At 43.0% G+C, this 72,089-nt stretch overlaps 1 protein-coding gene and 2 pseudogenes across 1 annotated transcript; 2 read left to right on the top strand and 1 right to left on the bottom strand.

The window, feature by feature from the left end:
* Nucleotides 1–35,883: 35,883 nt before the first annotated feature.
* Nucleotides 35,884–47,037, bottom strand: LOC104256454 (histo-blood group ABO system transferase 1-like). The gene is made up of 5 exons (XM_059830246.1): nucleotides 46,973–47,037; nucleotides 45,902–45,970; nucleotides 40,974–41,012; nucleotides 37,524–37,658; nucleotides 35,884–36,607 (listed from the first exon to the last, which is right to left on the bottom strand). Exons 1-5 carry the CDS (start codon nucleotides 47,035–47,037, stop codon nucleotides 35,884–35,886), a joined length of 1,032 nt encoding a protein of 343 aa, XP_059686229.1.
* Nucleotides 47,038–55,944: 8,907 nt separating this feature from the next.
* LOC132319457 (olfactory receptor 6B9-like) lies at nucleotides 55,945–61,478 on the top strand (annotated as a pseudogene).
* Nucleotides 61,479–69,253: 7,775 nt separating this feature from the next.
* LOC104259940 (olfactory receptor 6B1-like) lies at nucleotides 69,254–69,942 on the top strand (annotated as a pseudogene).
* The last annotated feature ends 2,147 nt before the right edge of the window (nucleotides 69,943–72,089 follow it).

Genomic DNA, 72,089 nt, shown 5'->3' with positions numbered 1-72,089 from the left:
ACACGTAGTGTGTCTAATGGTCTTAGTTCTGATACATACTGCACTGAGTGAAAGGAAAATTGGTCTTTTCTGTTTGTGAGAAAGTATATGGAGATCATGAGTCCCAAATGATCCTCTGTTCCTCAAGCACAGATGGTATGAATTAACCTATCTGCTCTGAAACAAGACAATCATTCTTGTGCTAACAAGCAGATTATTTTGACTTTAAACTGGGACAGATCAGGAACTAACTGCAGCGTGTCAGTGTTCACACAGATGACTGAGTCTCAGGAAGACCTACACTGAGAAACACGGATGACCAGAATACATTTTAGACACAGGGCAAATAACAGTAGTGTTTGGACCTCAGATTTTCTCATTGATATTAAAAACAACTTGAATTTGCCTCTGGCTTTCAGTTTCTCCAGCTCTTCCCCTCTGCCTTTGCTCACATCCCTTTCTTCTTGTCCTCTCTTCCCAAGACAATGAAGTTTCTTTCTAAGATGCTGAGTGCCTTCATGCCAAGGCACTAGAGTTTCACCAAGTTTTAACTAGGCCTTTGTGTTTAGCTGAGTCCCTCCCAGGGGAGGCACTGGGTTGTAGAGAATTGGAGAGAGGGCTAATCACCAGCTGGGAAAGTTTTTAATCTCAGGAGTGAGTCTAATCCCAGAAGTCCTTGTTAGCTCTGGTTAATTGCTCTTAGTTTTTTAATGAAGATAAATATTTCATTGTCTGAAGGAGAGGCAGGATCACATCAATCCAAATCTAGATGAGACTGGGAACACTGATCTCTCTGATGTTACACCCTTGTAACATCAGAGCTGGAGAGAGTTACGGTTTTTCTAAAACTTCTGAACAGCTCCAGGGGCTGTCATGACATTGCCTTGGGGTCACTGGGCCAATGTGCACCTGCATTGCAAATAGGCCCTTGCTTAACCCTGGCCAGAGAAAGCATAACATTATTTAACAACTCGCAGGAGTGAGGACCAAAGGCAGCAAAGATTGCTTCTCTGCAAGGGACAGAGATCATAGGTAATATTCCTGGCTGGTGTGAATTGCTTTAACCAAAGCTAATGCACTCCTACTGAGTCAGGTTCAAAAGTTCAAAGCCATATGCTCCACTGTAAAACAAAAGTAGCTCCACTAGAACCAGCAGGGCAGGATGTCCTCCTGTATCTCCTAGTGTACAACAGCAGTGAGTGCCCTGGAAACCCTCAGACTAAACCTCCTCTTTCTCACCATTACCAGTACATAAGGAGGTACATTAAAAATTGCTCCTTTCCTATCAATGTGCTCATTCCCTTCTTTACACCAGAATCTACAAGTAAACATTAGAGGAGTGCCTTAAAGTGAGAGGGGAATGGGGACATACTATTCTGAGTTACAGACTACTTCCCCTTTCCAGTCCTGAAGCACTGCACTGTCAATGTATACCCAATGCATGGTATAACAGAACCAGGTCAGCAATGGCCTTTTTTCTAGATTATAACTTTCAGTCTATGCCCCATTAAAGTGGTCAAAGGAGACTGACATCTGAAAACAATTAGTGACCTTACATGGCATTTACTGGTAAGCCTCAACTGTGTTCCAAGCAAACAGGAGCCCAGAGTTTTGGACTCCGCCATGCTGGTCTGATGCACACCCATACCCCAGTAACTCAGCTTGTTATTCAAGCCCTGAACCTTTTGCTCGAGTGTCCTATTCATCGCACTATTTGTCACAGCACATTTCACACATATTAAACTATCGTTCTGTCTTGGATTATCTATTCTATCCTTTATCCATGCTATCCTTTGTCTTAACCATGTTATCCACACGCCAGTCTGATGTTATCTCACTGCTGTCTCTGACTCCTCATGCCATCCCACTCCCTCACTTGGTCTGTTGTACTAAACACAGTTTTTAGTTGTCTGACTTGTGTTACCCAACTTTGGTGTCCCCTGCTCCCACTGCTGTCTGAATTAATGTAATAATCTTGCCTGGCCTATTCACCATGCCCCATTGCCAAGGACTTACTCTGAACTAATCCATCCCCCATTGACTCTAACTATTTCCCTAGCCTACTCTATTCATTATGTTATTTTATCCTACTACCCCAGTGTGCCCTGACCTTTATGCTCTATCCATTGGCCTTGGACATATTCCTCATCCTTCTGTCTTTGTACTGTCCACACTAACCACACTAACTCTGCTTTGGCCTTATCCATTTTTCATTCCTTCACTACCTCAGTTCAGCACATCTGAGTTAACCTATTGATGTGGCCTTTTCCACCCCTGTCAAAACAGCTTCTTGTCTAGTGAACACATTTGATTCCTGTGTCATACCTGACCTTTGACCCTAAATCACTGTTCCAAAATTCCCCATATGTCATTCTGTTGTCCTGATTCGGCCTATCCACTTTAAAGCATACCTTTATCCTGCTACAACTATGTTTACTACACCACTGACAGCTGCTACTTCATCATGCATCATGGCCTTTTGAATGAGACATTCAGACTTCAAAGACATCTCAATCATCTGCACTTGTGCTGTACATCCCTACTAGCCTTGCCCCCCTCAAGCCATGCCCATTTTTTCTACCCATTACTCCAACTGAGTCCATCATAGTTCTACAGTAGACCGAAATACCTCTTCCACACCTTGGTTCCTCCATTTCCTCCCACCCCTTAGAAAATCACACTGGACTAAAACTGACTGAAATCAAGGTCTTCTTCAGCAAATGGAGCTATGACAGTCAGCATCAGCTGTGATCTACTCTATTTACGACCACACATGTAAAACCCTTTGGAGTTCTTTTCTTTAGTCACAATTACCAGTGTGCATCTACAGTGTAATCCTCCTGATGATTTGATGTGTGGAGAAAACTGCTACCAAACTCTGTAGGCACAGATTAGGAAAATGGCCTTGAACATTCTCACATGTAAGAGGTTACCAGGAAGATGAAAGAGGTACTAGTTGCCTGAATTGATGGTCTGGGGCAAGTGGAAGCATAAGTGCACAGCAGGAAGAAGTGTGTGTGTGTGTGTGGGAGAGTGTCCCAGCTGAAATCCAGCAGCACCTGACTTGCAGAACACAGCCTATTCCAGCTTTATGAGCTAATCACATTTGAAAGTGTCTCCAGATTTGCCTGGGAAGACAGCTGCAGCAAAGGATCTTTGATGAATTTGACGGAGGATCTAAGATTCACCTTGATGTATTCAGAGTACCTACACTAAACCACTCTCCCAGACTGGCCTTTTAGATGTAACTGACTTCCCTGATCATGTTTATCAATATCAACACACTGCTTTCTTCTGGCTTACCCAGTATGTACCGCTGTTTGGTCTCCTCCCCATGTGTTTTGTCATAAGCCTTGCCTCATTCCTTAGTTGTGTATTATGTTCTGATTTGATCTCCTGAACATAAATCACAGCCTTTCCTTAGCTTGCTCCATCACTGTTTCAGCGACATATACCACTCTATAGACTAGCAGCATCTAACCCATTGCCTGATCAAGCACTTTCCTGCCACCTGCTACTCTGGTATGGTCTTGCTGAGCTACTGTTGATCCTGATCATGACATGTTTGAACAGTGTGAGAACATAGCCAGCTGTCTGACCTGGACCTTCCCTCTTCACCCAGACCCCTAGTATGCTACATTCATGCCAAGCCCATCCCTCAGGCTCATTCAGTCACATTCTGTTACCATAGAATCATAGAGTCATAGAATCATTTAGGTTGGAAAAGACTTTTAAGACCATAAAGTCCAACCGTTAACCTAACGCTGCCAAGTCCACCACTAAACCATGTCCCTGAGCACCACATCTACACATCTTTTAAATACCTCCAGGGAAGGTGACTCAATCACCTCCCTGGGCAGAATCTTCCTACGTTTGACAACCCTTTTGGTGAAAAAAAATTTCCTAATATCCAATCTAAACCTGCACTGGTGCAACTTACGGCCATTTCCTCTTGTCCTATCACTTGTTACTTGGGAAAAGAGACCAATACCCACCTTGCTACAACCTCCTTTCAAGTAGTTGTAGAGGGTGGTAAGGTCTCCCTTGAGCTTCCTTTTCTCCAGACTGAACAACCCCAGTTCCCTCAGCTGCTCCTCACAGGACTTGTTTTCTAGACCCTTCACCAGCTTCTTTGCCCTTCTTTGGACATGCAAATAGTTTCAATCTGGAAACCAATAGTTTCCAGATGCCTGACAGCAGTGCAACTTCTTCTTTGATCTAGTACATCCACAGTGACTCTCAGCTGCTTAAGTTCTCCTTTCTGCTGGGTAACCCCAGTGCAGCAGGTCCAGGGGAAGATTGCTTCAGGCTGCTGCTTTCTGTTGTTCCTGATGGCTTACAGGCAAGTAGCTTGCAATGAACGCTGATAGGCAGTAGATGGAAGCAGCAGCCTGAGCATGTGCTGCAGGCACCATCTCCAGAAACAAGAGTGCCAACTGCTAGAGCTGCTACTGAAGAAGGAAGGGGGGGGGGGGGGGGGGGGGGGGCGGGTCGCGGGGGGGGGCGGGGGGGCAGTTTGTCAGAATTGCAAAACTGTGCCACAAGCACTGCTGGAGTTATTTCTGAAGATGGCGTGATGTACGGTTGGGAAATTCATTGGCAGTGGAGAACAGTGTGGCCACCAGATTGACTTTTGTCTCCTTCCTTAGCTTGATACACTTTTGCATCACAATTAACCTGGTCTGGCTTCATATTTTGCCCACTACCCCAACTTTATGAATGCTGCTCTCTTCTGGTACATTCATTTTGACTCCTTGCCTAGCCTGGTCCATACATATTTTCTTAGAAGCCTGGATATCCCATGCCCTGGTCCTATCAAAGCTGATCCACAGCCTAGTATCTCTATTTAGAGTCCATACTTTCCATCTTAAGCCAATGATTTATCATGCTATAGACTAGTCCATAGGTCATAACACACTGCTCCATTCTGATTCATACTTGTCACTGACTTCCTGGTCTGCCCTAACTTATCAGCCTGACACATAGCCTGTTCCAGCCACCGCAATTCCCTGACATAGCCACTCCTTCTACATTCTCCAGCTGGACTGGCCTGGTCAATTAGCATTCCACTGCCCCCCTGCACAGGTTCAGCTACATGCCTTTTCCTCCCCCAGGTACCAATGAAAATACACAGCCCCCTGTTCACTCAGTTTCCCTTGTGAGAAAACTGGCTTATGCCTGGGAATTCTTTTGGATGCATCGCATTGAATTTCCTTCAAACACTTGGCTGAAAGACTCTACCAGAGAGTGAGCCTGACCTCTGAAGGCAACAAGCTGTGAGTCCTGTCTTATATTCCCTGACTACAGACCCACCTGCATTTCAGATTCCTGCAGTCAATGGATAAAGAAGCTTGTAATGAACTTGTATAGGCTCTAGGTGGAGCTTATAACCTAAAATATGCAACAGGAAGCTAATGTGCTAGCTGCAAGATTTATTTTTCCAGGAGGAGGAGTTCTTTGTTCTCCTTCATAAAGTCCTGAGGCTTCACAAGCCTTTGTCTTACAGGGCCAACCCTCCCTAACTGTAAGGTGTTAAAAGTCAAAGATTTCTGAACATGGCATAACTTTTGATAAGGAGACCAACAAGCAGAAAATAATTGGTCTCCACTGGGAGCATGGACCATAATTTATACTGCTGCCTTGCCCTGGTCCATTCAGTTTAACAAAATGACAGAACTGGCCTGCAATAGCCTTTTGATTTAGTGTGTTGAACCCTAATGCAGTTCCTGGCCTTGACAGATCTTACTAAAACATTATACAAACATGGTTCCAAAAATCAATGAACTGTCTGGCGTCATTCAAAAAGAAAAAAACGGGGGAAAAAAAAAAAAGAGATTACTGTTATAGCTTTATCCACTCCTAATAATGTAGTACCTTGGCCCGATACATGGAACTTATTGTGACGATCTGAGTTGGCCCACCCAGGGTACACTGGGTCAACACTCTTCTCTAGGGAAGCTGATTACGTAAAGACAGAGTATTAATTGATTAGCTGGATAATTAAAAGGGTATGAAGCAGGTCTCTGATGTCCATTATTATAATCCGGGACTTCTTTCATCTGAAATTTTACCCTCACCTTTACAGAAATGGGGATAACTTGTTGGCCCTAAGACAGACTGAACTTGGATCCACTCCTGAGGACTAACCTGTCTAGTCGTGATTGAAAGTCATCCAAGCTAATCATGGGTGACCTGGGATAAAGGTTTTCTAAGAAAGAGCTCTTAGTCAAGATATTCTAGCCCTATATCAGTCTAATTATAGACAGGGTGAAAATCATAACATTGTTAATTTACATCAGTAATATATATGAGCGCAAAGCAGTGGAGCTATCTTGATTACATTAACTTGACATTTTCCCTCATTGAAGTAAAGAAAGTTAATGGGATATCTCGTGCGCATTCTCTGCCTTGAGATCAAAATTATTTACTTCTTATTTGAATCCTGATGGAAGCAAGAACTGTGAGATTAGCATAAAACTATGTCCTGGCCTTATCTATCAATTTTATCTTTCTGCTCTGGCCTGGTCCTATTTTTTACTGTTTGTTCTCAATTTTAACCCATCAGGGTTAGTTCCAAGTTTAAACATCTGAGCCTAAGCCACTATTCTTATGCGTCAGTCAACTATCCTATTAATTTCTTGCCCAGATCCATCACCCTTAGTTCATTAGTTTATTTTGTTCTGTCCATTTTACACCTACTGTCTCAATATGGTTCCAACCTGTTGCTTCACTGACATCCACCAGCTCCAACTAAACAAAATACAGTCTCCTCTGGGCTGACTTATCCATGCTTAGTTCCTATCCACTCTTCAAGAAAACAAGTAGAGCAAGATTTAGTGTGGATGGAGAACAAAAGTAAGAAAGTTGTGATAGCAGTAGATTATCTGTATTATCTGAAGCTGACATTTAATAAAAACCTCTTAGCTTACGAACATGGATGCCTGGCTCTCATTGGCTCAAGTAAAATCATCTATTTTCCTCTTACAAGGACCAGTAACTTTGTCACGCATTGAGGTACGATGGGTTACACCAGTGAGATTTTACCCCACTCATGCCAAAGAAGTAGTACTAAATACCTCAGAGATACCACTAATGTATTTCAAGAGACCTACCCTACCTAATTTATATCACAGGATCACTTAACTACAAAGACACTAAGGGAGTGACAGCAATCTACTCCAGCTCCCAGTCTGAGCCATAATATCCTGACACATATTCAAGTTTGGTGGAAATCTGGACACAACTTTTTCCTTTGCAGATTCAATGTGGACAAGCACATGGAGCTACAAAGATCCCAGAGATTTGTTCTAGGTGGTTGGGACTACTAAGGAACCTAAGAAAATGAGGAGACTGGTTTCATTTTGCCTCTTCAATTCCCTTTTAAGCTCTGAAAGTCATCCTGGTTGAGCCTTACTCCTAGGTTGGAAGCAATGAAGACTTTCTGCACTGTTTTAACCTACCCTTTTTAACTTTCTGTCCTGTTTTTTTTCTCCCATATTATCTCAGTGTAACTCACTGACATATCCCAACTCACTGTCTGGCCTGACCCAGTTATGTCAGCTCCTTGTTCTTGCCTGACCACTCAAGCAAAACTACTCCATCTGGTCTGTATATATCCTCATTACTAGGTCCTTATAGCTCTTCATGTATAAGGGGCGGAATAGACCACAGGAATGGATTACAATATCCGTAACCCATTCCATCCGTGATAACGGAAGGCCTTGGCCTTGTCAACACACTATGACCTGCTAATGTGTGTCAGATTGTCCAGGTGGCTAACTATTTGTTGGCCTTTAGAGACTGACTTTTTATTCCCAATGGGGCTAGATTTGGGAAGCTAGTGAGGATAAATCTCACCAGAAATCTTTATACTGCCTTAAAAGTTGTATTGCAACTCAGCACAGACACCCTATTAAACGATACCCTGCAGCCAGGTGTTTGACTCAATGGAAATCACAGTAAATAGCATTTACTATGGCCTTTTGGTATCTGGCCTACATTCACTCTCAGAGGGTCAACTGATTTACAAAGAATAGGAGAAAGTTTCACAGATGTGTAGAGCATTTTGCAGTGTCTGAAATTAAGCCATATTCACCAGTGCCTGGGAACTGATTAATCTGTATCCCACAGATATGCCTAGTTCAATTCTATACACTGTACTTCTCTGTATCATATGAAGAGTTGGCAACAATGGCTGCAACTACGTTAGTAAATCCAGCAGTGCTAGCCACTGGAATATGATCACCCATGATGCTACAATCATAAGACAGAGGGCTAGTGGCAGGACCCTGAGTGCACTGATAGGCCTTAATTGCTTTGACCAGCTGCACCTTGTGCTTCCACCCCCACCCTCTGACCAGGGGCTCTGTGTGCCTTCCCCAGACCTCTTCCTGAGTTGCTGTCTGGATTTCCTGAGCTGACCTTTGACATGGTTTGTACCTTGTCTTTGCCTGAGGATCACTGGCTGTTTCCTATTCTTGTCACCACCCTGCTCCGCTCACCTGTCTCTAGGTCCACAGGACTGTATCCTGTCATTTGGCTTGTGTCGTCGCCACCCTTAGCTCATTGGTGCCCTCCTTTAGGGAGCAGCACTGCTCCTGCTGCTCCCTGACATGAAGAATAGCTATCACCCTGCTGACTGCAGTCTTGCTGATACAACAGAGGATGCAGCTGATTGTCTTTGTTGTAAGGGAGAACTACTGAATTCTGCTCAGCTTCCTGTCTTCAAGGACCTTCAGATACTTTTCTACAAGGCTGTTTTCTAGTCAGTCAGACCCTAGCCTGTCCTGTTGCATGGCGTTACTCTGGCCCAGGTGCAGGACTCTATATTTGTCTTTGATGAACTTCATGAGGTTTTTATCAGCCTATTTCTCCAGGCTGTTGATACCCTCTGAATAGAAGGTCTGCCCTCCAGCATATCAACACTCTCCTGAATTTGGTATCACCCACAAATTTGCTGTATGTACTCCAACCCATTGTCCAGGCCTTTAATAAAGACATGAAGGAATATTGGCCCTGATACCAGTCCCTGAAGGACTCCACTAGTAACCAGATACCAGCAATACTTTATAGCAATTATCACAATCTTTTAAATCTAGTTGTCCGGCTGATCTTCCATCCACTGTATTGTCCAATCATCCAGTTCATAACCCATCAATTTGACTATGCTACGGGAGACTGTTTCAAAGGCCCAAATGAAGGCAATGTACACAACACCCAATGATCTCCCCTTATGCCCAGAGCCAGTTATCCCATTACAGAAAGCAATCAGGTTAATCAGGCATGATTTGCCTTTGGTGAATCCATGCTAGCTCCTTTCAGTCACCTTCTTCTTCATATGGCTTGAAATGCCTTTGAAGATTTACTCCATAACCTTCATGTAGACTGTGATGAGGCTGCTTGTCCTGTAGTTTCTTTGCTCTTCTTTCAGATGGGAGTAACATTTGCCTTTTCCAGTCATAAGGAATCTCTTCCAACTGCCATGACTTTTTCAGGATGAGAGTAGCCTCACAACAACATTGGACATCTCCTGCAGTACCCCCAAATGAGACCCATGCAGTGCTGTGGACTTGTGTATGTCCAACTGTCTTAAGTGCTCCTGAATGCTGTCTTTCTCTCCTGTGAGTAATGTTCCACAGGTTCTGTTACCAAGCTGGAGGACCATAGAGGCATGAAGGCAGACCTTACTAATGAAAACAAAATCACAATTGATTTTTTGCTGCCAGAGTAATTTTAGAAGCTCTTCCTGCTGCTTTTCACAACCCTTGCTGGTTTCAGTTGGGTATTTTTATTTTGCCTTTCCAGCTGTCCTGGGTCCCTTTGATGAATTATCCAGGGCTATCTTCTTTGAGATCATGCCAGAAGCATCCTGAATAAACAGACGTCTGCTCCCCTGAAGTGCAGAACTGTGATTCTATTATTTGCTTTGCTTATTTGCTCTCAGGATTTTAAACTCCATAACTTCACAGACTTTGCAGCCAAAGTTGCCCTCAGTCTCCAAATCCTTGACCAGTTCTTCTTTCTTTGTGAGCAATGAGTACAGCAGAATGCCTCCCCATGGCAGTTTTTCATCACCTGCAACAAGAAATTAGTTTAAACAAAACAGTTAATAATACAGTTATAATGTAGACATAAATCTAGTTCTAAATTGTATAGTTAATATATGTATCTGTGCATACTGAATCATGGAATCACAGAATTTTTTAGGTTTAGAAGGGACCGCTTAAGACCATCTAGTCCAACCTCCCTGCTCAAGCAGGGTCAGCTAAATCAGGTTGCCCAGGATGATGTCCAGTGAGGTTTTGAGTATCTTCGAAGTCAGAGGTTCCACAACTTCTCTGGGCAACCTGTTCCAGTCTTTGACCACCCCCACAGTAAAAAAAGTGCTTTCCTGTGTTCAGGTGGAATTTCATGTGCTTCATTTTGTGCCCTTTGCCTCCTGTCACATCACTGGACATTACACACAGGTAAAGATCCCCTGAGCCTTCTTTTCTCCAGGCTAAACAATGTCAGCTCTCTCAGCCTCTCCTCATATGAAAGTTGCTGCAGTCCCTTAATCATCTTTGTGGCCCTGTGCTGAATTCAGCCCAATAGCTTCACATCCTTCTTGCACTGGGGAGCCCAGAACTGAACATAGCACCCCAGATGTGTCCTCAGCAGTGCTGAGTAGAGGGGAAGGATCACTTCCCCTGACCTGCTGTTAATGGTCTTCCTAATGCAGCCCAGGATGCTGTTGGCCTTTTTTGCTGTGAAGGTGCATTGCTGGTTCATGGTCAGCTTGTTGCCCAGGACTCCCAGGTCCTTCCCTGCAGAGCTGCTTTCCAACTGGTCGGCCCCAAACCTATACTGGTGGCTGAGGTTACTTCTCCCCAAATGCAGGACTTGGCATTTCCCCTTGTTGAACTTCATGAGATTCCTCTATACAGAGTATATATATAATATATACATGCATATAATTCTTATATATCCATATGTAGTCTCTGGTGACTTTAGAACAGTATCACAGAATCACAGAATGATAGGGGTTGGAAGGGACCTCTGGAGATCATCTAGTCCAACCCCCCAGTCAGAGCAGGTTCACCTAAAGCATGCTGCACAGCAATGCATCCAGGCAAGTTTTGAATATCTCCAGAGAAGGAGACACCACAGCCTCTCTGGGCAGCCTGTTCCAGTGCTCTACCACCCTCAAAGTAAAGAAGTTCCTCCTCATGTTTAGTTGGAATTTCCTATGACCAAGTTTGTGCCTGTTACCTCTTGTGCCACTGGGCACCACTGAAAAAAGACTGGCCCCAGCCTCCTGGCACCCACCCCTTAAGTATTTATAAGCATTAATAAGATCTCCTCTCAGTCTTGAGGCCATTGGCCTTCTTGGCCACAAGGGCACATTGCTGGCTCATGGTCATCCTGTTGTCCACCAGGACTCCCAGGTCCCTTTCCACAGAGCTGCTTTCCAGGAGGTCAGCCCCTAACCTGTACTGATGCATGGGGTGATTCCTCCCCAGATGCAGTACCCGACACTTGCCTTTGTTGAATTTCATAAGGTTCCTCTCTGCCCAACTCTCCAGCCTGTCCAGGTCACGCTGAATGGCAGCGCAGCCTTCCAGTGTGTCAGCCACTCCTCCCAGTTTTGTGTCATCAGCAAACTTGCTGAAGCACACTCCATCCCTTCATCCAGGTCATTGATGAATATATTGAACAGGACTGGACCCAGTTCCCAGTGGGGAACACCACTTGTTACAGACCTCTAACTAGACTCTGTGCCACTCCCAGTACCATTGGTTTATTTCAGTTGAAAGTCTGCCCCAATAAACTTCCAATGTATTCTTGGTGCTATGTCCTAAGCATTATGTACTCTCGCACACACGCTGAATTTGAGTCACTAGTTGCAACTGAAAGCCGGGTAGGAAAACATGCCTACGTAGTGGAGGCCTGGCATTCCCAAAAGTGTCTGGAAAGTAATCATATTGAAATCAACATGTTGCATTACAGTAGTGTCACAGCAATTTGTGCATGCTGGGGATCAGGTTGACTGGCCTCAGACAAGCTATATGACCTTATGCGTGCTGAAATTTTTACCTTCTTTGTGTCAGAGAAGTGATAACAATATATCCTTGGCATAGACACAGACAGTTCATTCCAAAGGAGTGGTACTCACTTATGTTACGTGGTGATTTGCCCACAGATCTAAAGCGATAGTGCCAATTTACCTCAGTTAAAAATTTGGTCCATTCTGCTCATATGTGGGCTTACTACAGATGTCCTCAAAGATACACATTCACTAACACTGTGTATTTCTCTCTTTACTCCTAAATTTTATGAATGCAGGGAAAATGGCATTTGTTTTGGAAGGTTGAGACATCCTCTCTGAAAGACTGCCATAGCTAACACTATACCCAGATGACATGGAAGATAACTAAGGCCTCTCTTCATATATCTGCATCCTGGGAATTACTGTGCTATTCTATGTGCAGATATTTTCTTACCAAGCCCATAGGAATAGAGTTGGCAGGTCATCTAGACTGTGTTACAGGCTGTTCCTGTGGAGACAAACATTATGGCAACTGCTATCATTAGGAATTTATGAATCCGACGAGATAGTTCCACAAAAGGCCACTCCTAAGCATCTGGGACAAGTGACCTGCAGAGTGACTGTCAGGGAGCAGCAACCGATGGCCACTTCCTAAGGCAGGGGCAGCTGTCAGGCAAACATAATGATATAGCTGGCAGGGCAGTTTCCTCACCAGTAAGGACTTAATGCTATAGTACCTAAGTAAAAGACAAGAAAGGCAGGCCCAGGGATGGTAGTCAGATTCAACTGTTGGTCATCAGACAAATTCATGGTGATGAGGCAGGTCCAAGGTCAAGCCAGAAAGTCAGTTAGGGTTAGCATTTGCATCTGGGTCAGTGGGGTCCATAGCAAGCCATAGGCCATAGGCATGGCTGCAGTACAGCTGGAGCTGTAACTCAGTCTTCAGTCTTTTCCATGCAATGTCACTCATTGTCCCAGTCTGGTGCTCTGATTCAAGCCCTCTGTACTGTCCCATCTTCCTGCATAATCTATATGTCCTTAAGCATGTTAATCCCCTTTCCCCATTTTTAGCCAAATGTAGTACACAGTTATTATAGATCCTTACTAAGGGAAAACCCCTGATCCATAGACTGGCTTGAACTATCCAAGCTAATCTGCTTATTCTTATTTTCATTCAGTCTGATAGACTGAATTATCCAGCAGGTAGTTACTGTAGTATGTATTTGACCTGGAGGGTGTAGTGTGTATTTTGCTGGAGTGTGTCCAGAGAAGGGCAACGAAGCTGGTGAGGGGTCTGGAGCACAAGTCTGATGAGGAGCGGCTGAGGGAACTGGGGTTGTTTAGTCTGCAGAAGAGGAGGCTGAGGGGAGACCTCATCACACTCTACAATTACCTGAAAGGGGGTTGCAGAGAGGTGGGTGCTGGTCTCTTCTCCCAAGTGATTAGCGGCAGGACAAGAGGAAATGGCCTCACGTTGCGCCAGGGGAGGTTTAGGCTGGATATTAGGAAAAATTTCTTTACTGAGAGGGTGGTGAAACACTGGAATAAGCTGCTGAGGGAAGTGGTGGAGTCACCCTCACTGGAGGTGTTCAAGGAATGTGTACATGGTTTAATGGGCATGGTGGTATTAGTTGATGGTTGGACTTGACGATCTTACAGGTCTTTTCCAACCTTAGTGATTCTGTGATTCTGTGATTCTGGAGATAACCCAGAGAAGGTAACCTGAAGTATTAGGTCCTTATACAACATAACAGACCTGGCTCTGATGCACACAAGTGATTTTTTTCTGCCGTTCATCAGCATTAGCGAAGGAGCTTTGTAAGTGGTGCAGGGAACAGGATGCAGACAAGCACTGAGTCTTACAGGAAACCAGCTTTAAGATTTACCAAGAGGTAGGATAAGTTCAGTGACACCAATGACATTATCTGATAACAGGATAAAATCAACCTGGCATCAGATACGTAAGAATTAGGACAATTCTCCGCCATGCTTGTAGCAGCCAGTATTGAACTGACTCAAAAGAGAAGCCATTGTGACACAAAGATTAGGATTTCCAAAGCAGACCAACAGACGAAAGAGTTCATATCTAGCCTACATCTCCTCTGACTACCTCAACAAAAAATATCAGCCTTGGTATGAGTGTTACAGGACAGAGCAACTGAGATTCCTTTCCTGTCTGTGTACATTCATTCTGCAAAGCTTGGACACTGTTTTAGTTCTTATTCAATGTTAATTTGGGTAAGTTGATTCAAGGACTAAGGATTTCTTAGGAGAGTAAACAGCCCAAATTCATCCCTTTGAGTTCCTTCACTAAAGAACATTCTCTGTTCAGTCTTCCGTGGGGGCAGACTTCCTGAGTTTCCCTTTGTCCAGCCACAGTTTGGACCTGAGGCTGCTACAGCTGCTAATCTAAAGAGGAAAATTATCCCCTGTCACTATAAGAGCAGGCTGGAAAGGAGATAACTTGCTGTAATCCACTGCTTTGGAAACAGATACACCCAGTGCCAACTTCGAGGAATGAGAAGCCAAGGTTTATAAGGAAAGCAAGGAAGCATCCTCGTTTCATGAAAGGCTCCTTCTAACTTCCAGAGTTAAGTAAGCTGCAAAGTGCAGTCTTCTGAGGTATCCTCAGAAATGTATTTGTGTAGATAATGCAGATCTTAAGAAGGAAAACGGAAGTCAGGGAAAAAAAAAATGCCCTACAGAGGTCAGGGTCTTTGACATTTGCTTTATCCTGCTGTCTTGGATTTCTCTGATCCTTATGGGTCCTTTCCAACTTGAGATATTCTATGATTCTGTGATTCTGTGATGAAAATACTCATTGACTCGGACAGGTTCTTGATAACCAAGTCCTTGGCTTGACACATCAGACTCAGCTCATAGCCCTACCTCTGCACTCTGTATTACGTTTATTGGTTAATTCTAACCCATTTCCTGGTTTTCCTTAGCCATGCTAAAGTATTATTTTATTTTATATCAGAGCTGATATGAGGTCAGAACAATACATTGATCTGGGAGGATTACATGAGGTTAAAAAAAAGTGTCTTAATTCTGTCTGTACCTCAATTTCTGGCTGATATTTGGGTCCAGATTTTCTGTTTGTGTACATTCTCTGTGTGAGTGGCTCTCACTTTAGCACTGGTCTGGAGTGAACAACTACTTTGGGAACTCCGACAGAAAGCAATGATGGAGCAGAAAGATGGACCAAAACCCTGGGGACACACCTAGCTTGGTTTAGATCAAGGCAATTTCTTAGACACATTAAAACCTATAGCAGGTGTCTCTAAGTTGAATGATCAGTTCAGATTTTCCAGAACTGCAGCAGTAAAATTAAATTAAGTACTGGGAATAAAGTTCAGAAACTCCAAGCAAAATGACCACAATATACCTGTCCTTTTTCACACTAGACAGGTGTTTCTTAAGAACCTTGTTGCTGGCAGGTCCCAGTCACCCATTACTCCTTCATTCTCACATACTTGCAAGGATCTCTGAGTCAGAACAATCAGCTTCACTGATTCCATTGGAGCTGTTCTGGTGCTCATTAAGTGACATCTACTCTCAGCAATGTCCAAGAAACAATATCAATGTATCCTGAGCATTAGACTTGTGGCAGTTGACACAAATGCTGTGACTTTAAAGACAACGAGTAATGTTCATTTACACCAGCTGCAATTCTCACCCATTAAAGTCAATTAACCAGGAAGCCCTGTATAAATTCCCATGGGGTTATGCATTCTGCTTTGAATTTGTGATTTCACTTTTCATTTGCAGGAATAGTAAAAGCAGCTGTTTATACCAAGAACTGCTATTTCTAAAAAATTGAGATAATAATTTTCTGTCTATTGGTCCATTTCTGCACTGGCTTAGCCTGCCAAAAATAAGCTAGAAGGTTGTCTTGACCAGTTAACTTTAAAACCCTTTATCCTTCAATGTTATCCCATTGTTTCAATATTTTTGACAATCATCATACACGGGCTGGCCTGGTGAGGCCATCTGAACCTATTACCCTAGGAAGTCCTACCTTTATAATCCACAGCTCTGAGCTTTTTTACCTCTAACAGTGCAGTACGTTGTTTTGGCCCACTCATCATTTGGACTGTTTACTAGAGCCTATGTACTTTCAGGGTTATCTGTCCATATGAAACACCACTTGGGCTCTACCTTCACACAAGATTGCTGGAAATTTCAGAAGAGTCAAAAGAGGAAAGGAGCCCACATTCAACTCCCAGTTGGCAGCTGTGTATTTGAACACCTCTACAGAAGGCCATGTCCAGGTAAAGCCTGGCTCACAAGGAGAAAACAAGCCAGAAATCCCCTGGGTCACAGTTTGTGCCTGATCCTGTTGCTACAAGTCTGGAAAGAAATTTTCTCATCATACTTATGGGTGCAGGGTTGGCTGAAGACCTAGGTCACATTACACTGAGTCACTATAGAGACAGAAATTGTGCTACCTCTTGCCACTGCTACCACAAAGACTGTGTTTAAAGCTAGGATGGATGGATTTATGTCTTCCCTCAAAACGACATTTAGTTAGAGTAAAGAGTGACCTGCAGCACGCAGCTTTTTCTGGTGTTAGCTGCCAGTATAAAAACAGGTTTGAAGATGGTGCAGGACTTGAAAAGAAAAGGAAGTTGCAGAAAATGTTGAGTTTTGCAGGGAGATGGGCTGTAAGATTTCACTTGAGTTACTGTCTTGGCTTCTTTCATCCACAATAACTTTCACCTCAGTCTACTGTCAAGTCCAGCCTTCAGGAATCCCAGGTCCCAGAGACACGGGGGAAAGGCTGGGGCAAGAAAGATGTATCCTTGCTGGAATATGATCAGGTCAAGCAAAACTTAAAGTAAACTGCACATACCTAAGTCCACGGGACCTGATGGGATGCAACTGGAAGTGCTGAGGAGGCTGGCAGACGTCATTGCAAGGCCACTCTCAATAATTGACCAATCATAGAGATCAAGAGAAGTGCCTGAGAATAGGAGGAAGGCAAATGTCACTCCTATGTTCAAGAAGGACAAGGAGAACCCAGGGAACTACAAGCCAGGCAGCTTCATCTCAGTTCCTGGGAAGGTGATGGAGCAGCTAATCCTGGAAACCATTTCCAGGCACTTGAATGACAAGAAAGTCATCAGATGTAGTCAGCACAGCTTCACCAAGAGGAAGTCATGCTTGACCAACTTGATAAACTTCTGTGATGAAAAGCCTTCTGATAGATGAGGGGAGAACAGTGGATATTGTCTACCTGGGCTTCAGTAAGGCTTTCAGCGCTGTCTCCCAAAAGAGCCTCATAGAGAAGCTGATGATGTATGGGCTGGATGAACAGACAGTGAGGTAGATTGAAAACTGGCAGAATGGCCAGGCCCAGAGCATGGTGATCAGTGGAACGAAGTCAAGTTGGATCCCAGAAACTAGTGCTCTACCCCAGAGATCAGTACTGGGTCCATTTCTGTTCAACATCTTCATTAATTACCTGGATGATGGGGCAGAGTGTACCCCCAGCAAGTTTGCAGATGACACCAAACTGAGGGGAGTGGCTGATACATCAGAGGGTTGTGCTGCCACCCAGATGGACCTCAATAGGCTCGAGAAACAGGCTAACAGGGACGTCATGCAGTTCAACAAGAATTGCAAAGTCCTGCACCTGGGGAAGAACAATCCCAGGCACCAATATATGCTGGGGGCCACGCAGCTGGAAAACAGCTTTGCAGAAAAGGCCCTGGAGGGTCCTGGTGGTCACCAAGTTGAACATGAGACAGCAATGTGTCCTTGTGGCAAAGAAGGACAATGGTGTCCTGAGCTGCATGAGGAGGAGTGTTGCCAGCAGGTCAAGGGAGGTGATGCTTCCCCTTTATTCAGTGCTGGTCAGGCCACACCTGTAGTCCTGTGTCCAGTTCCGGGCTCTCCAGTACAAGAGAGACATGGACATCCCGGAGAAAGTCCATCAAAGGGCCACTGAGATGATGAAGGAACTGGAGCACCTCACATGTGAGGAAAGGCTGAGAGAACTGGGTCTGTTTAGCCTAGACAAGAGAAGGCTCAGGGAGGATCACATCAATGTACAGAAATAACTAAAGGGAAGGTGTAAAGAATCCCAGAATGGCTGAGATTGGAAGGGACCTCTGGAGGTCATCTTGTCCAACCCACCTGCTCAAGCAGGGCCACATAGAGCCAGTTTCCCAGGACCATGTCTAGATGTTTGGGTTTTTTAATATCTCTCAGAAAGGAGACTCCACAACATCCCTGGGCAACCTATTCCAGTGCTTGGTCACCTAGAAAGTGAAAAAGTGTTGCCTGATGTTCAGACAGAACCTCCTGTGTTTCATTTTGCCTCTGGTCCTGTCACTGGGCACCACTGAAAAGAGCCTGACTCTGTCCTCTTAGCACCCTCTCTTCAGGTGAGAATTGTGGCTGAATTGCACCAGCTAAGAAGATGATGATGAATTCATGTTCATTCTGGATCCTGCAGTCTTTTCCTGACTTTGAAGACAGAAGCGCATCTCACAGCATGAGCCTGTCAGTAAAGATAATTGCCCTGGAATTTTTTGGGTGCCTAAAGCAACATTAAACACCTATCTTTGGATATCTGAATTACTTCCATTTATTCTGTTATGCATTTGGGACAATACTGTACTGCTGCTGGGGTGAGAAATTTTTCTCACCAGCCCAGAGTGGTCTGGGCTGGCTGACAGCCAGTATTGTGTTATAGCAGGTTACTGTCACTACAGAAATCTGCTAGCACCCCTGTCTGAAAGGGGTAATGTTTGAGGAAGAGAAATTTTCATCCTTTGACAAAGGGCCTTTTACATACCAGTGAGTTGCCCAAAAGGCTGAACTTTATTTGTATCGAAGAAAACAATTTTAAAGGAAGTACAGGGTATTGCAAATGTTCAGCCAGATTCCCCTGTGAATAATACAAAATCTACCCTCTCAGAAGGTAACTGAGGAAGAATGGAGAGGTGGTGTCCTTTAAACACAGGATTTAAAAGTCCTTGTCCAGGTATGAAATTAGCACTGGGAAAGAGCATCTGTGACTCAGTTGCCCTCATTCTTCTTGAACTGCTGTACTACACATTTAAAACACTATCCTGCTTTGCTTGTAGGGAGGGTTTTCTCTCCATCCCTGGTATATAGAAAGCAGAGATGTAGCCTTTAATGTGCACTAAAGGTATTTCCATTTGCCTCTCAGGTGCAGATATTCCCCAGGTTTCAGTGGCCTGCTGGCCTGGATCAGGATGAGGTGATACAAGCTCCAGCCCACAGTAAATGTGGCTAACAATGTCATTGCAAGACAGCCTAAGGTCCTCCTAGGTAACCCTGAGGAACTGGTGCCAGTCAGTATAGCATATAGGCAAGATCTTGGAGAATTGTATCAGCATATTATGTAAGTTAATAGAGCAGGGTCAGAAACAGACATTTCTCAGTTTCTAGCAGGAAAGAGCATGGACAAACTGATAGCAGAGATACTATCCTGATTACATCAGTGGAGTCCAATAATCCTGATATCACAGGAACAAACAAATCCACACCATCTTTGTTTTTAGCTGTGATTCATTCTAGTGGGTTCACAATGACTTTTTTTTTTTAACAGGATGCATATTTTTAAACTTTGAAGTATTTTGGCTTTACTAATTAATGCTGAACTAATGCTCTCATTGAACCTAATCTGCTTTCCTGATGCACCCAGCTGAATCCTTTGCACTAGCTTACACTACATTGTTACACACCGTCTCAGCCTAGACAGCAAATGTAAATTTGTTGTATTACAAATTTACAACATGCTATACCTCACATCCTGGTCTATTTGTGTTACGGATTTCTGAGTCTATCTCTGTCCTTTCTCTCTCAGAACCTTGGTCTTCTCAATGACTTTAAACTGATGTGTCCTGACGTGTGTATGCTCAGGCATTGCCACACCCTGATGGTTCCATGTGATACTTTGACTTGATTCAGAAACCCTGTGGGGAGGTCCCAAATGAAAAGCAGCCATGTCCCATTCAAATGGATTCCTGGTGGGATGGGGGGTTGTGCTGGTTTTGGCTGGGATAGAGTTAATTTTCTTCATAGTAGCTAGTATGGGGCCATGTTTTGGATTTGTGCTGGAAACAGTGTTGATACACAGGGATGTTACTATTGAGCAGGGCTTACACAGAGTCAAGGCATTTTCTGCTTCTCACACCACCCCACCAGCGAGTAGGCTGAGGGTGCACCAGAAGTTGGGAGGGGACATAGCTGGGACAGCTGATCCCAACTGACCAGAGGGATATTCCATACCATATGATGTGATGCTCAGTATATAAACTAGTGGGAAAGCTGGCTGGGGGACCGCTGCTTCGGGACAGGCTGGGCATCGGTCGGAGGGTGGTGAGCAACTGTTTTCATTTGCATCACTTGCCTTTCTTGATTGTGGTTGTTATTTTCCTTTTCATTACAATTTTTTTTTATTATTATTGTTGTTGTTGTTGTTGTTGTTGTTGTTATTATTATTATTATTATTTTCTTTTCATTTCATTTCATTTCATTTCATTTATTAAACTGTTCTTATCTCAATCCACGAGCTTACTCACTTTTACTTTTCCGATTCTCTCCCCCATCCCACTGGGGCAGGGGGGGAGTGAGCGAGCAGCTGTGTGGTGCTTAGTTGCCAGCTGGGCTTAAACCATGACAGGGGTGAAGGGGGGTGGAGCAGGTGGCATGAGGTGAGGGACTATAATTATGCTTTTGTATGGAAGCGTGGGCCAGTTGATTCTGTCTATGTGTTCCTGGAGTGATTGCTTACAACAATCTAAAGCCACAGCTTCCAGCACTGAATACAAAGTTTAGATCCTAGAATAGAGGAATTTAAACAATGTTATATTAGGGCTTCTTGCAAAGTGTATGAGAAGATGTTTGACTCATTTGTGAATTTGTGAATGACTGTGGTTTGTTTTCACTACTTCCTGCTTAGTTTTCAGCACTTCCACTTTTCTAGGAGCTATAATGACAAAAGCTATTATCACAGCTGCAAAAATTAGGCAGATTTCTAGCAGAGCAAGTGATAGTGCAGGTTTCGGGAGCAGATAGTAGAATGAATACTGGGAGATATACCTGGCAGAAATGGCTCACGTAGTGGGAAGTAGTCTGTGGAAGGTGCTCATACTACAACAACACAGTTTGCATCAGATATGCAAGAGTGTTAATTGTTTCTACAGGAGAGAAAAACAATCACATTATTTCACTTTTATTTCCTCTGGACAGGCAACTGTAAAGACTGCTAGAGTAACTTCTTAGAAACAATGAACTATGTTTGTTTGCAATTTCAGTTAGCATAGCTACATTAATGCTTTCTCTTTCCTAGGTCTGTAAATTCTAGGCCAGTTTTGCACTCTCATACAGCAATGTTTAACTCATTGTTTAGGACTGATAGGTCCTGCAAGCAGTAGGATCCAATATAAGCTGATCTTATCATATGTTTCCTTGTTTTTATTACATTCTCCTACCACTTCTTGTTCAACTAGCTATGCCTTGTACCCTCCTGCTGGCTTTGCATTGTGGTGTTTCTCATTCCATGAGCTATAGCCCTTAGCTTGCTGCACTGCTTTCTTTGCTCCCCTTGCTCTGCTCCAGTCAAGCTAACCATTGCTTGACTGTCACACTAACAGACTCTTGGAAGAGTATGTATAGCGCTAGTACTAAACATAGGCAACCGCTGTATACGATGTGGATAAATAGGCTCTTCCATTATCCAGCTCAGAAGACTCTTAAACAGCTTCTCACACACTTTAAAGATGATTCTTACACAAAATCCTTTGCATTTTCCTGTCCTTTTTCAGACTGTAACCTCTTCACTTCATTGATGATTGCTCTTTCTTTGATTAGCATGACCAGTCACAACTCACGAACAAGTGCACAATATTACGCACAGTATTATATGCCTTTGACTTCTAAATATTGACCCTACAAACTTTTTCTGCTTTATGAGCAGATTTCCTTTTCAGCAGAAATATCTCTCAAACTCTAGAAAATCCACATACAACTGTCCCAGCCTGTTCCAGGATTGCTCACTGGTCTTGTTCATTTATCCGCCTTCGAGCAACTGGACAGGTGGGTGGGAATTCTGACCTCTAGACCTTGACCACCAGGCTTCAGCAAACTATTGCTTTTCTGCAGGATGTTTCACCCTTGTTCTTCACTGACATCTTGCAATCTCTAGACAGCAGCAGCACTAGATTATTCAGGTTTGGCCCACCAATATTAATTCTCTATTCCCTCTGCATGGACAAACCAGGGTATAGCATAGGGGTGTGGAGTACAGTAAAACTTCCTTGAATTTCCAAATGAAAGACCTTGATCCATAGAAATATCAGCTCTTGGGAGTACAATTTGTGTCTATTTTCCTATCTCCCCAGTTTTCAAAAGTAAATTCAGAGTCCCCCCTCATCTATCCACAGATGAAGGGGGAAATTTCTAGTACCAGAAGTAAATAATGTTTGTGTTACTTGATACATGTTGCAGCTGATTCTTCTAGAAGCAGTGATCTAGGAAGTTCTGAAGTTGCTGTTCTTGAAAGGAGACAGGAAGTTAATTATTAGCCCTCCTACTAAGCCCTCTACTAGGCTTTTGGAGTGAGTTACTTCTCCATCTTATCACTGAGTACCAGAGGAATGGATAAACTCTTTTCACGTGATTTGGCCACGCTACTTCTACAGGAGTGATGGATTGATATTTCAGCCACCAATCTGGTACACGAGTTTCTCACAAATATTCTGGTACCTGCAAATTCCTTGGCCTGTTATGCCCTTGTTCACACTTCAGATTGAAGTTTTCCAATTTAGACAGAGGGAACAAACCAGTTTCAGTCAGTATGACCCTATCTCTGATTTTTAATGTTCCAGAGAAAAGTACTTGCATAGGTGTATGGTGGGTGCTAGAATAGAAGCCTTTCTTGGATGTAGGTTGGTATTTGCCACTGTGGTGCTGAATCTAATGGTACTGGTGAGGTGAGAACTCTTCCAGCTATCCCAAGATAAAGGGAAGATGGAGCTCCATCTGCTGCCACTGATGCAATAGAAAACAAATGTCGCAGGGACAGGCCCCTGCTATGTCACAGAGTTAACAGGCCATTGAACCCAGTCTGGTGCTGGATACTACTGGAAGAACAGATTTGAAGTTCATATACAGCCTGTCCTGGAAAAGAGGTGGGAGCAAATGTATGAACTGTGCAGGGAACAATCATATCAGAATTTCTTAATTCAGTGGTATAACAAGTTTGTACCACCTTGCACCCTGGTGTGATATGTTGAACATTCATCAGAGCAGTTTAATTTAATGTTCTGTCTTCTGTGTTATCCCATTACCACCGATCTGGCCTGGTTCAGTCAAGTTAACACATTGCCCTGGTTTGGCTGCTCACACTGACTCAGCACAGGTAGACCACGTACAGCTACAATCCATTCTACTCTTGATAACCCATCATCTTAGCCTGCTCAATCCATTCCAACCGGTTGATTTTGACTAAGACACCTAAGGTAACTATTCTTTTTATTTGGTTCCTTTTTCTCTGGGACAGAGATAATGATGGTCAAGCAACTTGAAATGCAGAGTGGAAATGCCTGACTTGGAGTCAGTGTAATCCCTGTCCAAAGCTATTTAGAGTTCCCTTCCCAAATCACTTGTCTGTATCTCTTTTTTCCTCGTATTATGTCTGAAACTCCTTTCATTGGGTAAGGGGAATTTCATCTCCAGCCACTGAAGCTGCAGTTTGCAGGCATAGCTTGTGAATGATTGCCAATAGCTAGTATGGAGCCACGATCTGCAGCTGTCAGAGGTGTTGAAATAGAGTGGGGTCTTTATAGAATCAGGAGTGTCTGTTGCTTTCTTTAGGAATGAATGCATTTAGGAATGAATGCATGAAGGCATTTTCTATGAATGCCTTGTGCTAAGTTCCAGGAGCAACTAACTTGCAGGCTTTGCCTGCTGAGGTTCACTCATTTGCACAGTGGTCTGGCCTTGTCCAGAGTGGAGCAGAGGCCTGGAAAAAGCCATAGCTGTCTATCATGGATATGACAGATATATTAGTCTCCAGAGCTGCTGCTCCAAAACAGGAGTTTCCTGGGGGAAAGAGGTGATCATTGCTCTCTAACAAAGGCTACTGCAAGCTGCAAGAGGTCAGTGACCTGGCTGTCACTCAGGCTGCAGTCAGTTCTCTTCCATATGAAAACAAAGAGCAGTGGACAGAAGAGGGTGGAGACTGCAAACTCCCACTGAATCACATCTTACTGCTGCAGCTTTATTGTAGATATGTGGTCTCGGTGAAAACAACTGAGCTAATCCTTAGCACTTCATCCTGGTATCTCAGTCCATAGGAACAATGATGACTAATAGACCATGGGCTTCTAGCCCTCTTTTCCTTCCTGAGACCACAGTGTATTACTCATACTATATGTTGATTTAGCTATGCTGTGTACATTTTTATAGTAAATTCACCACAACAAATTTGACTACTTTTACAGTGTTGCCATATCCTTGACACATGATTGTCTTCCAAAACCAGCTAGAGCTAGGTAGTCCTCCCAGTTCCTGAGCATTGTTCAGAAGCTAGCACTGGCCAGGAACCATTCTCAATAGCTCACCTGCATGTAGTGAATTATTTTTAGAAAGTAAAAGAAAGTAGTTAGTCATGACCGGCCTGTACTCTCTTCGGCTGAGGAAGTCTGCCATTCTTTAGTTGTTATGAATTAACAGTCTTCCAGCAGTGTGAGTCTTCCTTCCCTTTGAATTTAGGATGTTATTTCCAATTTCCAGGGCTACAAACAAGTGTTTATTGCTATTGAATAGTCTCCAAAAGTGATTAATGAAAAAGGGATATAAAAGTCAGACTGGTTTTCTGAGTGCACTTTGAAACCTTACAGTGCTTAAGTCCAGCCCTAAGGACAATTTATCTGTATCTCTCTCTCTCTTCTCACAGCTTGGCTATGATATGGTTAACTCTGATATAAAAAAGAATTTTCTCCTCCACCCCTGCAAGCAGCCTGTGTTGCAGTGGTTGCCATGGAGATAAGAGATTTGCCAGCTGCTCAAGCTTTATCCTCAGCACTAGGTAGTACAATGTGCATGTACTTTTCACTGTGCATGAGGCCACTGCTAAGCACAATAGCCTGCAGATTCAAAACTGCTTTAGCATCACTTGTCAGCAGAAAAAAAAACCAAAACGTGTTTGAAGGTGGTAGAGGTCATAACAACACTGATCTGCTAACCAGGAGAGAGTCCTTTGAAAATCAGCAGTCATTATATTTACCAGAAAAGACAGGGAATGCACCTTATACCTGATAACATGTTCCTTGTATTAGTTGCCATGGGAATAAAGACAATCCAGAACACTGATACACAGAACTGGCAGGCAGTACAGGAGGGCAGAAATTTCTAAGAGACACTAGGGGAATGAGAACATGTTTTCTGCTTGGATCTGTGCATCCATCTCCTTGAACATCGTAACAATATTTAGGCCTTTCCACAGTACCTCCATCACTACCTTCCATGTCCTCTAAGTCAAGAATTTAATTTCTCACTCCATGATAGAAACCACTTCTCCTGACCTCACCTGGTGGCACGGATAATGTCATGCTCAGACATAAAAGGGAAAAGAGAGGGCTTTAGGGGGTGTTAGCCACCTTTTCCTCAGGAATTGACTGGGCATCGGTCTACCCACAGGAGGTGGTGAGTGATTGCCTTTGCATCACTTGTTCTATTTTGTTGTCTTCCCTCTTCTTCCACTCATCCTTCAAGTATTAATTATTACTTTGTTTGTTTGCTATATCTTGACCCCCAAGTTTTCTTGCTTTTATTCTTCCTTTCCTCTTCCCCCATCCCAATGGGAGTGGTGGAGGGGAAGTGAGTGAGTGTGTGGTGCTTATCTGCCCACCACAGTTAACCCACAACACCCACCAATAAAAATAAGACAAACTACTAATTAGCTCTAATTGAACAATAGTAATTTGCACCATGGGACATTGTGGTGGCAGAAATGCCAATGGAGAAATATAGATTTACCTAGCTAGTAATGGGGCCCCAGAAAAACCTGATTATGCATTCAGATTTGGTATTGTGCTCTCACAATTTGTTAATATCAGTTTGTTAATAACAGTTCATTCTGAGGCAAGAAAATGATGAGTTGTATCGGAAAACAAGGATTACTGAAGATGTCCAAGGGAGATGGAATCAAAGTTTCAGCCTGTTTCCTTGAGCTTTTTCTGAAAATTCTACTTGACCTGTCTTGTCTAGATCAGTCCTGCCCATTAGTCAAGGGAAGACCATATGGGCTTTATTTTGTTTACAGCTTTGATCAGCTTCTTTTGCTTCCACACAGTGTTTGTCTGTAGTCCCAGAGGAAAGGAGCCCAGCAGACAGTCTGTGATTGCTCCTTCTGTGAAGATTAGGTGCAAGATATTCCATCTGTGAGAAATGCCACTTCATACTGGAGAGCCTAGGGAGGAGGGGTGTGGGTGTGGGGTGTGTGTGGGGGGTGTATACAGGGACATCCATTTACAGGCTATTCAACTTAAAAGACAACACAATCAATAGGAGAAGTAATAATTAAACACGGACATATGCATACTACAGCAGATAATGAATACAGTAAGAAAGCCCAAAACTAAACAGTAATAATGCAAGTGTAGCCCTGAAGACATTCATTTTAGGTTGGACTTGATGATCTTACAGGTCTTTTCCAACCTTAGTGATTCTGTGATTCTGTGATTCTGTGAAATAGTAACTTTAAAATTGATAAGAAGGAAACAAGGTTATCACAGGATTAGACTGGGTCTCACTGGTAAATGACAATTTAGTATGGGATGTTTAAAAGTTATGGGATGTTTTAGAGTATTGTGGGAATGCATTAAATTCATTGTAGGATCTTCTGGGGAATTATCAAAGGTAGGGAGAGGCCAAGTTGAGGTGAAATGAGGAGGAAAAGTGTGTGACTATGAAGAGAATTAAGAGAAGGGTGGATAAAAAGGGCTAATAGTGTCTAAGCAGGCTGCTGGTCGGTGTACTTACTTGGCCAGCCCTTTCCCCAGTCACTACAATCTGTTCTATCATCTTCTTTATTTTTAAGTACTTGCTGTATGTGTGTGTGTGTGAGTTTGCACTCTAGCTTGTTTGTGTGCATGCATTTGTGTGTGTAAGTGCCTGTTCTGCCAGTGAATTTTTAGTTGGACTAACTGGGAGGTAGGAAACATCAATGTGAAAAGACCCAGGGCCTGCACTGGAGACTGGTTAAAAGGCCCAGGGTCTGGGATAGACACTGGAGGGACTTGAAGTCTCGGCTAGAGATCAAGAGATACCCACAAATAGAAGTATATGCGTAAGTTAAGTGAATTAGGGTATATGTATAGTCCAATAGCATATTTTAAGCTTGATTAGCAGGAAGAAGATCAGGCTTTCTCTGTTGATCATGTTTATATGAGTGCTGCCTGTGTTTGTGTGGGTGTCAGTAAAGGTAGTGTCCTCACTGTTTTGATCAATGTGGCAGCCATGCCTGTACTTGGTTTTCCTGTGCCAATGCTCACGTTTGCCATATGTGCTCTGCTGCTAGTGGCTGGACCTTTGAGTAGGGAAAAGCATTAGCCTTCCTTCTACCAGGGTGGCATAAGAGGATTTCACTGAGTCCTTCAATTCACCAGATACTATGTTTAACAGAGGGGGTGTATGTGATGAGAGGGGGATTGCTGTCCACCAAAATACCCTGCTAAGCCTCAGGAGAGTGTGACTTCTGATACTAAGCCTCCTCTTCTGTCAGCTTTCATAGTCTAAACAGGTTTGAATGTGACTTGAAACCACATTTTCAGCAGGTGAAAGCAGAGGCTGGATCCCTTATCCCACTGCGATGGCATGGCCAGTCCAGTTAGATCACTGCCCTTACTGCTCATTCCTATCTAATGAACTGCTCTAGCTCTCTTCACCAAGGTCCACTTGTTGTTCACTGTCCTCTTGTGGCTCATACAGCTTTACCAGTGCTTTTCTCAACCACCTGAACTGTTTCATCTATACAGCATTTCCTGCTTTTTTTCCTGTTAAAATCACAGTCCTGGATGTGATGGACCTCACTCAGCCTATCTATCCATTTTAGCTGTACCCCAGCCCCTATAGTCCCATTAAGCCTCAGGCTAGGCAGCAAGTTCAAACTTGTCCTTTTTTTCCTGCCTCACCATAGTCCACCCCATTATTAATTCCTCTGTTTTATTAAATTTTTGATGACACATTGTTCTGGCCCATTTTACTCATGCTAAGTCTAAACCTGAAACCAGTTCAGCTTCACTGTCACACTATCATCATCCAGCCTGCACAGTGACATGGAGAGGGGTTTGGTCTAATCGACTCATACATGCTCTCTACTCACCACTGTGAGCAAATTAAATCAAACAGGCAGAGAGCTTGTGTTTATTTTAGTTTTCTTTTAACATCCAGCTGGAAAGCTTTATTTTGCTACGATCCCAGATAATTAACATGGATCATGGGGAGAACTGCAGAAGACTTCTTGTCCATCCACAGTACCATACTATCTATATTGTGTCCAATCCATCTCCCATTAGGGGAAGAAATTTTATCTCTACCTCCCAGAGACAGAAGGTGAAGATACTAACTACAGGTAGAACAGGGAGAAGAGCCCGCTACCAGGGCATCTGCGGGGAGGTGGGGGGTGGGGGCACAGTCAAAACTGAGTTGTATAGTTCTTCTGCAATAAAGGCCACTTCTCAATAGCAGGATGAGAAGTTCCCACTGCTGTGGCTCCTGTGGTGGGTGTCATAAGCTAAGACTGAATCTGGTGCATATTGAATGACTGAAAGTTCAAATGGCAGCAATGGGCTGAGTACTGTAAGGAGGAGATGTCATACAAGTCACACTTTATTACTGCTCTCTTCTAGTACAGGCATGTTTACCTACTGTGTGTTGCCAGTTCACCAGTACTGACCCATGAACAACACCTGTTCCACATCTGTTAACTCTTTCAATTTTGCTGCACTATTATAATTATTTTTTAGCTCTCTGTGTTAACTCCCTGCTTTGGGCTGGTTCTGCTACATTACTTTGACAACCTCTCTCAACCTTCCGAAAGAAACAAGCAAGACATGATTACTCTTTTCCACACAGGCGGAGTATTTCAGGAAAGTAGGTTAGTGTGAATGGTTCACACTAGCTACCCTGAGAACCTGGTTTCAAAGGTCTCTTCCTACTATGAGCTCAGATTTCAGTCAGAGTGCTGGACTTCGCTTTACTATTGGCAGCTCCCATATCATCCTACCTATGGAATTAAATGCAGGCCACAGAACTTAGTTCCTCCCGTTAAACACCAGAGGAGAATGACTGGCCATGAGGAACCTCCTACAATAACATATATTAAAATCTACCAGATTTGAATGTGGTGCAGTGTATGACCAGGAGTTCGGATGTCAGGGAGTGAAAAAGTCCGGCAGGTAGCAGAAGCTGTAAGATTAACCTAATCTCATTACCCTTATTTAGTCCGTGCCCATTCAGCTCAGTCTTGAGTTTCAGAGCCCAAAATGTGCTACAGACTGTTACTGTGAAGAGGAACACCTGCCACTGCAGGGCAGAGAATTTACACAAATATACATGGCCCATACAGAACCCCTGCTAGGTTCTAGAAATGAGTCAAAGGCCTCTCAAAGCTTTCTTTTGGTCTGGGTGTCATGAGCTAAGAATGCTTGAAGGTGGGCCTGAATCTTGAAGCTAGTTGGCAGTGAGTAATGATTAACATTAAGGTCATCTTACTCCACCACCCTGGTGCAGTCCAGCCATATTAAACCCCTTCTTGTGTTACCGAGTTAAATCTAATCTAATGTCCATCATGATGACCAGCATCAAGCCCATGTGACATCCACCCTGGCTCAGTGCCTGACCTATCCCATCATGCTTTCTCTCTTGCCTGGTCTATTCCATCCAAGCTATCCTAGTATGCCAACCCTTTCATTCCACCTTAATTTACTAATCCTGCCTGTTCTGTCTGAGTTCATACTGTATCCCAGCATTCTTCATTCATGCCGATCTGATGCCTAAGACTAATTCAGTCACACTGCAATAATGAAGCCTATTCTGTTCATAAAGACACAGTTCATTTTGCCATGACCCACCCCCATTAACCCTCTATCCTGGCCAGGTTTAACCTTAGCACAAGGAAGTAATTTGGATCGAGCACTGATTTTTAAAGATCAGCCAAATGTTCTTACCTTAATATGATGTGGGCTGCTAAGGCAGTGCATTTGGTAGTCCTTATTCATAGTTACCAACTCAGCTCTTATCTGTGCATTGTGTGTTCAATCCTGACTCTGAGGGTAGTGGAAAACTTGTCTCCAGGCTCCAGAGGCATTGGGCAGAGAAGCTACATGGAGTGAGCAGGCATGAATAAGAGACATCCTCCAGCTCTCAGACAGGATGTTGCAAGAGATTGGGACTGTAGAACCTGTGGGGGCCTTTGTTCTTCACTGAAAAGTGGGAGTGAGACACTTGCAGTGCCATGCCTCCCAAGGTGTCGAGTTTCACATGTAAAACCGGTTTGGCAGTGGCACAGAGTATGGCTGAGAAATCAGGCAGCAACAGAGGATAAAGTCTTGCAGAGGGGAAATGCTGCAAAAGAATCTTACATCACTCCCCTCACTTAGTTCAACACTATTATCTCATTGCACAGTCCTGGTCTATGCTTTCTAAAGTGATCCAAATGAGTCAGTTCATACTGAGACTGACTCTCTCTAACTCTTACAACTCAATCTGTGGCCTGTTCTGTTTACCTTGAATGATTTGATTATTTTGGCCTAACTATACTAACTCAATTCACCAGAATGCTTGAGCCTCACTTCCCCACTTATCTTTATAAGGAAGCTGTCAGTATCACACAGATTCCACTTGTCTGGCCCATCTTCAGTAATGTTTTACTGCCCACCCCTTGGACAAACCAGGCTTGAGTATGGTGTTACTTTCTTGCTCTATTTTCAAATCTGGGAAATCACTCTTAAGGAACACAGTTGCAATAAAACGGATAACAGCATCAGAAGGCTGGGATTACCAAATCAGATTTACAGAGCAAAGAGCAACACATTCATAAGAGACATTATGAAAACCCAGACAGGTGGACCTCTGCAAGAGTCTGTCCCACCTACCTAAACCTTCTGCATAGCCTGGCCTATTCATGTGACCTAAGTATATGGGTCAGGTCTAGCCATGCTATCCCATGTTCTGACTTGTGCTATTCATTTGATTACAGAGGCTGGATGGTCATTCAAAAAGAGGCTTATTCCTGGGGCAGAGCATATGGGACTTCTTTCAACAGACCCCTTTCCCTCGTTCCACACCTCACAACTCATTGTACAAATGGCATACTGGAACAAATAAAGTGAGACACTGTGGGGAGGGTTGATGGACTAGCCTCAAGGGCTACAACCTTGGGAGAAAGATCAGAGAGCATTTTCTTTGCCTGCAGCGAAGTTTCCCATAATTCTTAGAATGACCTAGGAAATTGTGACCCTTTGGTTTTGAGACATGACCTCTTAGCTGGATTTGAAAATGATCATGAACATGGTTGAGTTCTGAAGTGACCCAATAAGCAGAGGAAGACTGAATACTTCCATAGACAAGGACAACTGAGTTCTCCCTAATCCATGTCCTGTCTTGATCTACCTTTGTTAAATTACTTCCCTTAACAAGTCCATTTTTGACACTGTGCATTTCCACTTTCGTATATCACTGTTAATTCTCCATTTCAATTTGATCCTTCAAGCCTAACCTGCCTAGAATATATTAAGTCACTATCCTAATCTGGCTTTAATCTTCAGACTTCACCCTGATCTATTGATGTCCCATACTCTATCTTAATTGGTAAATTTAACCACAGTGCCGAACTGATGGATCCATTGTAACACATTGCTCCAGTTTCTTCTTAATAGCCCTATGCTGATCCTCTGTCATGGGTAGGAGTTAATCCTCAGGTGAACAGATTGAGCCCTGAAAGATGCAGAGAATTCAAGATACATATTAATCCACTAACTTCCCCTTGTCCATGTATGTTTACGTCCAGCCCTGGTCCACCCATCTTAACTTAGGTACATACAGTGCTTCAGTTATACTCACACATTAATTTCACCCAGCCCCCACAAAACACTTTACAGATTGCCTTGGGTGGAGCCCAGCCAATTTGGAGCTGCCAGTGCCAGTAATAGGCCCCAGGCGTACAACAATAATATGTATCATGCCTCAGAATTTGTCAGGTCTTGTCTGAATCTGAACTTATTTTTATGTACTTTTAGCTTTATACGTGAAGTTATTTAAGAAACTGGCTGTGCCTGCAACTTGCTTTTCAATCAGAGTTGTCCCAGCTGTAACAGCAGAAGTACTTAATGATCTTGTATTTATGACTAGCCAGAGGTTTTGTGTGTTTTTTTAGAGCAAATTGTCTGGCTACTAATGAACAAATTTTTTATTATAGTTTTATTAATTTAGGTTTTGCTTAGCTTTGTGCATTTGCATGTTTTCTGTCCAAAAGAAATAAAACCATGACAGGAGAAGGACTATCAGACTGAAGCAATCACATAACTAAGTTTATGAGCCAAATAGAAATAAGTGCTAGCAAAAAGGCTATTTAAAACATAAAATAACCCTGAGTGTACACAAAAAAAGGAGGAAGAAACCCTCCCACTGGTGACACCATGCTCCTTCTTGGGGATGGAATAAAGGATGGAATAATTCAATATTCCTTGTGTTAGCTGTTATTTGATTCAAGAGCCAACTATGTGGCATTGCCACATAGAAGGCTAATGGTATCCTGGGCTGCATTAGGCGAAGTATTGCCAGGAGGGCAAGGGCAGTGATCCTTCCCCTCTACTCTACACTGGTGAGGCCACACCTGGAGTATTCTGTCCAGTTCTGGGCTCCCCAGTACAAGAAAGACTTGCACTTTTGTACTCGTCAGCGAAGAGCATTCAGCGTGGGGCAAGAAAAATGGCTTTGGGAGTTGTGACAGATGCACTGGACTCCTTAACCAAACCAGCGATAGTTTGGTACAGGCTCCAAAGGAGGTAAAGGCTTAAGCCGTAATCAGGCCAAGAACTCCTCTAGTTCCAGTCTGTTCTCTGAAAACCCCTAAAAAAACAGAGCAACACAGTGAGCATGATGCATATGAACTTGCATCATGTGATTAACACATGAATAGCCGGTGGCTTTTCCAAGACTCATTTATCAAGAAACAAAGAAAGCTGCGGGTACACAAGTCTCATGCATACCTTTTCCATTGCATGTAATTTGACTACAAGCCAACCACTTTATTCCATAAATACGACACCCTAAATGAGCCTTCTTCCTGCTCAGTTGGCTGCATGGCAGTAATCTTCCCTTGAGCTGGGACACCTCTCAAGGTTGCTCCTTGAGGCAGAGAGACCTTTTACCAGCAGCAGATCTTTGGTAAGCAACCGATATCATGCAAAACTTTGTTATGGTAACTATGATTTCTGTCATGGTGACTTTGATTCTGTCTTGCTAGTTTTGAATCATTACTATATCCTTTGTACAGTAAGTAATAGAGTGAACCTGGCCATTGAATTTTGTTAAGTCGCACTTTTGCAGTATTGTATTTCAGTAAAACCACTTTTTCTGATACCTGTGACAGTGGTTCTTTAAGCAGCCTAAATCACCCATTTGTGACAGGAGTAGAGCAAGAATAATACCAGATATACTTGTTCTTGTTCATGTGGCCCATTCAGAGGCCCAGAGCAGCAAAGAGGGGATGATTGCAGCTGTTGGTTCACCCCAAATTTTTCTTGTGCACATATTTCTCAGTTATTTGTGTATTCTCAATATTTTTTTTGGAATGGAATGAGAGCAGTAGAAAGCTTTAATGAAGTCACTGAGCTAATGACTACATCATTAAAATCTTGATACATCTGAAGACACAGCTAGTACTGAAAAAGGGAAATGAAAAAACTTCAAATATGATTTCATTTTCTTTTAATAGCCCACATACATTTAGGATTTGTAAATTCATACACATTTTTATTTAATCAAATAGTTCTATAGCTTGAATGATCAGGAAGGGGCTTTCATTTTGTCAGAAATTAAGGTGCAAATGATTGAAGCTTGCTAGCAAAGTATTGTTCAAATTCTTAAATCTTCATATTGTTAGGACATCTTTTCAACAAAATAATATAAGACAGCAGGAGAAGACAATTACAACTGCACACCCTAAACTGTGGGGACCATTTGTAGATTTGCAAATTGACTTTATTCAGATGCCTAAATGCTGTCATTTTGAGTATGTTCTTGTCACTTTAGATATGTTCTTAGGATGGGTAGAAGCCTGTGCTTGTAAACATGCAGATGAAAAAACTGTTGAAAAAAAGTTGCTGAGAGAAGTAATTTCTAGGTTTACTATTTCCCTAACACTACATAAGGGGACCCACTTTACCAGGTAAGTAGTGCAGAAAATTTGTGCAGCCCTACAAATAGAACAAAAGTGTTATTTTGCCCATCACCTCCAATCCAATGGGGCTGTAGAGAGGAAAAACTCTGATTTTAAAAACAAATTGGCAAAAATACATGTAGAGATTGACCTGAAATGTCCCGATGTGTTACCTGTCCCACTGATGTATATAAGAAGCGTTCTGAATAGAAAATATGGACTGTAACCTCACAAGATTTTAATGGGCAAACCCATGTGACTGTCTTACACAGCACCCTGAACTCCCATACAGTCAAACCTAAAATTGACGGATAATAGCCTTCTAAAATAATGTCAAGTATTAATGAAATGTATAAGGACTGTTCACACACAGCTGAAGGAAGCCTCAACTGAATTCGCCATGGAGGTCTGTCACTCCTTGAAACCAAGGTATACCAGTGAAAACGTGCACTTGTGCTGTGCTGGAAAGGACCTTATCAGGTACTGGTAATTACTAATACTGCAGCAATGTGCAAGGGCTGCTCAATGGGATCTGCACTTCGCAGTGTAGAAGGGTCACACCACCTTCAGACACAACACAGAGTGTATCACCTGTCACAGGGCTGGATGTTCTGGATAAACTTTCTTTGATCAAATGTCAACAGAAGTGCAACCTACAACCCCACAAATAGACTTTGATGGACCTATTGTTATAATCTGAACCTGTTGATTGTTTTTAGAAATTGTAGCTTTGTTTGCTCTGGGATTTTGCATTTATGTTTATATTATTACTGGTCATATACTAACCTGTAAGTATTGTTATATGATAAGACTATAAAGAATTAAAGATTATGAGGGGTATGTGCCTCTAAGGTCCATAAGAGACCTGTTAATTGGACTGGCACTTGTACATTAGGATTTGTACACCTCAATACATTCAGACCTCTTAAGCTGATTAAGACAAGCATTGAAATATGTTTTGTTGGGATTATTAAATTTGCTGGTGGTGTGTGAGTGGGTACAGTTGACCTTATGTTGTGCTAAATTAATGTGTGAGAGGCTGGAAAGAGGCATAACTCAAGCAAAGGGTAGAACAATAATGCTGAATATATTACAGGACAAGGACGAAGAAAAGGAAGAAGTGCTTGGACTAATGACTCTAAATGGTTATAAAATCTAGAGGCAAGAACACATGATGGGACAGTATGGCCCACATGGAGGTTGATCCTGGGCTCTCAGGAGTATTGAGCACTGAAGATGGTAATATCACCACTACAAAGCAAAGCAGAGTGAAAAAAGAAATAGGCATACAGGTCATTGCTTTCTTATCACCTGTACTCTGCAATAAAAATTAGGTTAACAGAGAAAAATCTCAATAAACAGCATAATTTGTCCTTTCCTATTAGCATCAGAAATGCAGAAAGACGGACACAGGTAAATTAATGACTTCATAACCTCCACATTTGTTTCACTGTCTTGACACTGATGACCTGTTTTCTTTCTTGCTTTCTTTAGCTTTCTTCTTGCTGCCATTGCGCACAGAGCACATCCTCTTCACTTGGATGATGCGGGGCCGGCTTAGCTCTTCATCCCAGTAGTACTCTGGGGAGAGCAGGCGCGTGGGCTTGTGATACAGGAGATACTTGTTGAGGTGGCTCTCATCATGCCACCTAGCTTCAATGCCATTTTCTCTGTCCTCCATGACCCCTTTAAAACAGGCTCTGGTCAGTTTGTAGACCTCAGCCACACTTCCCCCGTAGAAGCTTGCTGTATAATAGAAGTCCCCTTCTCCCTTAGGGATAGCAGCTTGTGACTCAGTGCGTGTCTCATATGATTTGCTCTCACGACGTGCGGTGTACTGCCAGGAGCTGATGGTCCCCACCAGTGTATCAATAATCTCCACACCAATGTGTTCAAATAGCTGGACATCAATGTCTATGGAGTAGAGATAGTCAACCTCATACTGGAATCGGCTGTGAATATATCTGCTGATGATATCCATACGGCTCATGGAGATATCTTGCCATCGTGAGTGATTCTGGACAGGGATGACAAAAAGATGATTCTCAGGGGCCATCTGAAGGTGAGATATCTGCTCAGGATTGTCTGTGAACAAGTAGAAGTTCACGTGATGCCCAGCAAGGAAGTACTTGTTGGCAGAGCTCATGAACCCTTCTACAAACTGGACATATCTGAGAGACAAGGAAGAGAAAATCATTGAGAGGAGTTCTTCCTGCTGAAGAATGGCAGCTTTTCAGTTCATCTTGTTTCTTCTTTTCTATCTATTGCTCCCTTCTTATGTTAGTGCTCTCTATTTAAAATAGCTGCTACCCCTTCAACCCTTCCCATGCTGCACTTTTCAGTTTTCACTATTCTCTACTCCATTGGTCCTTCATGCTCATTGTACAGAACCCATACCTTCTAGACCATGGTGTTCCCTAATATCACTGCATAGTATAAATACTTCTCCTGACCCTTCACTCTTACATGCTCCCTGGCTCCCTGGCACTCTTTCGGCAGTTTAACTTTTTAAAATACTGTTCTAGAGAGGATCAAAATTATCAATGAAATAATTTTTCTTACCTTGAGATACCTGAAGTCTCTATTTAGATCTGGGATGTTTAGGGGAGATAAAGGGAGTATGGTTCTTTACTCACGCAGAAACTTGAAGAGGAACCTCCCTTAGAACTTACAAGCTATAATGGCATGGTTAATAATTTTACTGGAACTAATATTTTAACTCTAAACTCTAATAGGAACACATTAAAAATCTCAACTTTACAGGCTTTTTTTATTTTTTACCGCAGGTCAGAGGCAAAGCTTGTTAGAAACACAGCAGGAGCTGGAATTTTCTTCTCAAGGGATCAAAATGCTAGTTATATTTCCAAGGATAGTTTTTGCCCTTTGCAAGGCAACGTCTCATGCTTTTTCACAGCCAGTTGCCTTACTTGGGAAGTTGACACTCACATATCACATTTCTCCCAGTCTAAAGCTGCTCATATTCTGTCTTTGGAACTTTTCTCACTGCTGCTCCACCAGCAGTATTGCAGCATAGCTGGCAGGTGAGAGGTTTAAGTATTTGACAAGAAATAAATGACAAACCAATACTTTTTAACAGCAAAAGTGACCACTCCAGTGACCAGGTTCTTCTGCATATATTGGGCATTTAGGATGTCTCTATTGAACGTGCCTTCCCAGACAATTGGAGCCAACCAGGGTGTCAACACAAGTACATCCCGCCTCCTGCAAGGAGTTGGAGAATGAAGGTAGTCTTTAGATGGCCTATAGAATTCATGAAGACAAACACAAACTTTTTCAGCACAGATGTCTACCTTTGAGTTAATCATCCCAGACTCTCTTTGAAATCACTAGGGATAAAGAAAATACCGTCAGTGAAATCTGGGATATGAGTCATCTTATCCTGGAGTGGACACCTAAAACAAGTCAAATGCCTCTAAAATATTTGCTTCTCTACAAAATACCTAACTTCAAAAGAACTGGAGTAAGTTTAGAACCTGTGTTCCCAATTCAGCCTTTGGTGACAAGAAAGTTGTAGCTACATCTGACTGATTATAGTCATACCTGACTGCTAGCTCAGCTTCACAGAGCCATGTGAACTGAACCATTTGTGTCCACACAGCATTCATTCTTTCATCCAAATTTTAACATCCAGAGAGTGTACTGGCTCAGTTCAGCATATATCCAGAGTGCAAGAAACCATGTAAAAAACACACACAATCAGGGATTTAGACACAAGTCTGGGTTTGAGCCCTGAATTAATTTGAGAAAGTATGGAGAAACCCAAAATCAGCAAAATGTAATTTACTACTGAGATAGTTTGGATCACCTTTTGGAGGTGCCACTGACTATCGACCCCCTTAGCGCCTACACTGATTAAATTTATTGGTATGATCATTCAGATTTTACAAAACTGAACCAATATTTTTCTCAAGGCATTTTTCTGCCCAAGTCTAGGTGCCTGTATTGTAGATGAGCATATCTGAACAAGTTGTCAGGGATCCATTACTGTAAGTGAAGAGAAACAAGCACTTCTATGGTATAATCAATCTTCTCATAATACAAGTATATAGAATATGTTTATACCACAGACATATTTACAATTCCCAATTTACTGTAAAGGGAGCCTAAGAGACTAGATGCAGACACATACGATCCTTGCACTGTGTGGGAGACCTTCTGATAACTACTAATTTCCTCAGTGCAGACATCTGCATATGAGTAATCTAGGTCACAGTGGCAAGAAATAGGCACTTCCAGGGAAATCCTCCAAATTATTTTAAATGTTTGGATGAACTACACCTAAAAATTGCCTATTTATACTGAGTATAAAGGGGAGATCTAGCATCATTAGTTAAAGGTAGATACTGTTAGGGGAGTTGCTGAGTAGAGGCAAGGCTGCTGCATGTCAGTGTCCCCTGATTCAACCAGTAGTGAGGCTGAGAATATATTCCCAATAAACACAGACACATATACAACATAGACATATATATGTCTGGCCGCACAGATAATATAGACAGAAAACACAGCACTCATGCAAATACAAACAGCACCAACAGTGTCAGCCTGTCTCCCTTTTCAAACACTGAATATGAAAGCCCTTTAGTAAAAATATACATATAAACACATATATAACACACAGATATATACGTACGTATATACAACATGGATCCCTTCAGCGGCTGGCCTCACAGAATTTATCCAGTAATTGGCCCTGGACCCCCGGCCTCCCAGTTACCTTGCAAGCCCACATGCTCACTGGCACTGACATGTATGCAGTATTGATCCCCCATGCTCATACATGCACAAACACGCACAAACACATTCATGGTGAATCCCTATATTAATTGGCCTTAGACACTGAGTCTACTCAGTAGCTGGCCTATGGGTCTTCTTATCTCCAGTTGGCACATACACAGACGCACATATGCAAAGGGGTCTCTCAGGCAACCCCAGACTTTACAGTCTCTCCAGTAGTTGACTTGGACTTCCTCGTCCCTCCAATAGCCAAATATCAGACATCTCCAGTATCTGAAGCAGGCTCATGGCCACTTTGATACCTACCTCCCAAATCACTTATCCTACTTGCCAGCAAGTACAGCTTGGCATTTGCTAGCTATTACACCTTGACATATGTACCCACACAATATGGAGGCACTCCAGTCTCTACAGTTGATGGCATCCCAGACATGTAGGCCTCTGCGACCCTTAATCCAGTTGCTAGCACTTACATCCTCACTCACACCAGTTGTTGGGACCACAGGTGCACAGGCACCTGTGACCTCTGGTCCAGCTAGAGTTGCTAGCACTTAAATTTTCACTTGCTCTGGTCTCTCCAACTGCAGGCACCGGAGACACACAGGTCCCCAACCCATGGTCTGACTACAGTTGCTGGTATTTAGGCCTCCATATGAATACATGCACAGGGAAGAACCTCTTACCTAGGAAGGCAGGTAGAAATAGAGCTTAGTGAGAAGACAGAGCAGACTGTGCTGACCAGCTACAGGGCATGCCACACAAGCATACTGACCAGCATGCTTTTACATGCAACCGCCCCCTTACAGAACCTTATCCCTTTACTTTTCCATGCTTACTCCTCCCCAAACCACCTTGATCCCTCCCTTTCTCCACTTGTGGTTCCTCCTCTCAACATCCTATCATCAGTCTTGCATAATCCCAAAATCTTCTTCCCTACCATTCCATGCCCTTGTAGCCAGTAACTCCTCTCAGTCTGAAAGTTTCTCTAGGGAGCCTCTCCCTTTGACTCAATAGATTTCATCCCTGGACAAGAAGGCCAATTGGTCTCCTGTTACAACCTTGGTAGGCACTTTACACTGTGATTGCTTCTCTTATTAGGCTACTGGGGTTCCCTGCCTTCCATTGTCCCTCTGTGCTCCTTCGTGTTGTGTAGAGATAAATCTTTTATCACATAACCTAAAAAGCATCTATATGACAAATCTCTGAAGTAATCTGAGAAGAATGATCTTTGATACATCTTCTTTTTCTTTTCAATACTTACAGATTTAAAGAATCAAACTTACCGTGGTTTTGTCAGAAGCGGCTGAGGATATAATATGCTGTAGAAAAGAAAATATATACATGACCTTCGAATAATGTACATGGTCATTCATTCATTCAAAATAATTCATCCTACTGACCTAGAATGTCCCTTTCACAGACATTTACAAATTATATGGAATGCTGACTGTTACCACTAAAAATAGCATCAGCCAAGGACTCTTCTTTTTTAGCTTTTGAGATGGGTCGTGGCAGGGGAGGGGAAAAATGGATTAAGCTCTAAGTAAAGCTAGAACTTTTCAGCATTCGCCATAATTTCCCAGTTTCCTTTCTGAAAGCAAACAAATGAAAGATTCTGCATCTATGCATTTTTTAATGCTTTCTGGAAGGATACCTTATCTAAATATGCATCCTTTCCTATTCATTCAGCCTTGTTCTGACCTGTATGTGCCAGAAACAGAGTCATGAGAACAATGCAATATCACATTAATGAAGCCAGAGAACTTATCCACTTATCCTTACCGTGGAAGCATTGGAGATGTTTCGTTTAAGTCTGTGTGTCTGTAAATGAGAGAGAAATAAAAGACACATAAATACCTCATAGCACCGCAGTTTCAAATTTTCTTTTCCGTGCCAGGAGGGATGAGACCCACAAAAGATCCTCACGTGTTTCAGCAGTACTCCCCCTTGATCAAATGTCAATGGCTATCCAGTCAGGTAGGCTCCATCACAAATACTATGATAAGATTTGTATTACTTCACCTCTATATACAATGTTAACTACATTAAGTAATGTTCCTCAGACTTACTACTCAGCTGGTCTAACTAGGGTTGAATGCAAAATAATATATTTTAAGATTATTTTCAGCAGGTCTGTTCCTGCAGTACATCTTCAGGAAATTTGATTTTACTTCTACATGGTGAACGTCTGGTCCAATAAGGCCAAACATCTTCAATACACTTTTTAGTTTACTCATGGGTGTACGTCTGCATACCTGCACTCTAGAGTAGATAGGACACATCACAGAGAAGATGACACTGCTGTCCATTCTCATTGTTTATGCAGGTTCCTGTAGATGGGTCACCAAATGGGAACCCACCTGTCTTCATTCCTAGATTTTCCAGTAGGAAAAGCAGTGGAAACACTTACTAAAAGTAATAGCTTAAGCAGGCTAAGAGAGCGATATAAAAAGAATCACATAGACACATACACAGAAAGATGTCTAGCCATATTAACTTTTTTTGGGAGGGGTGAAAATACTATCTTATATTTGATCCATTTTAATTCCAAATCAGTTACAAAAATATTGCATTGTCTTTGTCATATTGTTTTATTGGAGTTAAAGTTTATTTCTTCTTCAGTCATACATGCTACACTCCTTAAAGTATAGTGTGTGCCACTGTGAATGCATTTAGAGCAGCATTTCTACAGAGTAACAGGACTGTGTGTATTATAAGAGAGGTGAAGAGGGGAAGCCTAAGTCAAAAAAGCAGTGGGGATCAGAAATGCATAATTTATAAGGCAATAAAAGAAACTGATGAAATATCGTTTAGCTAAATGAAATGAAGAATTTTTTGTTTAGAAATATGGATGTGTTTCATTCTGGTAAACCACTTTCTTGCTTCCATATTCAGAATATGTTACTTCTCAGCGAGTTTGTGGACCACACCAAATTGGAGGCAGTGGGCAATATGCCAAAGGCCAGGGCTGCCATTCAGAGGACCTGGAAAGGTTGGAGAAATGGACTGACAGGAACCACGTGAATTTCAGCAAAGGCAAAGGCAACCTGGTCCAGAGTAACCCTATGCAACAGGGTGCTGACTGACTAAAAAGGGGTCCTGGTGGACAACAAGTTAAACAGGAGTTGGCAGTGTGTACTTACAGCAAAGAAAAGTAGCTGCATCATGGAGTATATTAGTAAGAGTGTAGGCATTAGTAAACAGGAGAGATTCTTTCCCTCTCTTTGACACTTGGGAGATAGATCTGCAGTACAGTGTCCTGTCTGCGGCTCCCCAGGATGAGAAAGAGATTGACATACAGATGGGAGTCCAGCAGAGGCCACCAAGCTAGTGGGGGCTGAAGCACATGAAACAGGAAGAGAGGCTGACGTAACGGGGCCTGTTCAGCTTTAAGCTGGAAAGCCTAAGGGGAGACCTTGTTGCTATATAGAACTACCTGATGGGAGCAGAATACAACAAAGACAGAACAAGTCTCTTCTCTGATGTGCACAGCAATAGGATGAGAGGGAATAGACATAAGTAGGAACTTGGGGAATTCCAATTACATATGAGGAATTTTAATTTTTTTTTCTTTTTAAGTGATGAAAGTGGTCAAATACTGGAATGGGTTGCCCAGAGACATTGTGGAAGCTCCATCTTTGGCGGTTTTTAAGACTTGACTGATCAAGTCCTTGAGCAACCTGCTCTAATTGACCCTGCTTTGAGCAGGGAATTGGACTAGACGAACTCCAGAAGTCCTTTCAAACTAGATTATTCTATGATTCTATTAAAGGGTTTCTTCTCCTTGCTTTGCATTTTCTTTAATAGAATATTCTGATCTTTCAACTGTGTCTGTAATTTCAGGGCAGAAATAATGTCAGTGGCCACATCTTTCTGCTTAAGACTCCCCAGGAAAAATTGTCCGATATGTAGAGTGACCCATATTGGCAGGGCTCCAGGCAAATGACCAGGTTGCTGGCTATGCCTTACTGAATATACTATACTACTATACTTACTAGGTTAAGCTAGCTGAACAAGATGTGGAAAACAATTGTTGAAGACATAAGAAATTGCTGGATATTACAAATAAGAGTGTGGGAATCTGACAGAAACTACAGATAGTGCTGTGAAGGATGGCTGGATTCATAGTTGGTTAAGGGGGAGTTTTGTGAGAAATGACCAAAATTCACAGGTAATAGAAAGGGTGTTGGGGACCAGATTCTTGCAAGGCCAACAGCTCCTAGGCAGCCATATCAGTAATACTACATAAGTCCAAGGTCAGGTAACAATATCAGAAATATCAAATTTAGCTCTGGATGTAGCAGAACTGTGACCACTGGATAAAAAGTACCTAAAGGTGAATTGTTTGTTTTGGAGGGACTGGGGTGGAGAAATGGAGGTATATGGTTGGCAAATAGGAGACTCAAGAAATGGGACAGTGGTTATAAGGCAAATCATGTAATCAGGGATGTCTAAGGGTACCCGTTGGGTAAACCTGGGTTTCATCACAGCAACATATATCAGGACAATAAACCAAACCTGGTTTATCTGATGATACCACAGGAACCAGATCAGCTTCCATGGTCAGTAGAACCAGTGTAGGAGAGAGGTACCTCCCACGCCTAAGAGATGAACACCCAGCACAGACGGACTGACAATTCTGGTATTACTGTACCCACTCTTATTTCAGGACTAACAGCACTAGCAACTACCCATCACTTCCTCACATATATCTGCTATGTTCTTATCCTTTTTTGCTTAATCATGTGTATCTAGTGTGAATGGCATATAACCCAGGTCTCCACTGAGTCTGACACAGTTCCCTTGTTACCAAGACACAATTTTCACTTTTGAGATTATTCAGGTTCAAAATTCATGAAAAAAATGAGATCTGTGTCACAGACCATAAGAGTGTTATCTTTATTGTTTGCATTCTCTCCTTGTGGGTGAATCTTGCCCTCTTCTGGCAAGGTGTAGGTATTCTGAATATCTTTAGAGAAGCCCTGGAAAAGCGAAGAGAGAGAATCCTAATGTGGTCTGCGCTATATTTTCTAGAAGAAAGAGTTAATGCAGTGAACTGTCCCCTATACTGAACCCATATTTTTGCCTCCCGTTAAAGGACAGCCCAGGATTCAACATATTCTTATAATGGACAATCAGAAACTGTCATTAAGAATAAAAATCAGGAATTAAAGTATTTTACAAGCTATATTCTTATACAGAATGCCCAGGTTTGGCACTAAGGGCTATTCAACAAGGATAAAGGAAGAGGACTGATGTTTAGCAAGCTATCCATACATATTCATAGGTCAGAGCTGTGGGAGAGCAGAGGTAAGAGGTCATTACCGTGAAAGCTGACAGAAGGTCTGATTCATGTTGGTCATACTAAAAACAAAACACAGAAAAGAACTTCTGGTTAATGAAAACTGCTGGTAAGGGTACAGCAAAGGGCCACAAAGATGATTAGGGGACCAGAACATCTTTCTTATGAGGAAAAGCTGAGGGGCTTGGGTCTTTTTAGTCTGGAGAGAAGACTGAGGGGGGATCTTATTAATGCTTATAAATACTTAAGTGGTGGGTGCCAGGAGGATGGGGCCAATCTTCTTTCAGTGGTGCCCAGTGACAGGACAAAAAGTAATGCGCACAAACTTGGTCATAGGAAGTTCCAAATAAATATGAGGAGGAACTTCTTTACTTTGAGGATGGTAGAGCACTGGAAGAGGAGATATTCTCTGGAGATATTCGAAACTCACCTGGACACATTCCTGTGCAATCTACTCTAGGTGAACCTGCTCTGGCGGGGGGATTGGACTAGATGATCTCCAGAGGTCCCTTCCAACCCCTATCATTCTGTGATTCTGTTATTCTGTGATTCTGAAAAGAATATCAGGGACATAAGGCAGGTCCTACTTTCTTATATAGTGGTGTACATCCCAGGTTTCACTTCTTAAAGCAATGGTTTGGAATTCATGTCATTGAAGACACATATCTGACCAAATAAAAGTATTTTTTTCCCTATAACTGGCTACAACTCAAACCTATTTTAATTGTATAATTCCTTTAACCTAAGTTACTCCGAACACCCGCATGTGCATGCGCTTGTGCGCACACACACACAGTTTAAATAATTCCAACTGCAGCTGTACTCATTTCAAAGGATTTCCTTCTGGCTTACAGGAAAATAAAAGATCCTAGTGGTCCTGCATTTGTATTTACATTATAACAGCAGCCCCAGATCTAGAAATATAATTATTGTCCAGAGTGTTATTTGGGTAAGAATATGACACAGGCTAACTATCTCTAAATCCCCGAGTATGAAATTAATAGACCTTGGCAGGGCCCACTTCTTTCTAATTATTACAGAGGAAGCCTAGATGACTTCCTTAGAAATAGATAGCCAACTTTTAGATGTCTAAACCAGGTGGGATTAAGCTGTCTTTTCATGGCATGATTTTGGGGAAGCTGGATCAATTTATTTATATCTTCAGAATCCCCATGTTAATCCTCTGGAATCTGAGTCTGTTCACCCAACTTGAGGCATTCACAGTAGAGATGTCTGCATCTTAGCTGGTCACTGCAGGATAACTGATCCCAAAATAGAAATAAAAACTTCTAGGGCATGGCTCTTCTGCTTAAGAATTAGCCTTATCAGATGAGTATTATCCTAGTGGCCTAGAATGACACACATGCTGGATTTTGCAAGGCATGCAGAGTGAAACTCAGTCCCTTACAGCAATATAGCCTCTTCAGAGGAGTCTGTGGGTTCCTGGTCATTGGCTGGGGAGAGAGGGTGATGGTACCTTGGACAGAATAAGAAAGCAATGAGTCAATGATAAAAACAATAAATCAACGCCTCCTCCACACCCTTTATGACTGAAACTTTAAAACAAAGTTAACAGAATACATATTTGTTCACCAAACTGGTGATGAGGATGTGCAAAAGTCAGTTGTTTCAAGAGAGCTGTCTAGCCTGCTGTTACCTGCAGATCTATTAACTCTGAAGATCTGTGGTTGATTTAATTTGCATTTCATGAGGCCCAGGACCACTTGTGCCAAAGGAAATGTGTCTGCTTTACAGCAGAGCTTGTTCTCAGCTCCTGCTAGAAACTGACTGTGTAGTCACCTTTTGGAATGAGGTGTCTACAATAGCACTTTGGCTCTGCTCTGACCAGTATGTGGAATCTCCTCTGATGTGAGCCAAATTGTATTGTCAATAAAAATGTGAGCACTTATGATGGATGCTGTGCCTCAGACAGAGTATATGGATGAAAATATTGTCCTAGTTCCTCCATTTGGAACAGTCCTCCAATATTATTCCAGCAAACTCTGCATTCCGAAATATCCCCACTTGATTTCATGCCAAGCTTCAGGGCACTGAGCACATACTATGAAAGCATCACTGTAGCAGGCTACTATAGGGACATGCAAACCAAGGGTGACCCAGGCTAACCATTACGCAGGATGAATACAGCTAAGTCCACTCCTCAGAGTACTAGCTCTATGCCGAGATCCTTCTGTCATCCAGAGATGTCATTGTGGTATGTAAACATGAAAATACACCCCTGGGCTCACAGGAATATACAAAGCCCAATTTCTCAAATTTTTAGAATTTCACAGAAGAGATGAAAAGTGTCCACACTTGCCAATTTTTATCTTATAAATGTAAAAGGGGATTAGGAATTTAGCCTTGTGCAAATGCCTACATTGTACCTGCCTAAGTATAGCTAGAAGGAACATCACTCAAGCTGGGCAACAGAAATATATGCTAGTCGAAAAATCATTATCAAACGTTAAACACTCACCAGATCGCTCCAGTGATTCCTGCTGTCACTAGAATAGCCAGTCCATGTAATTTTGTGATTCCCATGTTGCTGGTGTTGAAAAAAAGGTGGTGAACCCTGGTGTGACAGTAAAGTGAAAAAACCCACAGAAAATACTGTAGTTATTAAATATTGAATAAGCCTCCTGTTTTGGACAGCAAGTCTGGACATAATAAGGAGAAAAAATATTCTTTCTAGAGGAAACATTTTACATCTAGGTATTTATAATAGATCCTAAGTATTTACAATACATATTCCACAGACTGAGCTCTCATTTTAAAATGGTAGTAGAGTGTACCATTTTATTAATGTACAAACATATAACTCTCAGTTCAGATTTTCTCTGGATAAGGTTTTCTTCTTTTCCTGGCCAGTGCCCACTCTGCTCTTTAACGTCTCTGTTCCAATCTCTTATTCATCCTTTCTTCCTTGTCTAGCTCTCCTTTTTGACCTGGGTTCCTTGGGTTTTCTACTGTCTTTTAATCTCTGCAGTTTTCTGTCTTTCTAAGTTGAAGGTCGCAATCCCTTTCTCTAGGTCAGCTTCTCTCCCCCGTCCATTCTGGAGCTGTTCAGAACTGCCAGCCTTCTGAAAAGACTCTTTGTAGCATTCTTTGGTCATATTACCTTCCCATGCTCTCAGCAGCTCTTGAGCATCCCTTCCACCTGTAACCACCTTTGTTGGCCACTGTGCCCTAGTCCCAACTTATTACCCCCAGCCACAGTACTCACTTATGGTGCTTTCAATCACTTTAGCAGCTCCTGTTCTCTTCCTCTCCTGCTTCATCTCTCCTCACATACCTGCTGAACCAGTATCGGCACAACAAATCCTTTCTGTATGTCAACCATGTCTCAGCAGCCAGGCTTAGGGCCAAATGATGAGCCTCCACCCAGTTCTTTACCTTATGTGGGAGTGCTGCCTCCTGAGTAATGGGGAAACAACAAGAAACTTGCAACAACCAATTATTCCCTAACACTGCAACACTGAAATTTTTTATGAACAAGAAGGTGACCGCCTAGACTTCCGATATGGAGATTTTTTTCTTAGAATGTGGGTATTTTTGTTAAGAGTCATTTGTCCTAGCAGCAAATATCTGTAATGTAGACATTTCCAACTGCACTGAACTTAAGATACATTTTGTAGTCACAGGAGAGAAATAAACATTTTCAGGACATAATTAATTTAATGTTATGGGGACCTTTAGAGTCGGTAGCTTAGATTCACCAGAGCTAATGTATGCCTAAGACAGTAGGCCTGTTGTCTTGAGTCTTTCTCTCCATTTACTGGAGGAAAAGATAGTAGCTTACAAAGAACAATTCAAGTACTACATAAGATGAATCTGTTCTGTTGGTGCCAGTCTGTTCAACTCCAGTGATTGCATAGAAAGTATGCAGCTGCCATGAATAGCATTACAGTAGTTGGATGGATAAGAACTGGGGTTTTTTTGAGTGAAACACAAATAATGCAGGGAAGGTTGGATGGAGAAAGATAACTGTGAGTTACCTGCTGCTTTTCAGTATTTGCAGATAGGTTCAGACTAGTAACATGGGCTCAGTCAGTAACTTAAAGTAAATAAAGTTCCTTATACCTAACTTCACATGGTGAGCTATTCAACTGGACTAAAATACATTTACCATCAATGGGGATAATTAGACAATTCTAGGGAGTCTTCACGTGACCTACTTCCCTTCATCTATCTGAAAATTTTGGAAAATGAATACCAAACAATTTTGCTACTTTTTAATCAGGTGAAGCACTGTCCAGCCTCTTATCTATTGATTCTCTCCCCATTGACTGTAACAGGAGTTCAGCCACGTAGTTCACATACGGACACTTGCAGTATTGTGACCTGTATTTAGGTGTCTTAGTCTTTGAGGTGAGTATCACTCTGAGTTTATAGGCACGTGGTGGGAGCTGCATTTTCCCCTCTGAATGGTGTCTTTCACACCTAAAATATTATTGATACTGAAGGGCAAAGGCGTCCAGGAAGGCTGGACGTTCTTCAAGAAGTAAATCTTAAAGACACAGGAGCAGGCAGTCCCAATGTGCCATAAGAAGAGCCGGCAGGGAAGACAACCGGCCTGGCTGAACAAGGAGATTTTGCTGGGACTCAGGAAAAAAAGGAGAGTTTATCACCTTTGGAAGAAGGGGCAGGCAACTGAAGAAGGGTACAAGGATCTCGTTAGGTCATGCAGAGGGGGAATTAGAAAGGCAAAAGCCCAGCTGGAGATCAATCTGGCCACAGGTGTAAGGAGTAACAAAATAAGTTTTTATAAATACATTAACACCAAAAAGAGAGCCAAGGAGAATCTCCATCCTTTACTGGATGTGGCGGGGAACATTGTCACGAAGGATGAGGAAAAGGCTGAGGTACTTAATGCCTTCTTTGCCGCAGTCTTTAACAGCCACACCAGGTATCCTTAGGGTATCCAGCTCCCTGAGCTGGAACACAAGGATGGAGAGCAAAATAAACTCCCCATGATCCAGGAGGAAGCAGTTAATGACCTGCTATGCCACCTGGACACTCACAAGTCTATGAGGCCCGATGGCACCCACCCAAGGGTACTGAGGGAGCTGGCGGAGGAGCTTGCCAAGCCGGTCTCCATCATTTACCAACAGTCCTGGTCAACGGGGGAGGTCCCAGATGACTGGAGGCTTGCCAACGTGACGCTCCTCTACAAGAAGGGCCAGAAGGAGGATGTGGGGAACTACAGGCCTGTCAGCCTGGCCTCGGTGCCGGGGGAGATTATGGAGCAGTTCATCTTAAGTGTGCTCACAGGGCATGAGCGGGACAACCAAGGAATCAGGCCCAGCCAGCACAGGTTCATGAAAGGCGGGTCCTGCTTGACCAACCTGATCTCCTTCTATGACCAGATGACCCACCTAGTGGATGAGGAAAAGGCTGTCAATATTGTCTACCTGGACTTCAGTAAAGCCTTCGACACTGTCTCCCACAGTATTCTCCTGGAGAAACTGCTAAATCGTGGCTTAGACAGGTGTAATCTTTGCTGGCTAAAAAACTGGCTGGATGGCCGAGACCAGAGAGTCGTGGTGAATGAAGCGAAATCCAGTTGGTGGCTGGTCACAAGTGGAGTCCCCCAGGGCTCAGTTTTGGGGTCGGTCTTGTTTAATATATTTATCGATGATCTGGATGAGGGGATCGAGTGTACCCTCAGCCAGTTTGCAGATGATACCAAGTTGGGTGGAAGTATTGATCTGCTTGAGGGTCAGAAGGCTCTGCAGAGGGATCTGGACAGGCTGGATGGATGGGCCCAGGCCAACTGTATGAGGTTCAACAAGGCCAAGTGCGAGGTCCTGCACTTGGGTCAAAACAACCCCATGCAACGCTGCAGGACTGGGGAGGAGTGGCTGGAAAGCTGCCCCACAGAAAAGGACCTGGGGGTGTTGATTGACAGACAGCTGAATATGAGCCAGCAGTGTGCCCAGGTGGCCAAGAAGGCCAACAGCACCCTGGCCTGTATCAGAAATAGTGTGGCCAGCAGGAGCAGGGAGGTGATCGTGCCCCTGTACTTGGTGCTGGTGAGGCCGCACCTCTAATCCTGTGTTCAGCTTTCAGCCCCTCACTACCAGAATTACATTGAGGTGCTGGAGCGCGTCCAGAGAAGGACAACGAAGCTGGTGAGGGGTCTGGAGCACAAGTCTTATGAGGAGTGGATGAGGGAACTGGGGTTGTTTAGTCTGGAGAAGTGGAGGCTGAGGGGAGACCTTATCACTCTCTACAATTGCCTGAAAGGGTGTTGCAGAGAGGTGGGTGTTGGTCTCTTCTCCCAAGTGATGAGTGACAGGACAAGAGGAAATGGCCTCAAGTTGTGCCAGGGGAGGTTCAGGCTGGATATTTGGAAAAATTTCTTTACTGAGAGAGTGGTGACGCATTGGAACAGGCTGCTCAGGGTGGTGTTGGTGTCGGACTCACTGGAGGCGTTCAAGGAACGTGTGGATGTGGCATTGCGGGACATGGTTTAGTGGGCATGGTGGTGTTGGTTTGATGGTTGGACTTGATGATCTTACATATCTTTTCCAACCTCAGTGATTCTGTGATTAATGCTTGGGCACCACTTCCTCTGTGAAACCTCAAGTCTTTTTCAAGGCCAGTATAATTACTGTTTTATATGTGGAGAAATTAAAGCACTGTTAAGTGAAGAGATATATTGGTCAAAGCTACCCGTCATGTGATTATAAGCCAAGAGCAGAGCAGAAATGCCCTAAATTTCAGTCCGATGTCTTATCACATAGACAGCATTGACTTCGGAGAAAGAAAAACAAGTATCAATAGTTCTACAATAGGTGGTTACCACATAAAAAAATAAAAAGCAGCAAGCAAACAAAAAAACCCGCAGATGATCAACCTCTTCCAGGAGGTTTAGAAAAAGGAGGGGAGTTTATTCCCTCTAATTTTGTTCTTAGCTCTCTTGGGCTTTGAAGGATAATATACTGGGTGATATTTTCCATCCTGGGGAATCTTTCACTCAACGGAGGACACAGAAAGTCTGCAGGAACTGCATGTGCTCACAGCATTTTATAATACAGCCTGCTTTCAACCATTCAGAGAAAAACACAGGGGTAAGGTTCTAGCTAAACGAAAGAGAGACCACCAACTATCCAAGTATCTCAGATGTCTATGTCTGCAGGTGAGATTTTGCCCACCCACAAAAGTTAAATTTAACAGGAGTTAAAGAGATGGGAGAGAGTTGAGCTCTCAGGTGACTTTGACCTACCTTAGTTGCATATTTTAACTGTTGAAGCTCGTCTTTGATAAGACTTAAATTTCTTTGCAATCCACAGAGGTGGAGCAGCAACAACCTAAACTTCTGCTAAGGACAGGAGTCATATTACCTAATATAGGCATCATAAAACTGGGTAAATAAAATAAGGTAGTGGTCTAGATTAATTCTGGTGATATCTGCAGTCATACACACACACAAAACCCACCAAAACTCATATTTTTCTATAAACAGTATGAATCTCATTCTATCAGTAAGCAAAATAGATCTTCATATCCAATCTGAAGAATATATCTGATAAATGTCCATGGAATTTTAAGTGAATCTCAGGAATTTAGATTTTAGTTTTGAGAAAGAGTTCTGGGCTGTCTACTAACTCTAGTATAGGTACAGTATTAACTACTGGATGCCTCCAGCTCTCTCCATTGTTTATTATTTTTTATCCAGACTGCTCTAAGTCTGTTTTCTCCTGGGATCCATTTTGACATCCATCCTGCATGGCTCTAGCCTGATGACAGGTTACACTCTCTTTACATGGCACCCCAGGCTACATGGACTCCTTGTAATTCTGAGGAATTTATTTTCCTCAGTGTTCAATTTGAAAAACCCAAATAATGACAAACTTGTACTGAATTTTTCTTAGTTCTGTTTTTCAGCATGATGTTAGATGTTGTGTATCCTGTGAAGTGGCGTAAAGGAACAGACTGATGATACAGTGCTTGAGAAATTTGTAGGCCAGAGAAATCTTGCCCAGTAATTAGAGGAAACTAGCCATGGAGTTACATTTTGATCTGGTCTAAAGGGAAGCTAGTTGTCTCTGCTACAGCTAAAAGACAAAGAGGTTATGAACTCGCAAAGAAACAGGCTCTTACACAAAGACATTCCCTTACATGGATAGAGATGCCTATTCATATTTCAGATGTGGTCGGGCAGCCTTCTTTCTCTCCAGAATGGTTAAGGTCTTGCCAAAGGTCTTGAGCGACATCTGCCAGACCCATAGATGTTTCTGAAATGGCCACAAAACATGAATGTGTAGACAAATTAGTTTCATTTCCAGGGTGATATGCTTTGTGAAAACACAGTTAGTTGATCATGTAGGCACAGTAACAGATAATTACTCAGGTACAGAATCATATTATATAGTTTTGGGTATCTTCCTGAGGAACCTCTGTCAGTAGCTTGTTCATAGGAAGAATCACTAGCAGGTAACGGAGAAACAGTCACCTCCAGAAAATGTTTCACAGCAGCAAAGTTAGGTTATTGTTTTGTTTCATGAACTGCAAGTGCTACAGAGAGAGCCTCAGAAAGCTAGAATTAATCTTCCTGAGCTTCCTTCTTGGGTACCTCAGTTATACAAAGGCAAAGTAAACACTGAAATCCCATGACTAATTACTTATATCTTACGTAATCTTATACCGAACTGCTTTTTTATGAACATATAAGAAGCAATCACATCAGTATGTTTTGCAGAACTCCCACCACTTGGGTTATGTTTTCTCAATTAAATCATGGAGAAGGGTTGTCTTCCCTAACCAGAACATGAATGGGTCCACAAGCACTACTGAAGTGGTGTGAAGTAAACAGTGAACAGTGGTTCACTGTTATTCTTCTTCAGGAATTTCTGTATGGTAATCACCTCCTTCCAAGGAGGAATTAATCCACTGGCATTTCAACATCTACAGCATACATATGAACTACACTGAGCAACACACCTAGGCTTCTGAGCTGCTTGTTGGCATGCACTTACAGAGTCAAGGAAGAGAAGAAAGACATGGCTGTGGAATGATCAATCTGATCTGGTTTAGACCTTTTCCTCTCAATGAGAGCAGTATTACCTGGAAATGCCTGTATATCTATATTACTTGGAAAGAAGACAAGCTGTGTATATTGTCTATTAGATGAATTCCAGCTTCTCAGTATAGTCACAGAATCACAGAATCACAGAATCACTAAGGTTGGAAAAGACCTGTAAGATAGATCATCAAGTCCAACCATTACTACAAAAAAAAAAAACCAAACAAACCAACCCCCGCCTCCCCAAAAAAAACAAACAAAAAAACCAAACACACCACACAACACCACACAAACAAAAAAAACCACACCACACACCACCACGCCCATCAAGCCATGTCCCACAATGCCACGCCCACACGCTCCTTGAATACCTCCAGGGAGGGTGACTCCACCACCTCCCTGGGCAGTCTATTCCAGTGTGTTACCACTCTCTCAGTAAAGAAATTTTTCCTAATATTGAGTCTGAATGTCCCCTGGCACAACTTGAAGCCATTTCCTCTTGTCCTATCACTCGTCACTTGGGAGAAGAGGCCAACACCCACATCTCTGCAACACCCTTTCAGGTAGTTGTAGAGAGCGATAAGGTCTCCCCTCAGCCTCCTCTTCTCCAGGCTAAACAACCCCAGCTCCCTCAGCCGCTCCTCATAAGACTTGTGCTCCAGACCCCTCACCAGCTTCGTTGCCCTTCTCTGGACGTGCTCCAGCACCTCAATGTCCTTCTTGTAGTGAGGGGCCCAAAACTGAACACAGCATTCGAGGTGCGGCCTCACCAGTGCCAAGTACAGGGGCACGATCACCTCCCTATGCCTCCTGGCCACACTATTTCTGATACAGGCCAGGATGCTGTTGGCCTTCTTGGCCACCTGGGCACACTGCCAGTTCATGTTCAGCTGGGTGTCAACCAACACCCCCAGGTCCTTTTCTGCGGGTGAGCTTTCCAGCCACTCGTCCCCAATCCTGTAGCGTTGCCTGGAGTTATTGTGATGTTGTCTTCTGATGTTAAGATAGCTCAGGTATTTACTTCAGTTCAAGCATTGTATTTGACTTAAGAGAATCACTCTCTTGCAATTCTTTATTTAGAGATTTGACTGATGTGTAAAATCAATAATTTGAAACACTCAGATATCCCCAGGTTTATAGGCAGATCTAATACTGGCCAGGTCAGGAACTACTGAATATATGTAGTATGAAGGCAAATTGGTTAATAATGTATTTTTGCTGACTAAGGTAAAAAAGCCAGTATTTTGCAGTTCATGTTCTGCTTTACCAACACTTGTGTTTTTTAGAGGGAGATTCCAAAATTACTTTTCTGCTTCTCCTTAGACCTGTGGAATTTCTCATGGTAGTAAAAGCTAACAGTAATATGGTTACAAAGTTATATGAGTTTGCACATTACAAGTCTTCAATTATGGTTTATATTACTGCTTCTGAAGATACCAAAGGTTTTAAATTAACAGTATCTGGACTGGTATTTCAGTGTCAATGAATTGTTTTATGAAGATGAATGTTCTTCCGTAACTGAAAACCTAGTTTATCATATGCTTTAATAATTATGGGGAGGGGGCAAGAGGTGGTTTGTTTCTTTGCTTTTAACATGAAATTAAATATTACACTAACAGAACTTTAAAACAAGATTAAAAGCATTTCTTAGATTAGAGGATGATAAGTTTAAAGGAGAGAAATGTGCATTTTCCAGTTTGAAAGGGGTTTTTTTCTTTTCAGTTTTGACCTGTAGAAATTGAGAACTATGTATGAAATTAGCTCATCAAATTTTTAAAAAAGATGGATAGATAGAGAAATGGAAAAACAGGGGATGGGAGGGGAAGAGACTCAGACAGAGAAATACATTTGTCCAAAATGTGATTCATCTTCCCTGAGAGCTTTATTTAGAATAGCACATATTGCTCTCTAGAAATACCGGTTTCATATGATGAGTATCTAGAGGCTTTCTATGCTGGGAAAACATAGCGGGGACCAAGCTGTATTCCACAGACAGGACAGGAAAGACTTGGCTTTGCAGAATTAAGCCCAGTTCCCTAAGTCATGCAGATGCATCATGGATATCCAGTATCCTCTGCAAGTTAAAAAGAACTGGGCATCCAGCTGTTATATGGGCCTTCAACACCCATGGATTTCAGTAATAATGTAGGCCACTAATTATGAACCAGATATCAAAATATCTTATTGAATTTGTTCTTATATCTTCAAAATGGTTTAAGATCTGAATGCAATAATGTTCTTCCTTTTCTCCCTCTCCTTGTCTTTTTCCTTTTTTGTCATTATCCTTCTTCCTTTCTTCTTTTCAACTTGCCATCTTTCTTTTCTTTCTCTGCAGTTCTTCTCACTATTTCTTTGATTTTGAAAATATTCCGTATTTTTTATCTTTTATTGTCGTTATTTTTCCTTTGAAGCTTGATGCTATGCCTTTTGCCAGAAAGCAGAAAAACAGCACAAAGTTCCAGGAATTTATCCTCTTGGGATTTCTGACTATCCTGGAACTTCAGGTGTTGCTCTTTGTGATATTCCTGGTGGCCTACATGCTGACCATCTTGGAAAATATACTCAATTATCTTGATAAAGAAGAACCATCAGCTTCACAAGCCCATGTATTTCTTTCTCAGCATCCTCTCCTTCCTGGAGGCTTGGTACATCTCAGTCACCATCCCCAAACTGCTAGTGAATTTTCTTGCTGAAAGAAAGAATATATCTTTTGGAGGCTGCATGACCCAGCTTTACTGCTTCAGCTCCCTTATTTGTACTGAGTGTGTCCTCCTTGCAGTCACGGCTTATGATCGTTATGTGGCTATCTGCATTCCCCTGCGCTATCCAGTCATCATGAACCACCAGGTCTGCATGCAACTAGCCACATGCTCCTGGCTCGTTGGCTTCTTGGCCTCCATGCTGAAAGTATTTTTCATTGCTCAGCTGTCTTTTTGTGGCTCCAGTGTCATCAACCACTTCTTCTGTGACATCGAGGTGAAGGGCTCCGGAGCAGAGGATCGCGACGGGGGACCCTTCCTAGGGCGGCTAACGGCGAAGGCGAAAGCTCAGGGAGAGAGAGGGTGCCCCAGCCCGCTCCCCACACCGCCCCCACACCGCCCCCCCACCCCCCCCCCCCCCCCCCCCCCCCGAGCCGGCAGCACGAGCTCCTGACGAGCAGCAGCTCTGACTCAGCGTGGGCGGGGACTAGAGCGGCGGCGTTCCAACGCCCTCACATACAAGAGCAGCCCCCAGGGAGCGCGAGCGACCCGGAGCGCGGCGAACAGGGCGGGCAAACAGGGTGTGGCGTGTCAGAAGGGCGTGGCGCGTCAGTTCGCACAGGCAGGGCGTGCAGGGTAGGCGTGCAGGCAGGGCGCAGTCCTGCCCTCCTGGCTGTGAAGGCTCTCCGGACGAGTGGTCATTGCCCCCCCAGAAGAGGCCCAGCTATGGTCTCCACTCGGCCGAAAGCCATCGCCAGAAGGAATGTGGCGACCCAGGCGGAGCTCCCACCCAGGCACGTGGCTGTCCAGGCCTCTGGCTGCCAGGAGTGCCTGAGCCTGTTGCTGGCGCCGGAGGACAACGCCTGTGTGCGGTGCGACCAGGTGAACGATCTGCTCAGCCTGGTGGCAGAGCTGAAGGAGGAAGTGGAGAGGCTGAGGAGTATCAGGGAGTGCAAGAGGGAGATAGACTGGTGGAGCCATGCCCTGCCATCCCTGAGGCAAAGGCAGAGGACGGACGCTCCACGAGAAGCAGAGGACCCCTTACCCTCTTGCCGCCAGGCAGAAGGAGGGGACCTAGGAGGCGAAGGGGAATGGAAAAAGGTCCCTGCTCGGGGCCGCAGGCGAATCCCCTCCCGGCCTCCCTCACCCTCACCTGCTCAGCTGCCCCTACATAACAGATATGGGGCTCTGGAACTTGAGGGCCAGGCTAACGAGGACATGGACGGAAGTCCATCTCCGGGGCGCCCTAGGGCGAGATAGCCTGCCCCACGCATCACAACCACCTCTACCAAGGCAAAAAGGAGGGTGGTTGTTGTAGGCGATTCCCTCCTGAGGGGAACAGAGGGCCCAATATGCCGGCCTGACCCAACCCACAGGGAAGTCTGCTGCCTCCCTGGGGCCCAGGTGAGAGAGGTCACGAGGAAACTCCCCAGTCTGGTACGGCCCACCGATTACTACCCACTGGTAGTTTTGCAGGTTGGCAGCGAGGAGATAGAGCAAAGAAGCGTGAAAGGGATCAAGAAGGACTTTAAGGCGCTGGGGAGACTGATTGAGGGATCGGGTGCGCAGGTGGTGTTTTCTGCAATCCCTTCAGTGGCGGGGAGGAACACTGAAAGGAATAAGAAAGCAAACATGGTCAACGCGTGGCTCAGAGACTGGTGCCACCAGAGGAATTTTGGATTCTTTGACCATGGGGTGGTCTCCGTGGCACCGGGCCTGCTGAGTGCAGACAGTGTTCAGCTGTCCTCAAGGGGGAAAAGGATCCTTGACCGTAAGTTGGCAAACCTCATCAGAGGGCTTTAAACTAGACTTGAAGGGAGAAGGGGATGAAGCCAGGCTACCTCGAGATGAGCCTAGGGGTGACGTGCCATTGTCGGGGGCAAGACCGATAGCCCAACTCAAGTGCATCTATTCCAATGCACGCAGCATGGGCGGCAAACAGGAGGAGCTGGAAGCCATCGTGCGGCGGGGCAGCTATGACGTGGTCGCCATCACAGAAACATGGTGGGACGACTCGGATGGCTGGAGTGCTGCAATGAAGGGCTATAAGCTCTTCAGGAGGGATAGGCAAGGAAGGAGAGGCGGTGGGGTGGCTCTATACGTCAAGGAGTGCTTTGATTGTATAGAGCTCGATGATTGTCATGACGGGGTTGAATGCTTATGGGTAAGGATGAGGGGGAAGGCCAACAAGCCGGATATCCTGCTGGGGGTCTGTTATAGACCACCCGACCAGGACAAAGAAGCCAATGAAGTGTTCTACAAGCGACTGGCAGAAGTCTAACAGTCGCAAGACCTTGCTCTTGTGGGGGACTTCAACTTACTGGATGTCTGCTGGAAGTACAGCACAGCTAAGAGGAAACAGTCCTAGAGGTTCCTCGAGTGTGTGGAAGATAACTTCCTGACGCAGCTGGTAAGCGAGCCTACAAGGGAAGGTGCCCTGCTTGACCTGCTGTTTACAAACAGAGAGGGTCTGGTGGGAGAAGTGAAGGTCGGAGGCCGTCTTGGGCTTAGCGACCATGAAATGATAGAGTTTTCAATTTTTAGCCAAGTAAGGAGGGGGGTCAGCAATACTACTACCATGGACTTCCGAAGGGCAGACTTTGGCCTGTTCAGTACACTGGTTGGGAGGGTCCCTTGGGAGACGGTCCTGAAGGGCAAAGGGGCCCAGGAAGGCTGGACGTTCTTCAAGAAGGAAATCCTGAAGGCGCAAGAGCAGGCAGTGCCCATGTGCTGTAAGAAGAGCTGGCGGGGAAGACGGCCGGCCTGGCTGAACAAGGAGCTTATGCTGAGGCTCGGGGAAAAAAAGAGGACTTATCACCACTGGAAGAAGGGGCAGGCAAGTGAAAAAGAATACAAGGATCTCGTTAGGTCATGCAGGGAGGGAATTAGGAAGGCGAAAGCCCAGCTAGAGCTCAACCTGGCCACAGTCGTGAGGGACAACAAAAAAAGCTTCTATAAATACATTAATAACAAAAAGAGAGCCAAGGAGGATCTCCATCCTCTACTGGATGCGGCGGGGAACATTGTCATGAAGGATGAGGAAAAGGCTGAGGTACTTAATGCCTTCTTTGCCTCAGTCTTTAACAGCCACAGCAGGTATCCTCAGGGTATCCATCTCCCTGAGCTGGATGACAGGGATGGAGAGCAAAATAGGCTCCCCATGATCCAGGAGGAAGCAGTTAATGACCTGCTATGCCACCTGGACACTCATAATTCTATGCGGGCCTGATGGCATCCACCCAAGGGTGCTGAGGGAGCTGGCGGAGGAGCTTGCCAAGCCGCTCTCCATCATTTATCAACAGTCCTGGTCAATGGGGGAGGTCCCGGATGACTGGAGGCTTGCCAACGTGACGCCCATCTACAAGAAGGGTCGGAAGGAGGATCCGGGGAACTACAGGCCTGTCAGCCTGACCTCGGTGCCGGGGAAGGTTATGGAGAGGCTCATCTTGAGGGCGCTCACGGGACACGTGCAGGATAACCAAGGGATCAGGCCAAGCCAGCACGGGTTCATGAAAGGCAGGTCCTGCTTGACCAACCTGATCTCCTTCTATGACCAGGTGACCCGCCTAGTGGATGAGGGGAAGGCTGTTGACGTTGTCTACCTGGACTTCAGCAAAGACTTCAACACTGTTCCCCACAGTATTCTCCTGGAGAAGATGGCGGCCCGTGGTTTAGACAGGTGCACTCTTCGCTGGGTAAAAAACTGGCTGGATGGCCGAGCCCAGAGAGTTGTGGTGAATGGGGTGAAATCCAGCTGGCGGCCGGAGTCCGCCAGGGCTGACAAGCGGAGTCCCCCAGGGCTCAGTTTTGGGACCGGTCTTGTTTAATGTCTTTATTGATGATCTGGATGAGGGGATAGAGTGCACCCTCAGCAAGTTTGCAGACGACACCAAGTTGGGAGGGAGTGTTGATCTGCTTGAGGGTCGGAAGGCTCTGCAGAGGGATCTGGACAGGCTGGATCGATGGGCTGAGGCCAACCAGATGAAGTTCAATAAGGCCAAGTGCCAGGTTCTACACTTTGGCCACAACAACCCCATGCAACGCTACAGGCTTGGGGACGAGTGGCTGGAAAGCTGCCCAGCAGAAAAGGACCTGGGGGTGTTGATTGACAGCCGGCTGAATATGAGCCAGCAGTGTGCCCAGGTGGCCAAGAGGGCCAACGGCATCCTGGCTTGTATCAGAAATGGTGTGGCCAGCAGGAGCAGGGAGGTGATCATGCCTCTGTACTCGGCTCTGGTGAGGCTGCACTTCGAATACTGTGTTCAGTTTTGGGCCCCTCACTACAAGAAAGACACTGAGGTGCTGGAGCATGTCCAGAGAAGGGCGACGAAGCTGGTGAGGGGTCTGGAACACAAGTCTTATGAGGAGCGGCTGAGGGAGCTGGGGTTGTTTAGCCTGGAGAAGAGGAGGCTGAGGGGAGACCTTATCGCTCTCTACAACTACCTGAAAGGAGGTTGCAGAGAGATGGGTGTTGGTCTCTTCTCCCAAGTGACTAGTGACAGGACTAGAGGAAATGGCCTCAAGTTGTGCCAGGGGAGGTTCAGGCTAGATATTAGGAAAAAGTTCTTTACTGAAAGAGTAGTGAAACATTGGAACAGGCTGCCCAGGGAGGTGGTAGAGTCACCCTCCCTGGAGGTATTCAAGGAGCGTGTGGATGTGGCATTGTGGGATGTGGCTTGATGGGCATGGTGCTGTGTGGTGTTGGGTGGGTTGGTTTTTGATGTGTTGTGGTTTGTTTTTTGTGGTGGGGTTTTTGTTTTTTTTTTGTTGGGTTTTTTTCAGGTTGGACTTGATGATCTTACAGGTCTTTTCCAACCTTAGTGATTCTGTGATTCTGCGATTCTGTGATCAGCCCCTTGCTGAACATATTGTGTGCTGCCATGACAATGGCTGAAATAGTGGATTTCATCCTGGCCTTGCTTATCTTGCTGGTTCCTCTCTCTGTCACAATTATCTCCTATATATCCATCACCAGCACAATCCCCCATATCCCCACAGCCCAGGGCAGGAAGAAAGCCTTCTCCACCTGTGTTTCTCACCTGACTGTAGTCATTATCTTCTTTTCAGCCACTCTTTTCATGTATGCCTGGCCCAAGAGAATCCACCCTTTTGACTTAAACAAGCTGGTAACTCCCATGCTCAATCTCTTCATTTATTGTCTGAGGAACCAGGAGGTTAAAGGGGCTTTGAAAAAAATCTTCAGTGTTAGACAGACTTCCCCCAAGGTCTCTCAATCCATTGCTGTCCACCTTTAAGATAGTTCCTTATAGACAGAGTGTGTGAGGGTTAGAAGGAAAGGTTTTAAGTTTTACGTTGTATTTAGTCAGAACTGCAACCATTGTAATGCTGGTAACTCAAGAAACTGAGGCATACCTATGGCCACTTAGCCTCAACAAGAAATCACCTTTCTACCTATTACCTTCAAATGATTCTTCTCTGATGAAGGCTTATGCACAATGAAGTTATTGATTTGACTCACAGGCACTTCAGGGAACAAAAAGACATTTCTAGGATATCATACATCAATGGCTTTGAGTACACAATTGAAATGTTCTGTTAAAAACATGTGATCCAAATTCCAGGCAATATCTGATAGCTAAGGTGAGATGCATGTGCCTAACTATAGGCACATGCCTAACGTTTTAAAGACCTTGGGTATTCTCCTCAATCTACAAATGTGATGCTAAAAGGAAGAATCTCTTCTGCAGTTCCTGTATCGTATCTGCCTATCCAAATGGGAGGTCTCAGACACTCCACAGTATTTCATATTCTACAAGAAGCCTGTACTTAGGAACCTGAATCAATCCTCCTGGAAGAGAGTAACAGCAGAAGGAAAGAAAGTGTTCACAGTGGAATGGGAGAAGCCCAACTTCTTAAGTAAGGTTGAAATAAATACTCCAAATGAACTGAAGACTTTAAATCCTGGTCACTGTAAATAAAATAACTACTTTTTTTTTCCATTTTGTAGGACATATTCATTAATTTCTGTTCTTATAAATTCTGCTGAAATCACTGTCTATTAGTTTGAATATGAATGAACATAGAGTTCTTTGGGATTTTTGTGTGTTTTAGGAGTCAGTGCCTGCACCTCTGCTGCCTTTGTCAACATCTGCTCTACTGAATTAATTTGCTCTAGGGACTGATCTGTGGCCATTTTGCTAAACATGTTACAGTGTCAGATGCTGATAACATTCATGGCTAGGCCCTTTTTGACCAGGCTGGCCATGCCAGTAGGCAATGCTTTGATTGTGACCTAATCCAAAAGCTTTTGCACGGGTTCACCCACGTCTTCTGCCAGTGTGTTTTGTGTGCTCTTCACTGCCACTTCTCTGTTCCACAACAGCAATGTGACCTTTCCAGTTACTCTCATGGATCTTAATACATGCTGCTTTTAAGGTCTCCTTTTTTATTTATTTGTTTATTTACTTGTTTATTTATTTATTTAGAATGGCACTGTGGTTAGAACACTTCAGATGCAACTACATTGATGTCTCAATCAGTTACAAGCAAGATTCCTGCATTTCCAAACACAAGGTCCTGGGATGTTATTGCCTTCTTGTGGCCCTTCACTGGGCTGGAAAAGCTGTAATAGTTTTAAAAATTAATCTAAAAGTTCCCATTGTTTATAATACAGCCAAGAAGTACTGAGTTTCTATGCTGCACATAAGGGATGGAGAGCAGACAAAGTGAGACAAGTAAAGGTGCCAAGACTGGTGCAATAGTTTTGGACTATTGGGTCATGTGGACAGAGCAAGAGGGAGGAGATGTGTCATCATTTCATCAAAGTCAAATGGGCTCTAAACGGATTGGAACCACAGTACCACTGCTGTGTTTTGTTTGAGGAAAGAACCAGTTTTCTATTGCAGAAGAGTCCTAACCTACATTGACTAAGTAGTCAATATAGACTTTACACAGAGACAGACACACAAATAGCACTTTATAGTGAAACACAGAGAGACCCATAATAATAATAACATAGACTCAACTCAGTATGGGCTCAGTTCAGTAGAACCGTTACCTGATTCCTGATTGACAAGCTGCGTTTAATGACTATGAAAATGCCACTTGGAGGACAAGTTCAACTTCATGCTTACCTTTAAATATATGGAAAAATAATAGGGCTGCAACTCAGCACAGCTGGTTGGTATTCATCTCACCTAACTTTATGAATGGGATTTGAATCCATTTTTAAACACGTAAGTGGGAGGGGAAGATGTCTCACCTTTAAACTTTATCAAGGGATTTCCAGGACTTGAATCAGTTGTACAGTCATGGGTGCTTAGTGCTCTTGAAATTACCTTGTATACCCTGGCTGTCCTCTAGTTATTGTTCCAGAAGGACACTGGCTGTGCATAGAACCTGTGTCATATCTACCAGTGCTATAAGGTGCCCTAAATACTTTGGGGTGCTCAGAATAATAATAGACATTTATCCTGGACACTGAATAGGTCTCTAAACAATATTAAAACAATGTATAGAGAACTGTTGAGATGATTTATACTTTATACTTATAAAGGCAGGATCCAGTTTCCTAAACATACCCATCTGGAGCAATTTCTGTAGAATTCGTATATCTCACCTTGGCCACAGTTCACAGAGACTGTATTGCTCAGAGTTTCATTGACTAAAATCACCTCTTAGGTACTTAAGATGGGAATTTACTCTAAAGGAGTGATTCACTATGAGCCATGCGGATATATACCATTCTATTCTAGTGCATTTGTTCAGGGGAATAGAGATTAATCCCCAAGACAGGTGACGAAGTGCTTAAGAAGCATTATAAGTAGTATAATGCTTATATATTAATGATTTATAATGCTTATAAAACTTATTATGTCAAATAACTTGGGCTTGTTCCTGTATCACACATACCTTAAGAATGTAAATTAATTTGCAAGCTCCCTTTTGGAACTAAATAATTCTTTCTCAGCCAAAACTCATTAGTGTCTGCTCCTCATAGAATAGATAAAACTATTTTAATTTTAGCTCCTTCCTCTGTGGAAGAACTGTGGAGTTTTTCAAGAGTTTCTGGGAATGATGTGCTCTCAATTTCATACCATGAAACACCATTCTGGAAGGTTACAGCAAAGCCTTCACATTTTTTCAAATATTTTGAACTAAGCACATTCCGGCAAAATGTAAAAATATCACTATCTTCAGAGTTCAGAGGAGCACTGAGGCATTATTCGTCTGACTGTAGACAACAACAATCTGTGTTCAGCTATTAACTAGCAGACTAGCTCCTGAGAGAATTCTCTACCTGGCTTCCCTTTTGGGGTTCCTCTTCTTATGGGCTTGTCTACCTGTGTGCTATAATTACCAGGGTCGTCCTTCTTACCCTTCTTGAAAATTGGGACAACAATTGCCAGCTTCCAGTCAACTGGGACCTCTCCAGACTCCCAAGACTGTTGAAAAGTAATGGAAAGAGATCCCACGATGACATCGGCCAGCTCTTTCAGTATCCTGGGATGAATCCCACCAGGCTCCATAGATTTATGTGCATTCAGCTGGAGCAGCAAGTCTCAAACAAGTACAAGGTCTCCCCCCTCAGTCACAGTCTTCCAACACAGAGCTCTGGGGGTTCCAGCGCCCATCATTGGTGTTGAAGACAGAGGTAAAGAAGGCATTAAATGTCTCTGCTTTGTGTACATCCCTATTTGTGAGGTAACTGACCTCATCAAGTAATGAACCAATATTACCTGCTTTTGCTGTTAACATATTTTAAAAAGCCCTTTTTGTTGTCCTTCACAGTACTGGCCAGCTTGAACTCTAATTGAGCTTTGGCCACATGAATTTTCTCCCTACAGCATTTGGGAGAATGAACAGCATTTCTGTAGTCCTCCCGTCTCTCCTGTCCTTTATTCCAATGTCCATACACCTTCCTTTTGTACCTAAGTTCTAGAAGAAAATCCCAGTTCAGCCAAGCTGGCCACCTGCCCCACTTGCTTGACTTCCCACACTTTGGAATTGCCTCCTCCTGCACTCTTAAGAGATGGCTCTTTAAAAGTGACCAGCATTCATGGACCCCAATACCTTCAAAAGCAGATTCTCAGGGGACCTTACTAACTAGCTCCTTTAGCAGCCCAAAGCCTGCTCTCCCCATATCTAGGGTCAAAGATTTGCCGGCAGTTTTTCTCCTGTAGCCAATGATTTGAAACTCAACTAGTTCGTGGTCATTGTGACCAAGGCAGCCACAAATCACCACTTCACCCACAAGTCCCTCTCTGTTTACAAACAACAAATCTAGGACAGCACCTTTCCTAGTAGGCTCCCTTGGTACCCGCACCAAGAATTTATCTTCAATGTGCATCAGGAATTTCCTGGACCTGTTCGCACCTGTATGATATTCCCAGTTGATGTCTGGGAAGTTAAAATCACCCATAAGGAGAAAGGCAGCTGATTTAGAGATATCCCTTAATTCCTTGTAGAATAATTCATTGGTGTCATCGTCCTGGCTGGGTAGTCGATAGCAGACTGCCAAAACAACATCCACTTTATTTGCTTTACCCTTCATCCTTACCCAGAAGCTTTCAACCATATTATCACGCACTGTAAATGCCATAAAAATTCAACCCCTCCCTTACACACAGCGCCACCCCCCCACCTTGCCTGCCCTGCCTATTCCTCCTGAAGAGCCTATAACCGTCCACCATGGCCCACCAGCCACAGGACTCATCCCACCAGGTTTCGCTTATCAACAGAATTATTCTGTTGAGGCTGAAAGAATAAATACCATGTTAGGAGTCCTAACAGAACGAGTACAGCTATACGTGTATCTTTATTTGTGGTATCAGGTATCAGTGAAGTGGTGTCAGGTATCAATGAAGGGAAGCTAGTTTCGGGTAAGTGTATCCTACATCCGATCTTTTTGCATTATGGGGAGCAATGGGTTATATACAGCAGAGTACTGCAGTCCCAATTTCTACCGGGCATCAGGAATGTGGCTTCTCAGTGCTACATTTATCCCTTCTCTCCAAGTATGTTCTGTGAACGCTATAATTTCCAGGGCATCCATTGTCAGATTTGAGTAGCATTCAGGTGTTGGCAAGTCATGCTATTTTAGGTGTTGTAGGCTGTCTCACCTGGCATCCAGATACTATTTAAGAAGGAAATCCCTTAAGTCCTATACCACATCTTTCAGCCCTGTGCAGAGCTTTGAAATACATAGAATATTTAAAATGTCATTAGGTTATTTAAGTGTTAGAATCACTCACCCCAAGACTCTTCTGAAAAACATGGATTTTATCAGTAAGCATAATTTTCCGCATGGAAGTCATTTATTAATTATAATTCATCCTATTTTTCCAGATCAAAGAACTCTAGCACTCTAGATCTCAAACACTAGCCATCAGATTAATCCATCTGAGGTGAGAAAACTTCTGTATTGTATACAGAAGTTCATCAGTGAGTTCATCACACTGGAGTTGTGATTAGAATTTGAGATTGTCTGTTTCATGTCCTCTTTTAGTCCCTGGATCATATGTCAAGTTTCTGACTGAAATCTTAAGAAGTGCAAACACTTCCTGGTGGAATTTGAAATTAAAAATGCAAACATACTGTGATCTGGTCTCATTCCTTCTGTAGGAGGATAGGAGTCAGATGCATATTCATACAAAACTCTCACAGGTCTGTCAAAAAGCAGTATCTTCTCAGTACTACTATGATTGTTTATTAATGAAGTTTTTTACGTAGTATCTTTCCTTTTCACCAAATGGAATTAAACAGTGTGCAAGCAACATCGAACTGTTCAAGATCCAGGATGCCAGCTGGAGGTTAGGGCCTTATTAATGTGTATGTTGGTTGGGGATTTTCAAGAGAAGTTAGGCACTAAATTGTGTTTGAAATCAACAGACATTGTGTATTATAGTTCTGTAACTTCCTGGGAAGAACCACACTCGGATGTTTCCACTGCTAAGAGATAATATGAGAAAAAGAATGACAAAGCAGCTACAAGATTTGTAAACCCCCCTCATGAGAATATAAGCTTAAAAGCATACACTTTTGCTCACTGTACTCAGAAGGAAGTGATGAGAGCAAGCCTACCCCTAGCCTCTCATTGGGATCTTTCTGTCTCAGATGATGTTAAGCTTGTCGGAAATATAAAAGTGATGCATTTTTTCAGAGCCAGTATGAGGTAGGACTTCGGTCACTAAAATGCAAGGACTTCTTAGATCTTGGAATCCTGCCCCTTTAGACAGAATTCGTCTGTCTCAACTTCAGACATCTGAAATATATCTAAACCTGAGTTACTCATGTTGAGATCCAGTATGATTTTTTTTCTTTCATAAATGCCTGTTAGTGAATGTCTCTTTTTGTTCACTGTAGGAACACAGGATGCCTATCTCAGCTTTAGATAACAGAAATGCTTATGCCTATGCTAACTGTCAATGCTAGGGTAGTTTTCCAGCTGTATAAGAAATCTTGTTCACTACCTCCTTTCTTCTGGTCTGTGTCTTTATTTTTAAATTAGCGGAGTTATGTACATTAATCAAGATTACTTGGGGGATATATAACTGATACTTGTCATAGATTTATTATGTATTATACATATATGTAGTACATTTTGTATATAATACAATATAATACATATTATAGATCATATTGTTTCTATAATTTATATCTATATATTCATATTACTCAGACATTATTGAAATTAACATGTGGCTAGATCCATGAAATGAGCTCAGATTTCCTTTGTGGAATTCATCTACCTAATCTTAGGGACAGGACTCAGTTGTATAGTCATCTAGTGTCATCTTAACTCAGAGAGAACTCCAGCTCCAGCTGAAGAAAGGTACAGTCATATCTGCCAGCCCTATGAAAATGTTTTGAGACAGAGACATATAAGACACTAGAAAGCAACATTTATAGAACTAAATCTTGCACTAAATGTTTGCAAATTTATCTGTCATCATCACAACTACAAATCTAAATTTTCATTATAGTCAGTGGAGATATGATCAATAATCAATGAAGTTTAAAGAATGATTCATCTGAATACATGTAGTAGATAATTAGTTGCTTGTAAATAAGAATTTCATGTAGTTTGAGATGCAGTAGATCATCCAGATGCATTCCATGAGGGTATAGGAATCCTCTAGGCCAGGTATCATATCTTCCAATTTCATATGGAAGTCCTAGGTATTATCAGGAATCCTAAACAGTACCAGTTTGGGAAACTGAAATGAGTCCAAGATAGATGTCTACTTTTTGGTGAGATAAATGGCTCTATAGACTCCACTGATGGCACTGACCAGACTTCAGCTGACTGTAACAGGCACTGAGACTACTACATGTCCACCTCTACTGTAGATGCCTAGAATGGGACTCAAGTGACTAGTGTAGCTTTGGATGATTTGGGGTAATTTATTGGCGTACAGCTGTCAAGCTATGAAGATACGGGTCTTCTAAAGGTCTTCTGTTATATGGCAGCCTCACACAGATGTCTCATAGAAACTTGGGTGCCTTGGACTCCAGGCATTTAATTTTATGTATTTAACTACTCTACTAAAATTAAACATGATGAATTCTACTCTCACTGTCTTAGTCTGAACTAGTGATTCTAGGTTCACTTTGTGGCTGGTGAAGAGAAATATTTATTTCCAGGACATATTCCATCTCATTCTAAAGTATTTATATATTATAGGCAAGACAGAACAGAACAGAACAGAACAGAACAGGTGAATCATATTTTGGTGGTGCCTCTCCTGGTCCACTTGAGTGCAAAGGGAATCTAAATGATTTTATGAGATGCAGACATCTACATTGTGGATGCCTAAAGTTAGATGAACTCAATCCAAAGCTAGGTCTTCTCAATATTCAGGTTATTGTTAAAAATAAAATTACCCTCTTGGTACATAATACAAATTGCTCTAACATTTGCTTGATTCCTTTTGTGAGAATAAACTGAAAGTTCTTGTGCCAGTTTTGCATATCTACTCTAATACCATTACTGGTAATAAATAATGATATAATAGAATGTAATTGTAATATAATAATATACTAATCATAATTTTTTTTAACAATAGAAATGAAAAAATAAACTGCAAGAGCTCATGAATTTGTCCTCCAGGGATTCTCCATTGTTCTCAGAGAACTACAAGTCCTACTTGCCATCACCTTCATCACTGTCTACATACTGACATTAGCAGAGAATACGGTCATCATTATAATGATCTGTATTAGCTACTGCCTCCATACCCCTATGTACTTCTTCTTGAGCAATCTCTCCTTTCTGGAGATGTGGTATATTACAGTTATTGTGCCTAAAACTCTTAGCAATTTATTGACAGTTTGCAAGACCATCTCTTTTGCAGGGTGCATGCCCCAGATCTAGTTTTTCATTGCATTGGCCTTCACTGAATATCTGCTTCTGGCTGTCATGGCTTATGACCACTTTGTGGCTATTTGCATCCCCTTGCTCTATCCAACCATTATGACCCATAAGCTCTGCTTTCTCTTAGTTGTTGGCTCTTAGGTGGGAGGTTTTGCCAGTTCCATACTCAAGGTAGTCTTCACCTCACACCTGAATTTCTGTGACTCAGTCATGAACCATTTCTTCTGTGATATCTCACCCCTTCTCAACCTTGCCTGCAAGGATATGTCATGGCAGAGACAGTGGATTTCATTCTGGCATTGATTATGATTCTCGTACCATTGCTTGACCCCTATGAAGATGTCAATATCTCATTGCTGACACATAAGGAGATCAGTGAGTAGATTTTAACTAGGCAGCTCAGCTAAGCTTCTGAATTTAGGAAAATCTGTAGTCAGGGTTGGGATTCATCTCATCCAGCACTAACAGTACCTAACAATTATCTCCATTTGAGCTAATTGTACAAGATTGTTTTGTAATGGGTCAATCCTTTCTAGAGCACAATTCAAGTAATTTGTGTCTTAACTGTTTTCTTTGGGATAAGATAAACCCCACCCAATGCCTATTTCTCTCCACTGTTAAGACAACTAGCTTATGTATAACCTCATGACAGATCTTTAAATGTGGAATAATGAATATTTTCTTTGTCATACCTGCAATGTCAGGAAAGACAAATCCTACCAATGGAGTGTGAAGCCCGAAATCTCTTTTTCTCTGCTGAGTGAGACAGACTTTTTTGTTATATGCCTCACATTGATAAGAAGAGAAGCCTTTGAGAAGATCTGTTTAATGAGCAGCTGTACACCTTGTCCAGCAATTTCATCAACTGTTTTGGTCACAAACCTTTGAAAAAATAATTCATCAAAATCAACAATGCTGCTTATTTGCTTAATCTATTTCTGGCTACTGGAAGATTACCAGACCTTCTGTTTTCAGGGTTGAGGTATTTATTTTTAAGCTCAGTGAAAAATACTATTGCCAGGCTAGGGAAGAGAGGAGAAATAATTTGTTTCTTTGATTGGTCCCTTTGGAAGAACAAACCAAATGCACAAATTAACTCTTCAGGAAAGTGAAGAAATAATAAACAGATGTCGCAGCGCAGTCTCTCTGAACTTCCAACAGTCCATTCAACGTTGGTACAAGGACTCAAATTTGTAAGTGAAATAGAAGTATTTACTAATCTATAATTTCTTATCATATATATTATTAACACTTTCTTTAAGTCTGCTGAGTAGTATATTGGCTAATGAAGCTAGTAAAAAAAAAATTATAACAGAAAAGATGGGTTTTGAATTAAATCTTTTTAGTGAGAAACCACACGGTAAATTTTAATTCTCACAGAACATCTGTGAATTTTTGTACAAAGAAAAAAAGTGAAGCAGTATCTTTCAACTGAAAATACTTTTTGTCAGTCTCCCTTCCCTTCCCTTCCCTTCCCTTCCCTTCCCTTCCCTTCCCTTCCCTTCCCTTCCCTTCCCTTCCCTTCCCTTCCCTTCCCTTCCCTTCCCTTCCCTTCCCTTCCCTTCCCTTCCCTTCCCTTCCCTTCCCTTCCCTTCCCTTCCCTTCCCTTCCCTTCCCTTCCCTTCCCTTCCCTTCCCTTCCCTTCCCTAATATAATGATTCATTCAAATAACTTTGAGAAAAAGGACCTACAGTTACAAAAGACACTATTGCAGGCCTCTATACTTAGGCACTCAAGAACTAAATGCATTGTTAATACAGTAGACTACAAGAATAGGGAGTTTTGAAACCTTTTTCAATAAATTATTCATGGTATTACTTGTATGATTTTATTTCATTAACAGAAAATTTGTGCTTCTTAATTCTTTGTCTAAATGTAGAAATGTGAGATAGGAGTTAATATTCAATTGCCTAAGTGTAGGTGTCTAGTACTCCTTGAAATATCCTATATGGTATCCTCCAAATATTGTTTCAGAAGGTCATGTGCCTACTGATGAGACATATATTGGATAGCCTATGCTATCTCAAATAACAGTAAATACCTATATTTAGGCAACTAAATCAGTCTGTAAGCCTCTGAACTTCTACTGTTAGTGAACAGGATTACATCGGTATTCACAAGGAAGTAAAGATACCAATTCAATGTAACAAAATGGACTTGAATAAGCTGTCTACTTTTGAGATGCCCAGAAGTATGCTGCTCAGCCTCCAGCTGTCATTTCAGGAGGGCAGAGGTGACCTATAGATGCTGTGTTATGTCTACCTGAAACTAATTGATAATTCCAGTACCACATGGTATCTCAACTGGTAGTAGGCAACTATTAATGGGCAAGTGAGTCAATCCCTCAACACATGATTCAATTGCCTGAAACAAGACTTTCAGATGCTCTTAGCTATCCCACCTGGACTCCAGCTGCTATTCCAGAAGAGCAGATCTTGTAAATCTTGTGTCATATCCTTCATACCCATCTGGGGACAGCTCAGATATCCTGTCATTTCTTAAGTGGCACTACATATCTATGTCTATCCAA

The sequence above is a fragment of the Gavia stellata genome, chromosome 28 (genome assembly GCF_030936135.1).
Source record: "Gavia stellata isolate bGavSte3 chromosome 28, bGavSte3.hap2, whole genome shotgun sequence".
NCBI classification, from domain to species: Eukaryota; Metazoa; Chordata; class Aves; order Gaviiformes; family Gaviidae; genus Gavia; species Gavia stellata.
The sequence above is the reverse complement of the archived record's forward strand: the minus strand, read 5'-3'. Positions and strand labels throughout refer to the sequence as shown.

Bases quoted from the DNA above. Each gene is read 5' to 3' on its own strand.
- LOC104256454 (XM_059830246.1), bottom strand. From the start codon at position 47,037: ATGGGAATCACAAAATTACATGGACTGGCTATTCTAGTGACAGCAGGA. The intron at 45,971-46,972 runs GTGAGTGTTTAA...ATTCTGTCCAAG, and splicing joins GGAATCACTGGAGCGATCTG to GTACCATCACCCTCTCTCCC. The intron at 37,659-40,973 runs GTAAGGATAAGT...AACTCCTTGCAG, and splicing joins ACATCTCCAATGCTTCCACG to GAGGCGGGATGTACTTGTGT.